Here is a 72,089-nt window from a genome sequence, read left to right as displayed (position 1 = left end):
ACCACGCAGGTTCGAACCTAAGCCGGTAGCACAGGAACCAATTCCTGTACTAATCGAAATGACCATCTAGCAATGGTACCCGACATTCGGATAGGTCGAAGAGTCACAATCGCAATAATCAAAACCTATATGAATATGGTTACTGTATAATTCATCCTTTTGACCCTTGTGTTTAGGATGACTCAGGGTTAAACTGTCAACCCTGATCAGATCATCCGAATCGTGCTCAACTCAAACAGTCCTGTGACTCCTCACAAGGACTACCCTGGCCAAGGTTTTGCTAAATTGAAATATGACTGTACACAGCTCCTAAACTGGAGTGGTCAATCCCATCTTGACACATGCACCGACAAGTCAAGTACTTGACTACACCCAGCAGCCTTCCGTCACTAAATTAGAAATTCAGGTAGTCCAGTGCCTAAGTGTAGTGAGTTGCTTGCAAGTCACCGTGACGGTCTCAGGTCAGAGGGATATTTATACCCATATTCCATCAGAGTAAATCTTGACAGCAGAAATAGCTCCGGAGTCGGTCACGTTCAGTGTAGATGTACCCTTACATCTCACCTGTATGTCATACCAGTGTCTCCACACTCATTGGTTAAGAGGACAACCAACCTATATGGCACACAACGACCTTTGTTTGATAAACGTTGTCGTCTTTGGTAACAACGTATCATTTGGTCACGAACAGATTTAAGGACTAAATGACAAATCCTCCTTTGTCGAGTCTAAATAGTCCTAAGGACTTCACTACAACATAGAAGTTCATTAGAAGATGAAATATTTTGTGATGAAAAATATCAAAATAATTTTTATTAATTCATAATTCATGTATATATACAAAAATGAGCACGACCGTCAACAGACTGACGATTGGCTTTGAGACACTATTCCCAACAATCTCCCACTTGGCCTAAAGCCAATCGGTGCAGTATCTAATACCCATCTTCGATTTGTAGTTGTCGAACTCCTTCATCGTAATGGCTTTAGCGAATGGATCGGCCAGGTTCTCCTTCCCATCGATCTTCTGAAGATCGACGTCACCTCGATCCATAATTTTTCGGATGAGATGGTAGCGGTGCAGAATATGCTTCGTCGCTGGTGTGCCTTTGGTTTCTTCGCCTGAGCAATGACTCCAGAGCTGTCACAATAGAGCAGAACTGGACCAACAAGGGAGGGTGCTACTCTGAGCTCGGTGATGAATTTTCTCAGCCACATCACTTCTTTGGCAGCATCTGATGCAGCGACATACTCTGCCTCGCAAACTGAATCAGCCACTATATGCTGCTTGAAACTTTTCCAGCAGATAGCCCCACCATTAAGGGTAAAAATAAATCCTGACACACTTTTGCTGTCATCGTGATCAAACTGAAAATTAGAGTCTGTAAACCCTATAAGTCTTAAGTCCGATTCACCATAAACAAGCCACTGGTCCTTAGTATTTCTTAAATACTTCAGGATGGTTTTAACAACCTTCCAGTGATTCTCTCTTGGATCAGATTGGTATCTACTCACTACCCCTAGTGAGTATGCCACATTGGTCGTATACATGTCATGGCATATATGATAGATCCCACTGTCGAAGTATATGGAATCCTACCCATACGCTCTCTCTCTTGAGGTGTTGTCGGACAATCCCTCTTCGAGAGAAAAATTTCATGACCTATCGGAAGATAGCCTTTCTTAGAATTCTCCATGCTGAACCTTTCAGCATAGTATCAATGTACGTGGACTGAGATAAACCAAGCAACCTTTTAGATCTATCTCTATAGATCCTCATCCCTAGGATGTAGGAAGCTTCTCCCAGATCCTTCATGGAGAACTGTGACGACAGCCAAATCTTTATTCCCTGTAATGTAGGGACATCATTCCCGATTAAGAGAATGTCATCCACATACAATACTAGAAATACTACTACTGGACCATTAGCCCACTTATAAATACAGGGTTCTTCTCCATTCTTAATGAAGCCATACGTCTTGATCGTCTTATCAAAATGTATGTTCCAACTTCGTGATGCCTGCTTAAGTCCATAAATGGACCTCTGTAGCCTGCACACCTTAGACTCATCTGTGGATGTGAATTCTTCAGGTTGTATCATATACACCTCTTCATCCAGCTCTCCATTTAGGAAAGCTGTCTTCACATCCATATATCAGATTTCATAGTCCAGATGGGCAGCTATCGTAAGCATAATCCGAATGGATTTGAGCATTGCCACAGGAGAAAACATCTGTCATAGTCTATACCATAACGTTGACGATATCCCTTGGCAACCAGACGAACTTTATAGGTTTTCACCTTTCCGTCTGCGCCTCTCTTCCTCTTGAAGACCCATTTACACCCTATGGGTTTTACTCCTTCGGGTGGGTCAACCAATGTCCACACATCGTTGACCTTCATGGACTCCATTTGGATTTCATGGCCTCTAGCCATTTCTCAGAGTCAGGTCTCTGCATTGCATCTATGTAGGTGATCGGATCCTCATCATTTTCATCAAGTTCGATAGGATCACCATCTCGGACCAAGAAATCATAGTATCTGTCCGATTGACGTGGTACTCTACCAGATCGTCTTAAGGGTGCTTGAACAATGGGCTCCGGATCTGATCTAACCAAATCTGGTTCAGGTTCAGCAATTTGTATCGGTTTTTTCACCTATCGAACTTCGTCAAGTTCGACCTTAGAGGCAACAGTCCCTTCATCAAAGAACTCCTTTTCTAAAAAGATTGCCTTAAGGCTGACAAATACTTTTTGCTCATCAGTTAGGTAGAAGTAATACCCTTTGGTCTCTTTTGGATACCCTATAAAATTACACTTGTCAGACCTAGGTCCAAGCTTGTCCGTAATTAAACGTTTAACATAAGTCGGACACCCCCAAACCCTAAGGTGCGAGAGTACTGGCTTACGTCCTATCCATATCTCATATGGCATTTTGGTTATAGATTTACTCGAACTCTATTTAGAAGGTAACAAGCCGATTCGAGCGCATATCTCCAGAGGAAGATCGACAGACCAGCAAACCCCATCATGGATCGAATCATGTCCAACAAGATCCGATTCCTCCTTTCAGATACACCATTATGTTGTGGTGTTCCAGGAGGAGTCCACTGAGAGAGAATCCCATTCTCTCCAAGATATGTCAGAAAATCATTGGAAAGATATTCACCTCCTCGATCAGATCGAAGAGTTTTAATACACTTTCCAGTTTGTTTTTCTACCTCATTTCGGAATAGTTTGAACATTTCAAACGACTTCGATTTATGCTTCATTAAATAGACATACCCATACCTCGATAGGTCGTCTGTGAAGGTTTTGAAGTAGAAATATCCACCTCTTGCACTTGAGCTCATGGGTCCACATACATCAGAATATACCAAATCCAAGTGTTCACTGGCTCACTCACCTTTTCCAGTAAAAGGTGACTTGGTCATTTTACCAAGAAGACAGGACTCACAGGTTGGAAGTGATTCACAATCACCTACTTCAAGAATTCCTTCTTGAGCCAACCTGTTTATCCTGTTCTTATTATATGACCTAGCCTACAGTGCCAAAGGTAGACTTCTGACATATTATCTCTATTCTAGGGCATTTATCGAAGGTTTGAACCACATTAACAGGTTGTGATAGAAAGTAAATTCCATTATTAAGTTGTCCAACAAACATTGTAACACCATTCAAAATGATATTGCAAATGTTTCTTTTTATTAAAAATTGATAACCGTACATGGCCAAAAGGCCTACAGAAATAATATTTAATAAAAAACTTGGACAATAGTGACATTCACTCAGAATTACATTTCGAGAATTGATTACAAGGTTCATGATTCCTAATGCTAGAACTGGAACTTTGCTTCCATCTCCAACGTTCAGGAATCTCTCATCTTCATCAAATCTCCTACTGACCTGCAGACCCTACATCGAATTGCAAATATGATAAGGGCTTCCGGTATTCAATACCCAAGCAGTAGTATCACAAATGAAAAAGTTGCAAGGTGTTATCATATAAGTACCTTGCTTTTTCTTCGGTCTGTTCGGGTCTAGGGAGGCAATGTGTAGAGGACAGTTCTTCTTCCAGTGCCCCTGCTTCTTGCAAAAGAAGTACTCCACCTGGCTCTAGTCGGGTTTGCGCTTCTTGGTCTGACCCTGTGCAGACGTCCCAGCATGCAGCTGTACCTTCTTATTCTTCTTCTTCTTGTTCTTCTTCTTCCCTTTCTTAAAGGGTCGACGACCAGAAGAAGACCCTCCCACAACATTCACCGACTCCTTATGGAGCTGGTGATCCTTCTCAAAGTTCTGCAGCAACCCCAACAAGCCGTGGTAGTTCACTGCAGGCTTTGTCATCCGAAAATGAGTAAGGAAGGGGAGGAAGGACTTAGGCAATGAATTAAGGATCGCATCCTTACCGAGCTGCTCGTGTAGGGAAAGTCCAGTTTACTTAGGTGCTCAATCATTTCGATCATGTACAGTACATGATCAATGACTGAAGCTCCATCCCTCATCCGAGCATTGAAAATGGCACAATTAGTTTTGTGCCTTTCAACATCGTCAAGCGTGCCAAAAGAGTCGTTCAACATTTGAAGCATCTCCTGTGGCTGGACGTTCTCGAACTTGCGGCTGAACTCATCATTCATTGCCGCCAGCATAATGCACCGAACGGTGGTGCGATCGTTGAGCCACTTCTGGTAAGTATCTCGGACCGTCCCTCTAGCGTTCGGGGCTAGCTCCTCAGGTGCTGGATCCGTTACTACATAAAAGATTCATTCATGCTCAATGATGATTTTTAATTTTCGATACCAGCTATCGAAATTAGATCCCATGAGCTTGTCATTATCTAATAATCACTGGAGCGACAGGATAGTGGCCATAGCTGCATAAAGGAAAATCAGACCTCTATTAGTACATAAATTATAAATACTAAAGACTTGGACTTTAGTCTAAAGTTTCTCCCAGTATTTTTACAAACTGGTAGCCTCAACCTCCAATTCAAGGAATTACTTTAATTCCTTAGTGGGTACTAGAATCCACACAAACTACACATGAGCCCAACTTTGGTTGGTCAACCCATGTGCATCTATGGGTATGTTCATAACCAGTTGTTTCTCTAAACAGCTTCTAGTAATTGATTTTGCCTCAGAACCTAATCAGTAGGCTTTGGCCTCCACTGAAAAGATCTGGTTAGGTCCAACCATTAACATGATTTGATTTGGTGAATCGGACCAATAAATGATCAGGCCTGACTTTGGTCGGCCAACCTGACCACCATCAGAAAGACTCAAACCAAATTATCATATTATGAATGATAATTCCATTAGTCAATAAGCACCAGGCCTTTAGGCCTCCAATGATTATTAAACTAATGGACTCATTATCACTCACTTAATGAGAGGCTATGACTTAGTTATCAATATAACTTAATCATTTTTAGGGACTTAATAATTTTTGAGGATTTTATTAAAGGATAGATGAAAAAAAAATATCCAACCAATTTCAATCCTCCCACTGACTTCACCAAGTCAGATTAAAAAGATTTAATTAAAGCTGGCATTAGGAGCACCTAAATCAGTCAAACTGATTTACCTAATGACATGGATGAGCCTGAATCACCAAGTGATCTAATCAAAATCTAATTCACCAAGTTGGCCAGGTAAGTGAGATCAGTGGTGGGGATAAGCCATTAACTCGTCAGAGATTGAATCACTGCGAGCAGCTCCCGCTTAAAAACACTGGTCAAACTGCCAAACTTACCTTAGACACCAACCAGTTCATTAGTTTTAATTTGATCAACTTAGTAAATAGGGTTCCACCGTGTAGCCATGAATTAAGTCCATCTTGATCTAGTTAAAGACATGGACCCACTCAACTACAACTATTGGAGTTGAGTCTAGAGTATCCTTGACCTAATCTAATTCAACTTTTGATTAGATTTGACCAATTACTCTAATTTAGTCTATTTCTTTAAGCTAACCTTAGGTCTAACCCAATTATGGACCTAATCCATCTAACCCATTGACCCACAAGTTTATGCAATTGTCTTAGGTCTTAATTCACAATTCTAGACCTACTAGACAATACTTAATTCTTTTAATTAAGTATTTGGACTGATGGATCAGGATTTGGTATTTCGAAAATAATTTTCAAATTTGAAAGGTTTTATTTTCTGTTCACCAAATATGTTGACTCATTTCACAAATAGATCAACACATTTCATGAATAGCAATCCTATTGCTAATTATATAACAGAAAATAACTCAATCAAAATAAATCATGAATATTCCTTTAGATCTAATCTAATACATTCATGATAAATTTTATAATTGAATCTTTACAATTAATTTCTTTCGCTGCTTCATCTGCATGAGATATAATTGCAGCGGCACCCCTACCACCATAGGAGACCCCATCGAATGGGAGGAGAGGGCCTTTAAACCCTGCTTTTCTCCTATGACCGGACGCCATGGCAACCAACCCAATTCGATTACTTGCTACTTGGATCAAGTATATCTAAATATACCAATTTCAAAATTTAAATTTTAAATTTTAAATTTTAAATTTTGAATTTCAAATTTCAAACAAATTCAAATTTCAAATTTCAAATTTCAAATTTTTGAATTTTAAATTTTGAATTTCAAATTTTAAATTTTAAATTTGAATTTGAAATTTGAAATTTCAACCAAATTTTAAATTTCAAATTTCAAATTTTAAATTTTTAAATTTTGAATTTCAAATTTCAAATTTTAAAATTTAAATTTCAAATTTTGAATTTTAAATTTTTGAATTTTGAATTTCGAACAACTTTCAAAATTTAAATTTTAAATTTTGAATCTCAAATTTTAAATTTAAACATTTAGATTATAACTTAATCTACACATACAAATATATATATCATATATAAGAACTCGCTCTGATAATATTTTTGGAGAAAATTTAGTGCAGGGGTAAAATGATAATTTTAAAACTTTTTCAAAATTATGATTTTACAGTGAAAAATATTAATTAATCTAATTAATTAACATATATTTATCCTACACTAGGATCTAAATATGATATACAACATGCATGCATTTAAATTTGAAATTCGAATTTGAACAGTAAATACTTTACTGTAATGTGTTTAGAACACAATACCTTTGTGCGGATAGTAGATCACCACAATCTGATCACCGTCGGAGAGTCTAATCATCATGATATAGCCACACAATATGTCTAGCCTCTATGGATCGTCTACACGAAGCTCTCGATCTGATCGACTCCTCACGAGTGCTAGCTCGTTGTAGAGCCCTTTTGACGGTCGATGCTGATCGAACTCCTTCGATCGATGTCTGTCGATTCTTTGGATGCTTCAAATCATCAACAGATATGTTTGAGAGGATGTTGAAGATCTTTCTAAGATTTTGTGGGCTCACAATACTCGTAGCTCACTTTCTCACTTCCCGAACCCCAGGTTAAAACTCTAGGGAACTCACTGAAAACCTTGCACCCACTTTTCTTTCTTTTCTTTCTTTTTCTCTTGGAAGGATATGAACTTCTTTCTCACGCACAAGACTTCTTCACACCCTAAAATTTTTCTCCAAAAATCTTCTTCTTACATGCCCCACTCTTCTCCTCCTTTTATAACAACATCAAACATCTTATCCAAAAGAAAGGATAAAGATGAGTAATTACACATTTGAATTCAAATCAAATTTTGAATTCAAATGGATACAAACTCATCCCTTATCCACTAAAGGCATGAGGCGTGGCTTAAATTATGCATGGAGTGATTTCATGAGAAATATTTTTCTCATGTAATAAATGAGACGTAAAAAAAGGGATAAGACGCAAAGATTGATTGCCCATTCAAATTCAAACTTTATTTTGAATTTGAATGGCCAACCAATCATCCTTATCCATTCATTTGGCACATTAAAGTGAGACGTAGAGAGGGCTTGGCATGAGAAAAAAATTCATGAGAAGTTCCTTCTCATGAATTCAAATGGGTGCAATAGAAGTGAGGTGGCGCATGGAGATTGGGTCAAGGTGGTTTCAATATTTAAACCAACCTAATTGAACCAAATAAGTTAGGTCCAATTAGATTAATTTAAATATAACTTAATTAGGCTTAATTAGGCTCAATAAAATCCTAATCGAATCAAGAATTGACTAAGCCCAACCCTTGATCAAATCAGGGACCAAACCATCTCGACGATTAGGTCAACTCTTAACCTAATCGGGTCAAATCCAACTGAATCCAATTCAATTGGACTTGATCCAAAAATAATTACTCAATCAAATTGAGTTAATTAGTGATCAAATCACTAATAAAATCTCTCATAAATACTTTGTGCAAATCCGATGGGCAATCAGGCATCAGAATTCATCGATAAGTAACCCTAATCGAAAAGTCCCAACCAGTGGGACTCTTGACCCCGGTACCCATAATGTGTGGAACTCGTGATCAGAGAATCTTGATTCTCGATCACTGAGTCTCAAACATGTAAGATTCTGCACCAGCCATCAGATCAGCTAGGAACCTCTAATGTATGTGACCCCGCAGGTTCGAACTTAAGTCGGTAGCACAGGAACCAATTCTTGTACTAATCGAAGTGACCATCTAGCAATGGTACCCGATGTTGGATAGGTCGAAGAGTCACAATCACAACACTCAAACCTACATGAATATGGTTACTGTATAATTCATCCTTTTGACCCCTGTGTTTAGGACGACTCAGGGTTAAACTGTCAACCCTGATCAGATCATCCGAATCGTGCTCAACTCAAACAGTCCTGTGACTCCTCACAAGGACTACCCTAACCAAGATTTTGCTAAATTGAAACATGACTGTACACAGCTTCTAAACTGGAGTGGTCAATCCCATCTTGACACACGCACCGACAAGTCAAGTACTTGACTACACCCAGCAGCCTTCTGTCACTGAATTAGAAATTCAGGTAGTCCAGTGCCTAAGTGCAGTGAGTTGCTTGCAAGTCATCGTAGCGGTCTCAGGTCGGAGGGATATTTATACCCATATTCCATCGGAGCAAATCTTGACAGCAGAAATAGCTCCAGAGTCGGTCATGTTCAGTGCAGATGTACCCTTACATCTCACCTGTATGCCATACCAGTGTCTCCACACTCATTGGTTAAGAGGACAACCAACCTATATGGCACACAATGACCTATTCTTGATAAATATTGTCATCCTTGGTAACAACGTATCATTTGGTCACGAACAGATTTAAGGACTAAACGACAAATCCTCCTTTGTCAAGTTTAAATAGTCCTAAGGACTTCACCACAACATAGGAGTTCATTAGAAGATGAAACATTTTATGATAAAAATATCAAAATAATTTTTATTAATTCATAATTCATGTACATATACAAAAATGAGCACAACCGTCAACAGGCTGACGATTGACTTTGGGATACTATTCCCAACAAACAGCACATCTGAACTATGAAATCTGACAAATTGATGTTAAAATGGCCTTCTTAAATGGAGAGCTAGAAGAAGAAGTGTATATAATACAACCTTCAGGTTTCATATCCACAGATGAGTCTAAGGTGTGCAAGCTTTAGAGGTCCATCTATGGACTTAAGCAGGCATCTCGGAGTTGGAACAGGAGAGCTAGAAGAAGAGGTGTATATAATACAACCTGAAGGTTTCATATTCACAGATGAGTCTAAGATGTGCAAGCTTTAGAGGTCCATCTATGGACTTAAGCAGGCATCTCGAAGTTGAAACATATATTTTAATAAAGTGATCAGAACGTATGGCTTCATTAAGAATGGAAAGGAACCCTGCATATACAAGTGAGTCAATAACTCTGTGATAGTATTTCTTATTTTGTATGTCGATGACATTCTCTTAATCGAAAATGACATCCCTGCATTACAGGGAATAAAAGTTTGGTTGTCATCATAGTTCTCCATAAAAGACTTAGGAGAAGTATCCTTCATCTTTAGGATGAAGATCTATAGAGATAGATCTAAAAGGTTGCTTCCAATCGACATACATTGATACTGTGCGAAAAAAGTTCAATATGGAGAATTTCAAGAAAGGCTATCTTCTGATAGACCAAAGAATTTCTCTCTCGAAGAGTGATTGTCTGACAACTCCTCAAGGGAGAGAGCATATGAGTAGAATTTCATATGCTTCGGCAGTGGGATCTATTATATACTTTATGACATGTAAGCGATCGAATATGGCATACTCACTAGGAGTAGTGAGCATATACCAGTCCGATCCAGGTGAGAATCACTGGAAGATCGTAAAGACCATCCTTAAATATTTAAGAAATACTAAAGATCAATAGCTTATCTATGAAGAATCCGATTTAAAACTTATAGAGTTTACAAACTCCAATTTTCAGTCAGATCATGACGATAGCAAGAGCATGTCGGGATATATTTATACTCTGAACGGTGGAGCAATCTGCTGAAAAAGTTTCAAGCAGCACACTGTGACCGACTCTACTTACGAGATGGAATATATCACAGCATCCAATGCTGCAAAGAAAGCTGTGTGGTTATGAAAGTTCATCAATGAGCTCGGAGTGGTACCCTCTCTTGATGGCCCCATCTTGTTGTACTGCGACAGCACTAGCACTATTACTCAAGCAAAAGAACCAAAGTCACATCAGCAGACCAAGCACATCTGCACCGCTACCATCTAATCCGAAAGATCATGGATCGAGATAATATCGAGATTTAGAAGATTAACAGAAAAGAGAACCTGACCGACCCATTTACTAAAGCCCTCGATGTCAGAGAGTTCAAAGACTACAAATCAAAGATGGATATGCAATACTATACCGATTGGCTTTAGTTCAAGTGGGAGTTATTGAAAATTGTGTCCCCATGTTAATCGTCAGTCTGTTGACGATTGAGCTTATTATTATAATTGTATATGAATTATTAAATTAATAAATATTATTTAATTTTTTCATTACTATGTATATCTTATTTTGAACTCCTGTTATATGATAAAGTCCTTAGGACTATTTGATTCGATATAGGAGAATATATCGTTTAGTCCTTAAACCTTAAGTTCATGACCAAATGATATACTATTATTAGGATGATAGTTATATCAAGTATAGGTCATTGTGTGCATTTATGTTGGTTGTCCTCTTAACCAAGGAGTGTAAAGATACTGCATGGCATGTAAATGAGACATAGGAGTATATCTCACTGAACGTGATCAATTGCTGAGTACTCTGCTGTCAAGAGTAGCTCGCGAAGGATATGGGTATAAGTGTCCCTCTGATTTGAGATCACCACGGTGATTTGCAAGCAACTCACTGTGCTTTGGTCCCAGACTATCTAAATTTTTAATTCAGTAATAAAAGATTTTTGGGTACAGTCAAGTACTTGTAAAATCGGTGTGTGAGTCAAGATGGAATTGATCCCTTCGAATAAGTAAGAGTTAATGTATCAGTGTGTTTTAATTCAGTAAAATCTTGATCGGGATAATCGATGTGATAGATTTTGAAATTAAAATATAATATAAAATTGAAATACAATATGGATGATCATACCAGGGTTGATAGTTAAACCCCAGATCACCTTGAATATTTGGGTCAAATGGATGAATTATACGGTAACCATATGCCAATAGGTTCTTGAATGATGCTTTGCAATCTTTTAACCTATCCGGACGTCAGATATCATTGCTAGATGGTCACTTTGATTGATATAGAAAGATTATTCTTATACTACCGACTTAGATTCAAACCTATGGGGTCACACTCAAAAAAAATTTCTGACTGATCATATGGCTGATCAACGATTAAGAATCATTCTAGGATAAAACAGTCAATTCGATTGATGATTAACTTATACAAAAGTTATAATAATTAATTTATTAATTATTGATGAATTATAGAAGAATTATTAGTAATTAGATTACTAATTAACTCAATTTGATTGAGTATTATGTTTTAGATCAAATCTAATTAAATTGGATTCAATTTGGTTTGACCCGATTAGATTATGAAATAATCTAATCACTAAGGGTGTTCGATTCTTGATATGATCAGGACTTGAGCTCGATTAATTTTTAATTTGATTAAAATTTAATTAAAACTATTTATTATTAATTAAATTAAATTTAGTGGTCTAACTAGGTTTAATCTAATTTGGTTGGGTTAAAAATCTAATTGGATGAGAAAATAATTCAAATTCGAATCCCTTGCACCTCCTTTCTCTGCGCCCTCTTATTCTTCACGTGAAAAATATTTTTACTTAATTTTTTTATATTCAAAAGTTTTTTCTATATTTTATCTGATTTTTTTTTAACTAAAATTGGTTGGTTTAAATTTGAGTTCAAATGGGTTTGAATTTGAATGAAAATCTAGAGTCCAAATTGAGTTGGACTCTCCTCTTCACGCCACCTCTTTCTCCGCACAGAAAGTATTTTTGCATGAAATTTTTTACACCATTCTAATGTTGGTCGACCCCTCTCTGAGTTCATAAGATGAGGATAAAGTTTAGTTTAAAATTTTATTCAAATTTGATTTGAATTGATAATAAGGATCAATCAATGTTTGAATTTGAACCAAAACTACCTCTTTCTTATCCTTATCTTCTATGGGATGCCAATCTTAAAAGGAGATCAATTTTGTACGAGATTAAGAGTGATTTTTGGTATGAGAAATCAAAGAGTGGGGATGTGAAAAGTTGAGAGTGGGTTGGGCTTCCGTGCATGAGAAATAGAGGAAGTGTTCTTCCTCTCGGGTGTGAGCTGTGGGTTCTAGAATTTCAATTCTAGAATTTGTGAGAAGACAATACAAGAGTGAGTCTTGTCCAATCTTCCACACCACCTTCTCGTAAAGCTTCATCTTCTGATCTGAAAGAGTCTGGGAGATCCAAAGAAAGGAGCTTGGATCAGCCATCCAGAGCCTTCGTTGCGAGCTAGCACTCCTGCGAAGGAAGATTCGATCAGGGCTTCGAGTGGACGATCTATAGAGGTCGGATGATCTATGTGACTGTTTGGCATTAGCGAGAGCTTCATACCATATCTATCTATAGTGAAGATCATCGATCCATTAAAAGGTGATGAGTTCTGAACTCAACCAATATGATCTAAAGGTTAGATCAGATTCAGGGCATCGATGTGATCGATGCAGTTTTTTATTTTATATCAGATTTTATATATAAATTTTTCATGTCATAGATTTTTAATGGTAGTTTAGATCTAATCTAAGACATGATTAGAAGATTAAAGTGTTTAATCTTTTATTATTTCACTGTAAAATTTTAAAAATACATGCTTTGAACTATCCATTTTTTCTTCATTTCTCTTCGAGTCCAATCTGTCTTCCTACACCTCCATCTTGAATAAACTATTTTTCAAGAAAGATGACATGTCAACTCACAATCACATTGTCATCCTCTGAAAGATAGAAATAATATTCTAAAGACTCTTTAGGATATCCAATAAAACAAGCCTTTAGAGATCTAGTTTCTAACTTGTGTGCCTATTGTCTCTTGACATAGATCGAACAATCTTAAATTCTAAGATGACCCAGAGTTGGGTTCTTACTATATCATATCTCATACGGTATGATAGAAATGATTCTAAAAGGAGCCCTATTCAATATATAATTCATTGTTAATAAATTATGTTCTCAAAGAAATATAGAAAGATCAGTGAAGCTCATTATGGATCGAACTATATCTAATAGGATTCGATTTCTTCGTTCTAAAATCTCATTGAGTTGAGATATTTTAGGTGGAGTCCATTATGAGACTATGTTATATTTTTTGAGATAATTTAGAAATTCTCCACTAAGGTATTCACCTCCTTGATCTGATCGAAGAACCTTAAGGGTTTTCAATTTTCTTTTCAACTTCATTTTTAAATTCTTTGAACTTTTCAAAGGTTTTAGACTTGTGTCTCATAAGATACATATCCATATCATGAGTAATTATCGATAAAGATAATGAAGTAAAGATAACCTCCTCTGGCCGCTACATCAAATAGGCCACACACATCAATGTGCGAAGAAAAATCAAAAGATGCATAGCATGTATTTTTAAAATTTTTATGCAGTAAAAATATGAGATTAAATAATTTAATCTATAATACATGCTTAAGATCTAATCTTAACACCTATCCTAGGAGCTATAACATGTCATATATGCATACAAAGATTTGAAAATAAAATCTGCATGTATGATCACATCATACATGCATCTGTAAATCACATCTACATACAGATCAAGTTCAGAACTTGATACCTAAGCGTAAGTAGAAGGTCTCCGCATCTAAATCACAAGGCTCAAAGGATACTCATAGCCACACAGGGTGTCTGTCCTCTATGGTTGGTCTACTCGAAGTCCTGCACTGATCGATCTCTTTGGGAATGCTAGTTCATGCAAAGACCTACTGGATGGCTGATCTACTCCTCTCTTTGGATCTCATAGACTCCTCCAAAATTAAAGATAGACAAGGAGGATCAGGTGATGGGAGAAAAAGATAGAGAACTTCTTTCTCTCTTAGTTTTTCCCTCACCAAAAATTCTGGATCTGATCTAGGTATCTCACCAAAGAGGAGAAGGTTCTCCTCTATGCTCACATGCCCAAGATGGCCGCCCAACCCCAAGACCTCACGCCCAAAACCCTAGCCTCATGCTGGAAACTTTTTCTTCTATTTTCTCTCTTATTTTGTTGCACAAAACTCAAGGCTTCTTATAGATGGCATGGATAGGGAGATAGAGTCCAAGTTCAAATCAAATTCGAGCCAAGATAAGAATCAAGTTCCACCTTGAATTCAAATCCAATTTAAATTCAACTTGAACCAAATCTTATCTCATCCTTAGGGCTCTCAGAGTGGGCAACATAAAACATATTAGTGTGGAGTCTCTCATGCAAATCTGAATTTGCGTTGAGGTGTGGGTGTGTGCATAAGGGTGGTCAGCGGTAGGGATGAGTCCAAGCTGATTTGGACTCTTAGGTTTTATCCAATAAGTCTTCAACCTAATCAAATTAGGTTAGACCTAATTGAGTAACTTGAATTCAACCTAATTAGGTTCCAAATTTGATTAAATCAGAATTTAATTGAGTCTAATTTTTGATCAAATCAGAAATTAATTATCTTTAGCAATTAGGTCATCTCATAATCTAATCAGCAATCTAATTGCTTATCAATCCTCCTTTAATTCACTAACCATTAGCGAATTAATTCATTATAACTTTTACATTAGGTTAATCATCAATCCAATTGATGATTACATCCTAAAATGATTCTCAATCATTGATCAGCTACTGGATCGATAGAAACTTTTGAGTGTGACCCCATAGGTTTGAACCTAAGCCGATAGTATTGAAATAACTTTCTGAACTAATCGAAGTAACCATCTAGCAATGAAATCTGACATCCAGATAGGTTGAATGATTGCAATGCAACATTCAAGAACCTACTAGTTTATGGTTACCGTATAATTAATCCCTTTGATCCTAATGCTCAAGATGACATAGGATTTAACTATTAATCCTGAAATAGTCAACTATATTGTATCTCAACCTTTCAAATCCATCATATGGATTACTCTAATCAAGATTTTACTAAATTAAAATGTGTTGATATATTAACTCTTGAATCTGGAGGAGTCAATCCCATCTTGACTCACACTCTGACTGAACAAGTACTTGACTGTACCTAGAAACCTTCCATCATTAAATTAGAAATTTAGATAGTCCAACATCAAAGTACAATGAGTTGCTTTCAAGTCACTGTGATAATCTTAGGTCAGAGAAACACTTATACCCATACCCTTCACGAGCTACTCTTGATAGTAGAGTGCTTCGCAGTTGGTCACATTCAGTGCAAGTGTGCTCCTACACTTCATCCGCATGCCATATTAATGTCTCCACACTCCTTGGTTAAGAGAACAACCAACCCATATGACACACAATGATCCACACTTGATATCGCTATCATCCCAATAATAGTGTATCATTTAGTCATAAACAAGTTTAAGGACTAAATAATGAATCTTCTTTATCAATTTAAAATAGTCCTAAGGACTTCATCACAACATAGAAGTTCATATAGAAGATATACAAAACTTTATGATAAAAAAATTAAATAACTTTTATTATTAAAAATTTATATACCATTACAAAATGAGCACAACCATCAACAGACTATCGATTGGCTTTGGGATACAATTCCTAACAACTCTCACTTGGACTAAAGTCAATCAGTATAGTATTGTATACCTATCTTCAATTTATGATTATTGAACTCCTTAATGTTGAGAGCTTTAGTGAATGGGTAGGTCAGATTCTCCTTTTTATCAATCTTTTAAAGTTCGACGTCACCTCGATCCACGATCTTCTAGATCAGGTGGTAGCGGTGTAGTATATGCTTGATGCACTGATGAAACTTCAGTTCCTTCATTTGAGCAATGGCTCCAATGCTATCGCAGTACAACAGGACCAGACCATCAATGGAGAGTGCCACTTCGAGCTCATCGATGAACTTCTACAATCATATAGCTTTCTTCGTAGCATCGGATACTGCAATATACTCTACCTCGCAAACTGAGTCGGTCATGAAGTGCTACTTGAAACTTTTCCAACAGACTACTCTATCGTTCAGGATAAACATGAATCCTGACACACTTGCTATCATCATGATCTGACTGAAAGCTGGAGTCCGTATAAGTTTCAAACCAGATTCTCCATAAACGAGCTACTAGTTCTTAGTATTTCTCAAATACTTAAGGATGGTTTTCACAACTTTCCAATGATTCTCTCTTGGATCAGACTGATAGCTACTTACTACCCCTACTAAGCAGGCAACATCCGATCTCATACATGTCATGGCGTACATGATGGATCATACTATCGAAGCATATGAAATTCTACTCATACGCTCTCCTTCTTGAAGGATTGTCAGACAATCCCTCTTCGAAAGAAAAATTCTATGACCTATCAGAAGATAGTCTTTCTTGAAATTCTCCATACTGAACTGCATTAGCACGATATCGATATATGTAGACTAGGATAATCCAAGCAGCCTCTTCAATCTATCTATATAGATCTTCATCTCAAGGATGTAGGATACTTCTTCCAAATCCTTCATAGAGAACTGAGATGATAATCGAACCTTTATTTCCTGTAATACAAGGATGTCATTCTCAATTAAGAGAATATCATCTACATACAAAATAAGAAATACAACTACAAAATTATTTGTCCACTTATAGATGTAGGGTTCTTCTCCATTCCTAACGAAGCCATACATTCTAATCACTTTATCAAAATGCATGTTCCAACTTCTGGATACTTGCTTCAATGCATAAATGGATCTCTGAAGCTTGCACACCTTAGACTCATCAGTGGATGTGAAACCTTCATGTTGTATCATATACACCTCTTCTTCCAACTCTCTATTTAAGAAAGCTGTTTTCACATCCATTTATCAGATTTCATAATTCAGATGTGCCGCTATCACAAACATAATCTGAATAGATTTGAGCATTGCCATAGGAAAAATATCTCATCATAGTCAATACCATAATGTTGACGATACCTTTTGATAACCAGATGGGCTTTATAGATCTCTATCTTTCTATTTGTGCCCCTCTTCTTCTTGAAGATTCATTTACACCCTATGAATTTTATCCTTTTAGGTGGGTCAACTAATGTCCATACATCATTGATCTTCATGGACTCTATTTTGGATTTCATGGCTTCAAGCCACTTATCAAAGTCGGATCTCTACATTACATCCATATAGGTGATAGAATCCTCATTATTCTCATCAAGTTCAATAGGATCGCCATCTCGGATCAAAAAACTGTAGTATCTATCCAACTGATGCGGTATTCTATCGAATCTCCTTAATGGTGCATCTACAATGGACTCAATATTTAATCCAATCAAATCTTATTCTGTAGGTTCACTAGATTGTATCGGTTTATCTACCTGTTGAACTTCATCAAGTTCCACCTTAGAAGCATTAGTTCCTTCTCCAAGGAACTTCTTTTCTAAAAAGATCCTATTGAACTTCATCAAGTTCCACCTTAGAAGCATTAGTTCCTTCACCAAGGAACTCTTTTCCTAAAAAGATTGCCTTAAAACTGATGAACACCTTTTGTTCATCAACAAGATAAAAATAATATCCCTTAGTTTCTTTCAGATATCCTATAAAAATATACTTGTCAAACCTAGGTCTGAGCTTGTCCGTTATTAAACACTTGACATAAGCTGGACATCCCCAGATCCTAAGATGTGAGAGAACCGGCTAACACCTTATTCATATCTCATATAGTATTTTGCTCACAGACTTACTCAAAATTTTATTAAGTACATAGCAAGCCGACTCGAGTACAGATCCTCAAAATGAGATCGACAGACTAATAAAGCCAATATGGACCGAACTATATCTAACAAGGTTCGATTTCTCCTTTCAGACACACCATTATGCTTTAGCATCTTAGGAGGGATCCATTGTGAGAGAATCTCATTCTCTCTTAGATATATCAGAAACTTGTTAGAGAGGTATTCACCCCTTTAGTCAGATCGAAGATTTTAATACTCTTTTTAGTTTATTTCTCTACCTTATTATAGAATCATTTGAATATTTCAACGATTCTGACGTGTATTTCATCAAGTAGACGTACCCATATCTAGATTGGTTATCTATGAACGTAATGAAATAGTAATATCCACCTCTTGTATTTGTGTTCATGGATCCGGATACTGAAAGAATAATGCCCTACAAGCCAATTGCATGAAAATACGATAGAGACTTTCTTGTGTTATCTTTCTGCTCATTTGTATGACATTAGTTATTTTTATTTATGAGGTATTATATTTTATCATTTACTGCATCATATTTTTATGATTATAATAAACTCCATAGATTAGGACAATGATTTTAGGATCATGATGAAATCATACCAGTGAGATCTAAAATCTTAATAGCCCTAATCTAAAATATTTTCAATCGCTGAATCATCGAGTCAGAGATCAATGATACTGATAAAACTGGTACATCCTATGTATGCTCATTGAAGAGGATGGTTGATCTCACAATCACTTATGTGGTGACACTAATACAAAAATATAGGTGCTCATTAGAGAATAAGTTCAATGAACTGATTTGCAGAAAAAATATCGAATGGAGCCTTACAGCATGTCAACAGATGGTTCTTCAGTGGAAGTGGTGCATGTAATCCTTTGACTTGAGATCACCATAGTACCTGGTGTATATGGACCCTTACTTTGGTTTATTCTCTAGCACACCATTTCAAGATGTGTGTGGGATATTCTAGGTATGGCAAATGTGTATGGAGATTGTGAGTGGTCAATAAGGAATCAGTCACTCCTTGTAGTAGGGGAGAACATCCTATGTGATCTCATAAGATGATGACTCTGAGAGTCTCTGATCAGAGCAGGGATGAATAGTAAAAAAAATTTTTATTAGTTCATCAATCGAGTCATCATCATTAGATTAAGATACATATAGATAGATATTTAAGCTTGACATATTTTCATGCCCATGGCCTTTTCGGGATGCTGTGTGATCGAAGGATTGAATTGCACGTAACTCACCACATAAGGATAATTTTGATATTTTTATCAAATTTTAAATCTTTCGGATAGTCATGACATGTTGCTAGATCTCAATCTTGACTTGTGGACTCATCAGAATTAAAAGAGTTTAATTCAAAAATCAATTAGGAAGAGTCCAGTTGATTAAAACTCTTGAGCTAACCTAATCTAATCGGATTAGGGTTATGTCATGAGTCTTGATCCACTGCTAGCTAGATTTGGAACCCAATGGATCACATACAATAAAAATTTGATCTTGATCCAATCTATTTAGATTTATTATAAATCTAATGGGTTAATTAAATTGCTAGCACATGAATTAACTCAAGTTCTCAGTTGTGTTCAGTGCAAAGGTATTTGTGCTAACCTTGACTTGTTGTCTTGACCTAATATGATTGGATTTGAATCTATATTTAAATAGATGGTCTATCTAATTTTTAATGGAAGAGTTTCATATGAATAAACCTCCTCCATGCCATTCACCATGCAAGAAAAAAATGGCACGCCCCATTTATTTTGGCATTAAGAAGGAAGAGTCCTTCTTAACGAGGTATCTTAAATTTCTTACCAAGTTTATGCATCCTTTTTAATTTCTCGTGTCATGGGATGGACTTTGGGATTGTGGGTGCAGATAAGGAGTCCTTCTTTTGGAAGGAAATTGAACACCACAAATAAATGGGATGCCACATTTATTTTTGGCATTAAAGAAGAGAAGTCCTTCTCTTTTACTTCTCTTAAATTTCTTACCATGTATTCCATGCATTTCTTATTTCATCATGTTATGTGATGGCTCTTTGAATTATGGGCACAGAAGAGAAGGAAGAGTCCTTCTCTGGCAAGGAGTTTGAATGCCAAATTTATTTGGGACGCTACGTTATTTTGTGCGTTATGGAAGAGTCCATCTTAATATGGACTCTTGGTTTTTCTCACACCATTTCTTTTTCCCACATGCCATATAATGGCGTTCAGATTTTTCATGCAAAGGAAGAGTCCTACAGATGAAACACTTCTTATTCCATGCCATGACCCTTTGGTTTCCATGCAAAAAAATAAATTGGAGCATGTAAGGATTAAGGGATGCCAAGAGTTGGCGTCCCATGGTGTCACCCTTTATTTTCTAGAAATAAGGGTGCTACAACTAGGTTTAACATGCCAAAATTGGGTTGAGAATAGGCATGGAAATGGAGAGGAAAATGATAAAAAAAATCTAGATAAAGATAAGAAAAAAAGGAAAGAAAAATAGAAAGAAAGGAAAGAGAGAAAATGAAAAGCATGAGATGTTTGTCCAAAAATCAGATTGTTCATGTGTTGAACATATAATCTGATTTATGTGTGGTGAGATCTTTTGAGAAAAGATTTCAAGAGAGATCCTAGTGGAGGTCTTGAAGGCATACAAGTAATGATACAATCCGTTCTTGCGAAGGATGATTGGCAGCGCGCTTAGGAAGAAGGCTGCAGCACCATATCAAATTGGGAAGGGTCCTGATTAGTCCCGTGTGGATCACCGTTGGAGGGCTTCTACTTTGAAATCTTGTGGAGATCTCAAAATTGTTAGTTTGTGATCTTCATAATTGTATATGACTTTTGATCTTCTCTTGTTATGCATGCTTATGTTATTTGATTGTAATCATCAAGGTGTTCCTAGGATTTTTATGTTCTGGTAGTCTAGTTTAAATGTTAAATTTATTTTTAATTATTGAATGTATGTAAAAATTTTTCAAATTTATATTTCACTGTGTCATCGAAATTCAACAATGGTATCAGAGCCACCCTTGATTGATTTAATCAAATTTCATATTATTTTTGTGATATGGATTAGATCCAGTTCAAACTATGTCAAAATCAAATTTTTTTGATTAATGTTTTGTTGATGTTCTTGATATATTTTTGTAAATGATAAATATTATCAATCCATGATCAAATCTTGGATATATAATTTCTATGATTTTTGACTTGAGTAACAAGTTTTAGATTAGATCCCATGATCTAATTTTTGATGAAATTGAAATTCAGTGTATGTGATGCGCAGAACCTTAGAATGCTACATATGGATGTATATTGCCAAGACTTAGGGTTCTTGCATTTTGATGCATCTACCTAAGATCCAAGGGCCGACCATCATGTTATTGGGCACTCACTATTATAGGCCGACCATCTTGATTGTTACCTGAGGTATGTGTGGAATCGAAAAAAATTTGATCATGAAAAGGATGTATCAGACATGGATTAGGATTTTTGTCGATAGATTTATTTAACTATAATTCATTTGATCCAATGTGTTTAGAATTAATGATTATAGATTAAATTAAATTCATAGTTCTAATTTGATTAGAAATTTTGATAAGTAGTATATTTTTATATTTATTGAAGATATTTTTGATAATTTATGGTGCTAACATCTTCTTAAAAATCCTAATTTCATGAATTTATTATTTTTTTTAAAAAAATAAGTAATTTTGAAAAAAATATAAAATTAGATATATTTATAAAAAAATAGATATTAATTTAATTAAATAATTTAAGTATCAAAATGAAGAGAAATTTTTGAAGAATTTAATACATATTTTTTCTTATTTTTCAGACAAAAAATCAGAGCGAAAATGGAGTCAAAATATCCTAAAAAATAAAGAAAATAGCCTTCGGTGTACGGTGGACCGGCCGCTCGGTCCACAGAGCCAGGGCACGGTCCACAGGAAACTTCACGCGGTCCACAGGCATGGTTCACAGCGAGAAAAAAATCCTGAGCGTGATTCAACGGCTGAGATTCAATCCGACCCAGATCCGACGGTTTAGACTCATTGTCGACTTTGAATAGGATTCTTTTGCACGATCCGACAGCCCAGAAGCAATCCATCATGCGATCCAACGGCTGTTATCGCTCTCGACTTTGAATAGGATTCTTTTGCACGATCCGATGGCCAGAACTTCATCAAAATTCAGATCCAATGGCTGACATTCAATCTGACTTTAATAAGGATTAAAACTATGATTTTTTATCAGATCTGGGTGGTTCAAGCTCCATCTGACGGTCAGAAATATTTCTAAGGAGAGTAATACGATTTCTAAGGGTTTTAGGACTCCTTTTCCTATCAAAAAATTATGAAAAATTCATTTATAAATAGGAGATCCGAGAATAAGCTTTGGGAGAGAAAAATTGAGTAGAAGGTATAGAAAAAAAAAAAAAAATAAAATAGCTTTAGGGATCCAAAGAAAGAAGGAGAGAAATCGGTTCGTTCTACGGAGTACCATGAAAGACAAAGAGGTCATCAACCATCTTTCTGACGAGGCTTGGCTGATTAACTTCAGATCTTTGTTATAATTTTATTTTTATTTATTTTATTATTTTTTTTCAATTCTTTATACTTGAATTTCAATTTCAATTAATGTAAAATTTATTTTTCTACACTTTAAATTCTTGTCTTTTATTTTTTGCATGTAGATGCTAGGATCTAATTAGTAGATCTTAGTACCAATTTATTTTTATGCTTTTTAAATTTTTATTATAAATAGATGCTAGGATCTAATTAGTAGATCTTAGTACCCAATTTATTTTATATATTTTTTTTAAATTTTTATTATTTATTTTTATTGCAAGTAGATGCTAGGATCTAGTTAGTAGATCTTAGTACCCAATTTATTTTTTATATTTTTAATTTTTATTTTTCGACTTAAATTATTTTTTTTAAAATTTTATTTTTTTTATAAAATCAAAGATTTCAAGTCAAAATCCTGCCTTCTCTGTGGATTCGATCTGACTCACTACTTTCTACATATTTTTAATTTTTATTGAAGTTGGAATTTGATTGATAATCACGAAGTCCTAACGACAGCATCGCGATCGCATCAATTTTTGGCACCATTGTCGGGAAAGACAACAATTTTAATGTTTGATTTCTTTGATTTTTTTGTAAATTTAACTTACTAACTTTTCTATTTTTTTATCTTTATGCAGAAAAAAATTTAAAAAATTTAAAAAAGAGATAGAAAGCTTTCAATTTTGCTTGGTGAGATCAATCCTAACCCTAGCTTTAACTAATTTTTTTTTTAGTATTAATTACTATTTTTTTTAATTAACTTAAATTCATCCATATAAACCTAATAAAAATTGCATGACAAGAGTAGAAACTTAATTTTTAGAAGCATTCATCATTGTAGATTTATTTTTGGTGATCGCTGGAGACAAGGTAAGCTTTCAAGTTTTATTAGTTTCATGCATCTAATTTAGTTACATAGAACCCCTTGTTTGAAATTGGTTGTGTATATTCATCTCAAATTAATTTAAGGACAACACCCATAACAAGATAAGGTGGAGATTTCATCATCCTTTCTTAGCCCAAAAATAACCAACCAGCATCCCGCATTAACCCAAATCTAACTAAAATCAAGTAGACATTGGTCCCTAGGATCAATTGAGTTCAGTTTGAGTATTTTGTTGAAGTCAAGTGCAAAGTAAGTTTGGACTCACTCCTGAAACTGGTGTCTAAGTCTAGAGGTTATAAAGACTCAGCCTAAGTGGATTTGTGGTTATTTAATTGGTTCCATTAGCTTACCTACCAATTCAATTGGTGTCTAAGGCAAGCAATGGGGGGACCCCCACGATCTCAGCTCTTACCTGGCTAGTTGAAGGAAGTAAGAACAAACCCAATTTGTATCTAGACTAAGCCACTCTACATCAAACTGTTAGGTCTAAGAAATCCATAGGTGTCTAGGTTTAATTGTTTTCTAAATTGCAATTAACACTTAACCACAACTAATTTTTCTCATCTTACGTCTTTAGGTCTAAGATTTTTCTTAAGGATCTCACCTTTAAAACATTTCTCTTTCTTTCTTTTCTCTTTTTTTTCTCCTCCTTCTTCTTTAAAAAAAAAAATCTCAACAACACACATAATAGGGTTTGCACTAATACATGCATGGTATAATTTTTTCTGATCTAGTTGATCTAATTCTGAAATTGAACGACTGATCCATGCTAAACATGATAATCAAATGGCTAGAAATTCTAAGAACCACCTAAACAGATGAAGGAATATTTTATTCCTTCCATCTATAATCCATCAATGTTCTCATCATTCTATGGGATCAAATATTCAGACTCTAGTCTGATGGCCGATCTGAACCTAATAGCCCAAAGATTAGATAAAGTCGACCTTCTTGTCCAAAAATTTGATCAGTTCCTAGCATTAGATCAACAATCTCCTGCACAATACACACCACCACCTAATTATCAGGAGATTTATTCTATCTGTGCTAGTCCGGCCCATCATGTGAGCGAATGTACCAGGGCTACACTATTTCCACCTTTCATTCAAGAACAAGTTCAAGCTGCTCAAGGTTACTCCAAACCTGTCAATGATCCATTCTCTAACACAATAATTCGGCTGGAGGAACCACCCTAATTTTTCTTGGAGACTCCAACAGACTCAGGCTCAGACCCAATTTTTTTCTATGCAGAACTTTCAGAATGGGCTCCAATACCAAAATTATGCCTATAATAGTGGTCAGCCTAGTCAGCCTATCCAGCCATCTTATTACAATCAGCCATTATACCCACCTCCTCAACAAACCAATCTAGCCAACGATAGATTTAGCCAACTTCAACAAATGATCATGACCCAACAGCAATCCCTTGCTAGGCTAGAAGCACAAATAGATCAATTAACTGAATCTACCATGAGGAAAGAACTAGGTCAATTGCCAAACGAACAAATACCGAATTTTGAAAATGACCCACCCATCCACCAATCACCTGGACCTTGTCATCAATCCAATGGCCCACCTAAGAATCCCTGATTTGAAAGTGACAATATAATTTTTGAGCTTAAAAGTGATAGGATTCTTAAGAACTCATACCAAGACCAGGTGAGTGAGGCTAGTACTGATGCTAGCCAAAAAAAGAATTTAGAAGAGGAGATTAGTACTGAGACTAACCCAATAGAAGAACCTAAGCTTAGTACTGATGCTGATCTAAGTGAAGAAAAGAAGAGAGTCGATGAGTTACCCAAGATATATCCATCAAGAGTCTCATTTTCTTCAGCCTTAGAAGCCAATTCTTCCACTTTAGAATTACTATCTCCTTCAGAATTAAAATTATCTTTGATCACACTTGAGAACACATGTTTAAAATCAAAAGATATCCTTCGAGTGCCTATTTCTTCAAACTTAGTTCCTAACCCAAAAACTCAATTCATGAGCATTTTAGAAGAACAAATAGGAGAAATTCTTGATAAACAAGGGTCTGTGAATGGGTTTGTGAACTATCTTTCTAAAATTAAGAACGGAGATGTGAACTACTTTCTGAAGATTGGAAATAAAATACTGAAACTTATCATAGACCATCTTCATAATATTGGCAATCCAAAACCATTGAAATTTGTCAATCCAATATTCGACATGGGATAGATGAGGGAATCAGAGTGGTCTAGCTGAAGACGGTAAACTTAGTGCTTCCTGGGAGGCAATCTAGTTTTTAATTTTCAGTTTTATACTTTTTGTTATCTTTTGTATTTTATTTAGGTTAATCGAGTCTTACTTAATATTTTTTATAGGAATTTGAAAATAATCTTGGCTAAAGTTGGGGGGAGAATCAGTTTTGAAAAGACTTATGGATCAGGTGATATCTCTCCTTTTCTTTTTCTTTACATGCACTGTTTATTTTTTCTACTCCATTGAGGATAATGTTGATTAAGTTAGAGAGAGAATAAAAATATTTATTTTTAAAGTCCTCAAGTAAGTTAGTATTTAGTATTTAAGCATCTGATTATACTTAAAAATTAAGTTAAATCAAATATTTTTAAAAAGAAAATTGATGTACAGATCAGAGAGTTTGTGAGATATTGAGAGATCAAGTATTAAAAAAACTCAATAAAGAGTTAAGTTTAGAACTTAAATAATTTTCTTTGAGTATTTCTAAATTTTTCTACCAGCATCAAAGAAGAGTTTACTTTCTATGGATTTGTGTAGAGTAACTATACATTTCTTCATATATTCAAAAAAAAAAAGAAAAAAAAATTTCAAGTACTTCATGCTGAGTAACCAGGCCTCTTTGCCTAAGCAAACATTGAGTTTCGCATCAAAAGGTATGAAGGACAAAGAAGCTTTGTTGTAAAGCTAGTTTTAACTCGTAGCCTGTTTGATTCGAGCAAGTAGGTTCAAGGAATATTTTATACCTAGTGCCCTAAAGCCATCTGGTTTGGAAGTCATTGACTGAAAACTCGCTACATGATCAAACAGAAAGCTTAAGAGGTTAAGACACTCAATAGCAGTATAATATTTAAAAAAAAATAATCAATCAATAAATGAAGAACGGAAGTAACAATATACTTGTCCATGTGAAGGTGAATGATTTGGAGATAAAGGTAGCGATAATTGAAAAAATTCAAAAAAGATTTAGTGTTCTTAGTTTAACTCTCATATTGACTAGTATTAATACCCCAATGACATACCTCATTTACACTCTACTAAACATCAGTGGCCCTTTTGAAAAATTATTTGGTGAAATTTGAGATTTTAAGTTAAAAGGTACTTGATTCTAAATTCTTTCTTTACTCGAGGACGAGTAAAGTTCAAGTTGGAGAGTATGATAAGTAGTATATTTTTATATTTATTGAAGATATTTTTGATAATTTATGGTGCTAACATCTTCTTAAAAATCTTAATTTCATAAATTTATTAAATTTTCTTAAAAAATAAGTGATTTTAAAAAAATATAAAATTAGATATATTTATAAAAAAATAAATATTAATTTAATTAAGCAATTTAAGCATCAAAATGAAGAAAATTTTTAAAGAATTTAATGCATATTTTTTCTTATTTTTCAGGCAAAAAAGTGAAGCAAAAACGGAGCCAAAATATCCTAAAAAATAAAAAAATAGACTTCGGTGTACGGTGGACCGACCGCTCGGTCCACAGAAAACTTCACGCGGTCCACAGGCGTGGTTCACAATGAGAGAAACATCCTGGGTGTGATCCAACGGTTGAGATTCAATCTGATCCAGATCCGACGGTTCAGACTCGTTGTCGACTTTGAATAAGATTCTTTTGCGTGATCCGACAGCCCAGAAGCAATCCATCACGTGATCCAACAACTGTTATCGCTCCCAACTTTGAATAGGATTCTTTTGCATGATCCAACGGCCAGAACTTCATCAGAACCCAGATCCAATGGCTGACATTCGATCTGACTTTGATAAGGATTAAAACTATGATTTTTATCAGATCTGGGCGGTTCAAGCTCCATCCGATGGTCAAGAATATTCCTAAGGAGATTAATATAATTTTTAAGGTTTTAGGACTCCTTTTTCTATCAAAAAATTATGAAAAAATTATCTATAAATAAGAGATCCGGAAATAAGCTTTGGGAGCAAAAAAATTGAGTAAAAGTATAGAAAAAAATAAAAAAAAATAAATAACTTTAGGAACCCAAGGAAAAGAAGGAGAGAAGCTGGTTCGCTCTATGAAGTACGACGGAAGATGGAGAGATCATCAACCATCTTCTCGATGAGGCTTGGCTGATCAACTTCAGATTCTTATTATAATTTTATTTTTATTTTATTTTATTATTTCTTTTAAATTCCTTGTACTTGAATTTTAATTTCAATTAATGCAAAATTTATTTTTCTGTACTTTAAATTCTTGTCTTTTATTTTTTGTACGTAGATGCTAGGATCTAATTAGTAGATCTTAGTACTAATTTATTTTTATACTTTTTAAATTTTTATTATTTATTTTTATTATAAATAGATGCTAGGATCTAGTTAGTAGATCTTAGTATCCATTTATTTTATATTTTTTAAATTTTTATTATTTATTTTTATTACAAGTAGATGCTAGGATCTAGTTAGTAAATCTTAGTACTCGATTTATTTTTCATACTTTTAATTTTTATTTTTTGACTTAAATTACTTTCTCTAAAATTTTATTTTTTTTATAAAATCAAAGATTTCAAGTCAAAATCCCGCCTTCTCTGTGGATTCGACCCGACTCACTACTTTCTACATGTTTTTAATTTTTATTGAAGTCAAATTTGATTGATAATCTCGATGTCCTAATGATAGCATTGCGATCGCATCAAATTCTATTTAATTTAGGTTGATCAAATTATCATTTATCTAATTTGATTAGGATTTGAGTCATGGTTGACCAAATCTATGTTGACCTAATTGAATTTGGGTTAACCTAAGAATTGATCAACTTAACTCAAATAGATGACAAATGATTGACTTAAAATAAAAATGAGGTCAAATGTTAAACCCGAATCAAAAATTCTAATTGGATCCTATGACCATAAACTTAAACATCTCCATTGACATATGTATGAATATATCACAATTAAGCTAACCTGAGAAGATTGTTACTATATTTTATAATTGTTATAAAAATACATGTTGAGTGGTTATGAACTATGGTATATCCTTGTGATGGATGTATGCATGAATATTTCTATATTGGCTGATTATATAAATGTATCTGCAAGAGTTGCAATAGGGGCTAGGTGTCCTGTATTATCAGCTGAACTTTTATTTTGTATGTTCCCAACTATTGATTGAAATTTTTATATATTGATATAAAATAATAAAAAAAAATATTTGAGAATAGATAGAAATTATTTCTTTCTATTTTCAAATAAAGATTAAACATTCATAGAAGTCTTCATGGAGATGAAGATGGACTACCAGTCATTTGTAGAGCAAAGACACATTAAGATTGACCATGAGATAGTTCAATCAATGATGCACCTAGGGTTAGACTCATAGACCATCCTATGGCTCGGATGTGTTTTCAGAAGTCCATAACCATTAGATTTCTTTTATATGCTCTTAGATACTGATAGTTAAATTTAAATTGTATATGATGCATACATATATATTTTGGATATGTATGAGACCTAAGTCCCTCATTTAAATTATATTAAGTTATAATGGTGAAGTGTTAAGAACATTATCCATGCCTTTCATGCCTTCCTTCATGCTAAGCCAATATTATGTCAAGAACCATGGTAAGCTTGTTGTGCTATCTACAAGACTTTCTGTGGGGACTGATTTGATACTGTCTTGGTGCATAATAAAGCTAATGATACTTAGCTCATACTAAGTCAATAGAGTATGTCAAAAAATTATAGTGAGTTTATTGTGCCATCCATAAGGCTTGCTATAGGATTTGATATGATATTGATTTAGTGATACTTGTGGTATATTCTGATAGTACTGTGTTGTTGTGCTATCCATAAGGATAGTATTATTCAGATATGACCATATAGGATTGAAGGGTATGACTTAACTAAAATACTATAGTTTGTTATGCTATCCACAAGGCTATAAGTATTTTAAAGATAAAAGTTATGTTGAGAGTTGCATGAGATGTAATTGGTAAAGAGTTACCTATCTTTGAACTCATAGGAGCTTGTTGTGCTATCCACAATATTTTTTTATGAAGAATTGGGATCTCAATCCTACTAAAAACTTGATGATAGGTTTCTCATTTTCATACTTGAGGGCTCTAAATTTGTTAAAATAGTAGGAGACACAATTAGATAAAAATCTCATCTAAATTATGCATGTCATCATGAGTAGTCTTTCTATGTTCTTATATATATATATGCATCTTTACTATCACTGCATAGTATATTTTTAAATTGATCGAATTTCATAGAATGGTTGAGAAAATGAAGGTGAAGAATATTTTCACTAAAGGTATCTAATTTTATTACAGTAAAAATGAGCATTAGAGATAAATTGCAAGAGTTGTCTTGCAAATATGAAGCAGTAGCAGAATGCAAAAGTTATATTTGCTAATAATTTGTATATGACACAAACTAATTATCATTGAGTGTTTCAGCTTTAAAATTTTGGGTATGTGATACCTTATATAGGTTTCACTTAGGCAAAGTGTTGCTGAACCTATGAAGTTGAAGTGAGGTGACTACTTGCCTTTTGGCACTGATGGATAGTCCATTCATGTTAAAGCTATAAGATCTATATTACCTTCTAGCAAGGTTTAGAAACTTATAGACCATTGTTACATGCCTAAATTTATCAGAAATATTATTTCAAATCTTTGCTACTGTAGCATAGTTTTGAAATTAATGTAAAGAGTAAAAGTTACTCTCCTTCTGATAAATTTTATGGCTATGGTCTTATGTTTTGTCACTCAATGATGTTGTTCTTCTTACTGATAGGAACAAATAATGAATATGTGTTAGTCACATATCTCTGGTATTACCAAGTTGCCATTTTTGTGAGTCAAAAATAAATAAGTAATACAAAAAGAGTTCTTTGTCTATATGATTTGAATCATATAAATGTAAATCTTATCTATGAATAAAATGAATAAGTAATACAAAGAAGAGTTCTTTGTCTATATGATTTTGAATCATATAGAACTTGTAAATCTTGTCTTATGGATAAAATGACCAAGATCCCATTTACTGGATATGGGAAAAGATGCGAGTAAATTACTAGGTCTTGAATATATGGATGTTTGAAGATTAATAATATCTTGACCCAGAGATGGACACTTCATATGAGATATGGTGTGTTCTCTAATATGCTTCACAAATTTTGATTCTCATTCTGGAGATATGCCTTAGAAATTGCTGCATATATTTTGAATTAGATATCATAAAAATCTGTTACTAGCACTCCATATGAGATATAGAGAAAAGGCAAAAGCAGGTTGCCCAACTTATGTGAAAAAAGTTTATGTACATAAGTTTTGTGCTAGATCAAATTTTACATAAGTTTATAGGTTATCTTAAAGAATAGTATGTGATACTGCTTCTACCATCCTACTGGACAAAAAGAGTTTTGTTAGTAGGTATGCCACCTTTTAGGAAAAGAAATTTTTCTAAGAAGGGGTCAGTGAGAGGATAATTGAACTTGAGAATTTGAACTGTCCTAACCTATGGAGTGTCTACAAGTTGATCCTTAATCAGATGTTCTCATTGATAAGGCACAATCATGATACACACCTCCTCAGTGAAGGTTAATCTGAGTGCGTAATGTACCACTCAAATATGGATTTATCATTAAGAATGATGATACACCATACATTATTGTGAATGATATTTTTTTGACCTATTCGGAGATAGTTATGAGTAGAGACTTGACAGATGGCTTGAAACCATGACATCCGAATTGAACTCCCTGTACATCAACTAAGTATGGACTATGGTTGAAGCACCTACGAGTATGACCCAACAAGTTGCCAACAGGGATGTCAATCCGAATTTTTGCTATTGCCACACATCATCTGGAGAATTTGTCGCTAATGGGAGGCAAATACATTTATGGAATCAAGCAGGTATTAAGGAGATAGTACTTTTATTTTTGATGAGATAGTCAAAATATTTGACTTTATCAAAATATAAATGAACCATGAATGTGAGCAAAAAGATAAGTTGGAGTCCCACTAACTTCTTGGTAATGTATGTGAGTGACATACAGCATATTGGGAAGGTAGTCTCGATATTGCATTCAGTCAATGATATGCTTATCACAAAAGTTTTCATTGAAAAAGACTTGGGTTAAGCATCCAATATACTAGGCATCTATAGGGATAGATATAAGTGGATGCTGGGCTTGTCCCAGTCTAGGTACATGAAATTTATGTTGAAGGTGTTCAACATGAATGGGTGTAAAGGAGTTTACTTACCCATATACAATAGAGATTTGATCTTGATCCAATCTATTTGGATTTATTATAAATCCAATGGATTAATTAAATTGCTAGCACATGAATTAATCCAAATTTTCAATTGGGTTCAGTGCAAAGGTGTTTGTGCTAATCTTGACTTGTTGCCTTGACCTAATGTGATTGAGTTTGAACCTATATTTAAATAGGTGGTCTATCTGATTTTTAATGGAAGAGTTTCATGTGAATAAACCTCCTCCATGCCATTCACCACATAAGAAAAAAATGGCACGCCCCATTTATTTTGGCATTAAGAAGGAAGAGTCCTTCTTAACGAGGTATCTTAAATTTCTTACCAAGTTTACACGTCCCTTTTAATTCCTCATGTCATAGGATGGCCCTTGGGATTGTGGCCATAGATAAGAAGGAGGAGTCCTTTTTTTGGAAGAAAATTGAATGCCACAAATAAATGGGATGCCACATTTATTTTTGGCATTAAAGAAGAGAAGTCCTTCTCTTTTACTTCTCTTAAATTCCTTACCATTTATTCCATGCGTTTCTTATTTCATCGTGTCATGTGATGGCTCTTTGAATTATGGGTGCAGAAGAGAAGGAAGAGTCCTTCTCGATAAGGAGTTTGAATGCCAAATTTATTTGGGATGCTCCATATTTTGTGCATTATGGAAGAGTCCATCTTATTATGGACTCTTGGTTTTTCTCACGCCATTTCTTTTTCCCACATGCCATATGATGGCATTCAAATTTTTAATGCAGAGCAAGAGTCCTTCTACAGATGAAACTTTTCTTATTCCATACCATGACCCTTTGGTTTTCATGCAAAAATATAAATTGGAGCATGTAAGGATTAAGGGACGCCAAGAGTTGGCATCCCATGGTGTCGCCCTTTATTTCTTATAAATAGGGGCACTACAACCAGGTTTAACATGCCAAAATTAGACTAAGAATAGGCATGAAAATGGAGAGGAAAATTGATAGAAAAAACTGGATAAAGATAAGAAAAAAAAAAAAAAAATAGAAAGGAAAGGAAGAGAGAAAATAGAAAGCATGAGATGCTTGTCCAAAAATCAGGTTGTTCATGTGTTGAACATATAATTTGATTTATGTGTGGTGAGATCTTTTGAGGAAAGATTCCAAGAGAAGTCCTATTGGAGGTCTTGAAGGCATATAAGTAACAGTGCAACCCATTCTTGCGAAGGATGATCGGCAGCATGCTTAGGAAGAAAGTTGCAGCACCATATCGAATTGGAAAGTACCCTGATCAATCCCATGTGGATCACCAATGGAGGACTTCTACTTTGGAGTCCTGTGGGGATCTTAAAATTGCCAGTTCATGGTCTTCATAATGATATATGACTTCTAATCTTCTCTTGTTATGCATGCTTATGTTATTTGATTATAATCATCAAGGTATTTCTAGGACTTTTGTGTTCCGATAGTCTGATTTAAATGTTAAACTTGTTTTAAATTATTGAATGCATGTAAAAATTTTTAAAATTTATATTTTTCTACATCATCGAAATCCAACAAATACATCAGTATGTATTAAACCTAGAACATCACTTGCTCATTCACCTTTTTCAGTAAAAGGTGACTTAGTCATCTTCCCAAAAAGATCATGTTGGGTTCCGATGGCACAGCGGAAGGATGGGGTGTTTAAAATTTTCATTCAAAACACCCGATGTACTGGAAATCCTAATGCCCAGAAACCCTTAACTACAATAATCAAAGTATAATAAATATAAATTTGGATAAGAAGCATACCTATAGCGCTAATCTCAATTTTCATAAGGCATCTAAGAGTCCATCCTTCAATGGTGATCTACACAGAAATTGAACCAAAGACAACGCTCTTTCTTCTCTTTGCTTCAAGAGTTCTAGCCCCTAGAACTCGACTAGCCCTGTATCGATCAGGTTTCTCCAAGAACCTAACTCCATCCTCTTAAAACCTCCTCTGAACTTCTGATTTTTCTTCTTTAGGACCCTCACAACCTTGTTTGGATCAGATAAGATTTTGTCTTAAATTTCAAAGCCTTGTCCTAAAAATAAGACAGGTTGTAAGAAAGAAAGGAGAGCAACGGAGACAAAATTAGAAACTCGATCTGAATGTCTCGGACACCCAGCACCCAGGCCTTTTTATAGCCATCAGAGGGATAACAAAAGAGAGGGACATGCTCCATAAAAAAGTCTTATCTGATCTAATTATCAGAGATAAGAGTTTCTTCAAGCAGAAGGACTCTTATCAATGATACATAGATCAGCACCCTCATCTGCGTGTGCGATCAGAGAAGGGATTTTTTGCATCTCTTCTCAAATCAAAAATACAAAATCTACATGGATAGGGGACTCATTTTTAATTCTATAAAACCTAAAATGTGATAAAGTTCTCATGAAAGGATGCTATCCTCGCACCTCTTCATATGAGTGCTGATCACCGCATGTGCGTGCACGTGAAGGAGTTTCTAGCATCCGTTTGGCCATCTGATAAGTCTGAAAAAATTTCATAAAAATTATCAAAAATATCTTATTAAATTTGAAATATTATTACAAAAAATATTCTAATTTGAAAGCATTTGATTAGAAGAAGGACTCTCCAAAATGTAGAGAGATGCAATGCTTCTGCACGCATGTGTGAGAGACCCTTCTCATTTCTAATTTTTTTTCTACCCCAAAAAATTTAAAAAAAAATCTATCTCATACTTTAAGATGTGCATAAAGAATACAGGGTGATATAGGCTATCACACGTATCTTAATCCTATACCAGAAGGACTCTTTTCTTCTGCTCATGCCAATATGCATGCACAAAACCTTTTTGTGCCAAGAGTCACCACCACTTGGACTCTTCATAATTGATGTTAATTTGGGATTCGATGCCCCAACATTGCTGCTTCAGGTGGTACAATCTGACCTAAATGCCCACTAAATTAAGCTAGCTAATTAGCAAGGGATGAGATCAAATTGATCTCCAAAGGAGCTAGAATTTTCACACGTGCTAGCATACTTATCGAAACCCTGATTGAATCTAAAATTTCAATCAATCTTTTTCAAAAGGGTCCTTGGCCAATTTTTATATGTATGTGACCCATTGGATTTTACATCTAGCTAGTAGTAGGTTTGAGTGCAAGTTGATCAAATTTATTAGATTTCAATCTAACCAATTTAGGTCCAATCGAGCTAATCCGAGTTCAATAATTAGAAGTCTTTCTAATTGACGATTGAATTAAACTCTTTAATTCAATAAATTTACAAGTCGAGATTGATATCTAGTAACGTATTAAAACTATTCAAAAAATATAAAATTTAGTGAAAATACTAAATATATCCTTCAGTGGTAAGTTACTGTGCAATTCAATCCTTCGATCATCCCTGCACCCTGAATATTTCATGAGTATGGAACCATGTCAAACTCAAACACATATTCATATCGATTTTTAATTAACCAATGATAACTTCGATAAAGAAGCATTAGAAACTCTTTCTAATCTCTTTCTACTTTTGTCCAAAAGATATTTTTCGAGTCATCTAGGATTGAGAATACATAGGATGCGATCTCCTCTTATTAGGAGTGATTGATTCTATGTTGACCTACTTACAATCTTCATACATACTTCACCATATTCAGAACACTCCGTACATGTCATAATACTATACCTGAGTATGAACCAAAATATGAGTTCATGTACACAAGATTTTATGGTGGTCTCAAGTCTAAGGATCACTTGCATAACTTTCACTTAGAGAACCATCTTTGACATGCAAGGAAGGCTTCCATAAGATGTTCTCTTTCATCGAGTCAATTCAATGGACTCATTTTTCAAATAAGTATCCACATTCTTGTATTAGTGTCTCATACACAAGTGGCTAGTGAGATCTGTCACCCTCTCCATCGAGCATACGTAAGATATGTTAGTCTATCTGAAACATTGATCTCTGACTCAATGCTCCTACGATTAGAAATATTTAAGATTAGAGTTTTAAGATTTTAGATCTCACTAGCATGATCTATTCATGTCTCTTAAAACTATTGCCCTAATCTTTGGGGTTCATCATAATCTTAGAATAAGATCAACTAAAATGATGAATCGATGTCTCAAATAATAAATGTCATTACATGAGTTGAAAAATCATAACAAAAATCTCATCGCAACACACTTGCGATTGGCTTATAAGGTACTCTTCTTTCAATCTCTCGCTTGCACTAAAGTCAATCATCTTTGTATCCCATAGAGTCAAGATGGCGATCAAATAGCTGCTGTGATATGGCTTTAGTGAATAGGTCTGCTATATTATTCTTTGTATCTACTCATTCAAAGACAACATCTTGTCTCTAATGAGATGGAAGCGTCTGAGGATGTGCTTGGATTTTTGATGAAACCTAGGTTCTTAGATTGAATAACGGCTTCAGTGTTATCACAATAGAGGGACACCAGTCTTTCAATCTTAGGAATGACTCCTAAATCTATGATAAATTTCTTCATCCAAACAGCTTCCTTAATGACTTCACTAGCAACGATGTACTCTACCTCAGTAGTTGAGTCAGATATTGTCTGCTACTTGAAACTCTTCCAACTCACTGCCCCACTATTTAGGGTAAATATGTACTCTGATATTGATTTGCTATCATCCAGATCAGACTGAAAATTAGAATCTATATATCCCTCTAGTTTTAACTCTGATCCTCCTCCATATATGAGAAAAATATCTTTAGTCCTTCTTAGGTACTTTAGAATATTTTTCACAGCTTTCCAATGATCCTTCCCTAGATCAGTCTGAAATCTGTTAGTTACGCTCACAGCATAAGCTACATCAGGCCTGATACATAGCATGACATACATAATTGATCCCATAGCTGAAGCATAAGAAATTTTATTTATCCACTTTCTCTCCTCTGATGTCTTAGGACACATTTTCTTAGAGAGAAGTATACCATAACTTGCAGGCAGGTAACCTCTCTTACTTACCTTCATATTAAACCTCTTTAATATGAGATCTATGTACCATGACTGGGATAAGTCTAACATCCTTTTAAATATATCTTTATAGATCTTTATAACTAGTATATAGGATGCTTCACCCAAGTCTTTCATAGAAAACTTATTCGATAGCCAAATCTTGATCGATTGCATCATTGGAATATCATTCCCAATGAGCAGTATGTTATCGACATACAGAACAAGAAGACAACAGCACTCCCACTTATCTTCTTATGCACACATGGTTCATCCTTATTTTTGATAAAGCCAAACTCTTTGACTGTCATATCAAATCGGATATTCCAACTCCTCGAAGCTTGCTTCAACCCATAAATAGATCTCATTAGCTTGCATACTTGATTTGCCCTCCCACTTGAGATAAATCTCTTTGGCTGAGTCATATAGACCTCTTCCTCAAAATTACTATTGAGGAAAGCGATCTTGACATCCATCTGTCAGATCTCATAATCGTAGTATGCCGCTATAGCAAGCAAAATTCGGATGAACTTGAGCATAGCCACTAGTGAGAAGATTTTATCATAGTCAATTCTTTGTCTTTGTCTGAAATCCTTCACCATCAACGTAGCTTTGTAGGTTTCTATTTGGCCATCTGCTCTGATCTTCTTTTTGAAGACCCACTTGCACCCTATTGGGATCACACCCTCAGGTGCATCAACCAAGGTCCACACTTGATTGGTATACATCGAGTCCATCTCAGATTTCATGACTTCCAGCCATCTGTCTAAGTCTCTACTCATGACAGCTTTCGAATAGGTTAATGGATCATCCTGAATGATGTTGATCAAATTATCATTCTCAATAACAAAACTATATCTCAGAGGTGCTTGACGTACTCTATCTAACCTTCGGAGAGGAGGTGTGTATTGTGGATGTATCTCATCCTTGGGTACTTCTGATTGAGAATCTTCTTGTGGTTCAACCACAGATATTTCTGGATTAGTTTGTAAATCCTGAACTTTCGTAAGTTTAATATTCCACCCACTACCTCCTTCTTGGATGAATTCACTTTTCAAAAAAATGGCATGTCTACTAACAAATACCTTTTATTCAGTAGGATAGTAGAAATAGTATCCATTAGTTTTCTTAGAATATCCTACAAACCTATACTTGTTTGTTCTAACACTAAGCTTATGTCCAAAAATATTTTTGACATAAGCAGGATAGCCCCAATTTTTAAGATATTTAAGATTAGGCTTTCTTTTCTTCCATATCTCATATGGTCTGCTTGCAACAGATTTTGAAGGTACTCTATTTAAAATATATGTGATAGTTTCTAGGACATATCCTCAAAAAAATATTGGAAGATCAGTGAAGCACATCATGGACCGCACCATATCTATCAAAGTGTGATTCCTCTTTTTTGCTAACCATTTAATTGGGGTGTATAAGGAGGAGTCCATTCAGAGAGAATATCTTTATTTTTAAGATGATCAAGAAATTTACTGGATAAGTATTCTCCTCCTCGATCAGATCGAAGAACCTTGATATTTTTTTCAGTTTGTTTGTCGACTGTATTTTGATACTCCTTGAACTTATCAAAGGTTTCAGATTTATGTTTCATATATCCAAACTTTGATGGATCATCTGTAAAGGTAATAAAATAGAAGTATCCTCCTCTAGCCTGAGTTATCATCAATCTACATACATCTGTATGTACTAGGGCTAACAACTCATTCGTTCTCTCTCTATATCCAAAAAATGAAGTCTTGGTCATCTTACCCATGAGACAAGATTCACAAGTTCCCAATGATTCATAATCATATGGGTCAAAGAATTCTTTTTTGTATAACTTGTTTATCTTTGACTCACTAATATGACCAAGGTGGCAATGCTAGAGATATATGATATTCACATCTTCTCTCTTTCTTTTCATATTTCTTTTAATATAAAAAATATTTTTATTGAGTGCAAGAATTAAAAGATTATTATCAATATAACCACTACCATAAAATTTATTAAAAAAAAATGGAGCATCCATTTCTTATTAGCTTTATTTCATAACTTTGTTTTAATAACAAAGATATAGAAATAATATTTTTAATGATCTTTGGCATGCAATAACAGTCTTTCAATTCTAAAATTTTGTCCGAAGGTAAATCAAGCATGCAGGTTCCCATAGCCTCTGCGCTAATGGACTCTCCACTTGCGCTATAAAGCTCGAGGTCATCTCTTTTCAGACCTTTGATATTCTGTAGTCACTGTAATGAAATACAAATATACGATCTACAGACGGTATCTAATACCCAAGTATCAGAGTCTGAGCCACTCAATGAAAAATAGGTCTATATCATATACACATCTTTTGGTGCTATACTTGGACTCTGCTTCAATCTTGCAAGATTATTCTTACAATTATACTCCAAATATCCAAATTTGCCACAAAATGAACAGATAATATCCTTATGGATAACTATTGCCTTCTTATTATTACTGACCATCCCAAGACAGAAATATCCAGAATATCAGAGTTCTTCTCCGATACGAACCTAACTTGCAAGTTCCTCAACCAATCCATATAGTTTGGATCGGTCAACATACTTTCATACAGTGAAAATAAAAAAGTCATAATATAGACTTAAATCTATATAAATAAGAACAATAGTATAAGCAGACCACTCATATTTGACATGCATAACTAGATGAAGTCTTTTATACTAGTTATGTCTTTCACTATTTTTTCAGATACCATAGCCCTCTCCTATGATAAATGAGAAATCTTAAACTGCTTTCTTAATGGAGTTGAGACCATAATCTCTCAATGAAGCCTTGTGGATATCATAACAAACCTCACTGAGTTTAAAAGTATAAAAATCTATCCAATTGCATCTCATGCAACTCTCAACAAAAATTTTGCCATTAAAAATACTCATAACCTTGTGGATATCACAACAAACTATAGTATTTTTAATTAAGTCAGACCCTTTATTTTCATATAGCCATATCTAAAAATATTATCTTTATGGATATAACAAAACAACATATCCAAAATATGCCGTAAAGCATCTAATATGCACAAAAAAAAATCCATATCAATTCTGATAGCAAGTCTTGTGGATATCACAACAAACCTACTATAATTTTTCATCACAAATTTTCATCTTCTAATGAACTCCGTTGTTGTGATGAAGTCTTTAGAACTATTTAGGTTCGATAAAGAGAGAATTTATCGATTAGTCCTTAAAACTGTTCACGATCAAATGATAGGCTGTTAATAAGGACGACAGCTTCTATCGAGCATAGGTCGCTGTAGGCCATATGGGTTGGTTGTCCTCTTAATCAAAGAGTATGGAGACACTGGTATGGCATACAGATGAGATATAAGAGTACATTATCATAGAATGTGACCAACTCTAGAGCATTCTGCTATCGAGAATGTCGCTGATGGGATATAGGTATAAGTGCCCCTTAGACCGAGATCGCCTCAGTGACTTGCAAGCAACTCACTGTGCTTTGGTACTGGACTAACTAAATTTTTAATTCAGTGACGGAAGGCTTCTGGACATAGTTAAGTACTTGCGAAGTCAGAATATGATCAAGATGGGATTGACCACTCCAAGAGTTGGAGAAGAATGAGTCACTGTATTTTAATTTAGCAAAATCTTGGCCAGGATAATCCATCAGATGGATTTGATATTTTGAAATACAATGTGGACAACTTGATCAGAGTTGACAGTTGAACTCTGAGGTATCCTAAGAGTATTTTAGTCAAGGGGATGAACTATATGAAAACTATATCCGCATGGATTCTAAGGATGTTGTTCTACACATTCGACCTATCCGACCGTCGGGTATCATTACTAAATGGTCACTTCGATTGGTATAGAAATTTATTTTTATACTACCGACTTAGGTTTGGATCTATGAGGTCACACACATTAGAGTTCACGATCCGATCGGATGATTGATCAATGATTAAGAATCATTCTAGGGTTAAACGATCAATACGATTGACATTTAACCTAGTGCAAATGTTGCAGGAGGATCAATTAGCAATTTGATTGCTAATTGGCTTAATTTGATTAAGCCAAAGGACTGAGATTAAGTCTAATTAAATTTAGTTTGGATTTGATTGGATCAAGTCCAATTGGTTTATTGGATAAGCCAAGTGCAAGAAAAAATTAGTCCTAGTTTAAATAGGACTTAGGTCAACCTAATTTCTAATTTGATTAAAAAATTAAATCAGATTTAAATCTAATTTAATCTGATTAAATTAAGCTCTTAATTAGATTAAAGACTATTTTAATTAGGTTGATTTGATTTTGATTTGATTTGATTTGAGAAATCAAATTTGAACAAGTCATAGATTGAATCCTAGTAAGACTAGGATTCCACCTTGCACCACCTTAGCCCCCCATGCCCACTCTCTCTTATCCTATGCCCACTCTCTCTTATTTTGTATGACAAAACTCTCTCTCCTAAATCTTCATGCATGCCTAAAACTTTTCTCTCTTTCTCTCTTACATGGAATGTGGTTGTGAATCAAGTCAAAGTAGGAATTAGTTTGGATTTCAAATTCTATGAGATAGAGTTTTAGGAAATCAAAACTCTTTCCTTATGGCACTGATTTTATCCATATATTTTTTAAAATTTTTATGACTTTTATGGCACATAATATGCACCCTTTGCTGGTGGTCCATGGTAGAAAAAGAAAGAGGGGACGTCTAAGAGTTGGGTGCCCCTTGTCTTGCCTTGTTTGGATAATCCTTGACTAGATATTTGACCTAGACAAGGACTCTTCATATCTCTCTATTTAAAATAATTTTTTCATAAAATTTTCATGGATTATAGAGCATTGAGAGACTTTAGGGTATCTAAAAATCAAGGAGAAAGAGCCTTGGAGCATGGAGATCTAATAGACACAAAACTAGGTGTCTGGGTTAGAGCAGAGAGAAGAAGAAGAGGGTCTTCTTCTAGAGTTGCTGGGTTCATCGCTTCCCTTCCTCCATCTGTAAGTTTTTTGAGAGTGTCTCATCTAAAACTTTTTCTCCTACTTTTCATCTTTGGAAGAGTCCAAATCAAGAAAAAGAAGGCATCTGATCGACCATCGAAGAAGGATCAGCGCAGTACTAGCATACTATGTTAATTTCCTGGATCAAGCTTCCGATCGTGATTCGTGGGCTCGTATGGATGACTCCTAGAGGTCGGACATATGTGCGGCTTACAACATCATCCTCAAGCTCAGATCAGCAAAGTTAGAATATCTAACTTGCAAGGTAATAGATCTGATCTATTATATTTTACATATATTAGATGTAGTATAGAAACATGTTGATATGATCAACATATAGTTCTTGCTCTTTATATTTTAATTTTTGATTTAATATCATGTAATAATCATGTAATAGAATCTTAGATCTAGGAATTTTCTGATTTTATAAGATAAATTTTAATTTATTTTAGTCTTCCATTGCCTGATCTTGAAAAAATTTTAAGATCTAACCCTGAAACCCTAGATTTGGTTCCTTCAATTGGTATCAGAGCCTAGGTTATTTATTACATAATTATTTATACATGCTTAGATTATTTTTTAGAGTAGATCTAATTTATAATCTAATTATTAAATTTAAAATTAAAATTTTTAGATCAATCACGAACTGTAGATTGTCCTGTTGTAAGGTTTATCCCTTACAGTGCAAAGGTTATCCTAGTTCGTGTAGATCTATCTATAATCATAAATTTGTTAGATGTAATCTAGATTAAATTTATGATTTATTAGATTTAAAAGATATTTAAATCTAAAATAAAATCTTTTTGTTAATAATTTCTATACAAAGAACCATCATATATTTATCTAAGAAATTTGCACAGTTTAAAGTTAAAATTGTTTCAATTACATGAACCTGTTTAGATTAGATCTAAAGTAGTTTCATACTTATTTCACTTGCATTTTGATTATGAATCAAACATGCAACTTGGTTGGTAAGAACCATGTTGTAAAAATATTTTACAAACATGAAAATTATTTTCGAAAAGCCGAACCCCAACCCTCAGTCCAAAACTTAATTGAGAATTAAGAAGTTGTTTGATTAGGTTTTAGGATTGCGAATTGAAGAACCTAAAACACAGACCATAATACATTGGGTTAATGGGTTAATGGGAATTAGGTCTATTAATTGGATTAGACCTAAGGTTAGATTAAAGATGAACTTAATTAGAGAATTGACTAAATCTAATCAATTGTTGTCTTAGATTAGGTCAAGAATTCTCTAGATCAATTACAATAGTTGTAGTTGGTCAAGTCCATATCTTCAACGAGAATCAAATGGACTTGATTCTTAGCTAAGCAGTCTAGCACGAACTGTTAGGTTGATCTAATCGAAACTAATTAAACCAGTTGGTGTCTAAGGTAAATCAGACCGATGGTTTTTAATTGGCAACCCGCTTACCTGACCATTTCTGATGGTGTCTAAGGCAAGCTTTGGCAAACCCTCCCACCGATCGAACTTATCTGGCCTCTTGGTGGAATTATATTTTGATCGAATCACTTGACTATTCTAGCTGACCCATGTCAGTAGGTATCAGTGTGACTGATTTAGGTGCTCTTAGACCAGCCCTTTTAATGGTCTCCCTTAAGTTGACTTGATGAAGCCAGTGAGAGGATCATGATAAGCTGGTTCATCTGACCTCATCCTCTAAATCAATTAAATCTTCTAAAATTATTAGGTCCTTAAAATGAAATAATTATGGTGATAACTAGATCATAGCCTCCCATTAAGTGGATGATAATAGGTCCATCAGTTAAATAATCATTGGAGGCCCAAAGGCCTGGTGCTTATCGGCTGATGGAATTGTCATTCATAATATGATTTCTTGACTACATCTTTCTAAATGGTGGTTAGGTTAGCCAACCAAAGTTAGACCTAATCATTCATTGGCTAGATGGGCCAAGTATGATCATATTAATGGTTGGACCTAACCAGACCTTTTCAGTGGAGGCCAAAGCCTACTTATTAGGGACTGGGGCAAAAATTAAAATTACTAGAAATTGTTTAGAGAAATAATTGGTTATGAACCTACCCTTAGATGTACATGGGTTGGCCAACCAAAGTTGGGCTTGTATGCAGTCTAAGTGGATTCTAGTACCCACTAAGAAATTAGGATAATTCCTCGAATTGGAGGTAGAGGCTATCAATTCGAATAAAATAGTGGGAGAAACCTTTTGATTAAAGTCCAAATCTTTAGGTTTAATGAATCAATTACTAATTAGGTTATAATTTTTTTTATGCAGATATGGCCACTTCTCTATCACTCCGATCATTGTTGGACAATGAAAATTTAATGGGACCCAACTTCGGTAGCTGGTACCGAAAGTTGAAGATAGTCCTGGAGTATGAACAGATCCTATATGTGATAACGGATCCTACACCAGAGGAGCCAGCTGCCAATGCATGTGAAACAGTCAGAGACACTTACCAAAAGTGGCTCAATGACCGGATCATGGTGCGCTACATCACGCTGGCTACCATGAGCAACGAGTTCCATCACAGATTTGAGATGGCTCAGCCAAAGGACATGCTTCAAGTGTTAGAGGATGTCTTTGGCACATCCGATGATGTGGAGAGGCACAAACTAGTTGTGCCATCTTCAATGCTAAAATGCGAGATGGTGCTCTGTCACTAATCATGTATTATACATGATCGAGCTGATGGAGTGTTTGAGCAAGCTCGGCTTTTCCTTGCATGAGCAGCTTGGAAAGATGCAATACTGAACTTGCTGCCCAAGTCTTATCTCCCATTCCTCACTCATTATAGAATGACAAAGCCTGAAGTAAACTACCATGGATTACTGGGGTTGCTTCAAAACTTTGAGAAGGATCACCAACTCCACAAGGATTCGGTGAACTTAGTGAGAGGTTCATCTTCTGGTTCTGACCCTTTAAGAAAGGGAAAAGAATAAGAAGAAGAAAGTGAAGAAGGTGCAAGTTCAGGCTGGGATATCGGTGTAGGGCCAGATCAGAAAGATCAAGCCCGATAAGAGTCAAGCTGAATGCTTCTTTTGCAAGAAGCGGGGGCACTGAAAAAGAAACTATCCTAAATACATTGCTTCCTTGGATCCGAACAGGCAGAGAAAGAAGCAAGCTATTGCTGGGTAAGGTATTTATATGATAACTCCTTGCAATTTCTCTATTTGTGATATAACTAACTAGATATTGGATACCAGTAGTACTTACCATATTTGTAATTCATTGCAGAGGTGCAGGTCAATAGGAGATTCGAGCAAGGTGAGAGGTTCCTGAACGTTGGAGATGGAAGACCAGTTTCAGTTCTAGTATTAGAAATCTTGAAACTTGTATTTGAGTCCCATACCGTTGTTCTTAATGATTGTCATTTTTGTCCCAGTTTCTTTTTAAATGTTATTTCTGTAGGTCTTCTGGCCAAAAATGATTATGAAATTTCAATAAAAAACAAGTTTGTAATATCATTATGAATGGTATTACTATTTTTTGTGGATATTTAAACAATAGTGTGTACATGTTATCACAATCTGTTAATGTAGTCTATTCTACAGGCAAGCACCCTAGATTAGATAGTGTATTAGATATCTACTTACGGCACTGTAGCTAGGTCATATAAACAAGAACAGGATAAACAGATTGACTCAAGAGGAGATCTCGAAGTCAGTGATTGTGAATCACTTCCAACCTGTGAGTCCTGTCTTCTTGGTAAAATGACCAAGTCACCTTTTACTGAAAAAGGTGAAAGAGCTACTGAGCTCTTGGACCTAGTACATACTGATGTATGCGGGCCCATGAGCACAAGTGCTAGAGGTGGATATTTCTACTTCATCACTTTCACGGATGATCTATCCAAATATGGATATGTCTATCTGATGAAACATAAATCGGATTCATTTGAAATGTTCAAACGATTCTGAAGTGAAGTAGAAAAATAAATTGGGAAGAGTATTAAAACTCTTTGGTCTGATCGAGGAGGAGAATATCTTTTTGGTGAGTTTCTCACATATCTAGGAGAGAATGGATTCTTTCCCAATGGACTCCTCCAGAAACACCACAGCATAATGGTGTGTCTGAAAGGAGAAATCGGACTCTGTTAGATATGGTCCGATCCATGATGGGTTTTGCCAGCTTGCCGATATCCTTCTAGGGATATGCACTCGAATCGACCAGTTATCTGTTAAATAAGGTTCCAAGTAAGTCTGTAATTAAGACTCCATATGAGATATAGACAGGCCGTAAGCTAGCACTTTCACACCTTAGGGTCTGGGGGTGCCCGGCCTATGTCAAATGGTTAGTTACAGATAAACTTGGACCTAGGTCTGACAAATACACATTCATAGGGTACCCCAAAGAGATCAAAGGATTTTTTTTCTATCATGCTGATGAACAAAAGGTGTTCGTCAGCCTTAAGACAACCTTTTTAGAAAAGGAGTTCCTTGATGAAGGAACTTTGCCTCTAAGGTTGAACTTGATGAAGTTCAATAGGTAGAAAGACCAACACCAATAGCTGAACCTGAGTCGGATTTGATTAAATCAGATCTGGAGCCCAATGTACCTGCACCATTAAGATGATCCAGTAGAGTACCACGTCAGTCAAACAAATACTACAGTTTCTTGATCCGGGATGGTGATCCCATCGAACTCGATGAGAATGATGATGATCCGATCACCTATATGGATGCAATGCAGAGATCTGATTTCGAAAAATGGCTTGAAGCCATGAAATTCGAAATGGAGTCCATGAAGGTCAACGATGTATGGACATTGGTTGACCCACCTGAAGGGGTTAAACCCATTGGGTGTAAATGGATCTTCAAAAGGAAGAGGGGCACAGATGGAAAGGTGGAGACCTATAAAGCCTGTCTGGTTGCCAAAGGATATCATCAATATTATGGTATTGACTATAATGAGACGTTCTTCCCTGTGGCAATGCTCAAATCCATTCGGATAATACTTGCAATAGCTGTCCATCTGAATTATGAGATTGGCAGATGGATGTAAAGACAGCTTTCTTGAATGGAGAGCTGACCGAAGAGGTGTATATGATACAACCTGAGGGATTTACATCCACAGATGAGTCCAAAGTGTGCAAGCTTCAAAGATCTATTTATGGATTGAAGCAAGCTTCTCAGAGTCAGAACATACATTTTGATAAGGTGATCCAAACGTATGGCTTCGTTAAGAACGGAGAAGAACCCTGCATCTATTAATGGCAAATGATTAGTTGTGGTATTTCTTATCTTGTACGTGGATGACATTCTCTTAATTGAAAATGACATCCTGCACTACAGAGAATAAAAGTTTGGTTGTCATTGTAGTTCTCCATGAAGGACTTAGGTGAAGTATCCTACATCCTAGGGATGAAGATCTATAGGGATGGATCTAAAAGGATACTTGGTTATCCCAGTCCATGTACCTAGATATTGTGCTGAAGAGGTTCAGTATGGAGAATTCCAAGAAGGGCTATCTACCGATAGACCATGAAATTTCTCTCTCTAAGAAGGATTGTCCGACAACTCCTAAAGAGAGAGAGCGTATGAGTAGAGTCCCATATGCTTCGTCGTGGGATCTATCATGTACGCCATGAATATACAAGGCCAGATGTGGCATACTCACTAGGAGTAGTGAGTAGATACCAATCTGATCCTAGAGAAAACTACTGAAAAGTGGTTAAAGCCATCCTTAAGTATTTGAGAAATACTAAAGACCAATGGTTAGTTTATGGCGAGTCAGATCTGAAACTTGTGGGGTTCATAGACTCTAGCTTTCAATTTGACCATAATGACAGCAGAAGCGTGTCGGTTATATCTTTACTCTGAATGGTGGAGCCATCTGCTGGAAGAGTTCCAAGCAGCATAATTGGTAGACTCTATTTGTGAGGCAGAGTACATCGCAGCATCGGATGCCGCGAAAGAAGCTATGTGGCTGAGAAAATTCATCACCGAGCTCGGAGTAGCACCCTCCATCAATGGTCCGTCCTACTCTACTGCGACAGCACTGGTGTCATTGCTCAGGTGAAGGAACCCAAAGCACACCAGCGGATGAAGCATTTTGACTGCTTCCACCTAATCGAGAGATCGTGGATCGAGGTGACGTCGACCTTCAGAAGATCAACGGAAAAGAGAACCTGACCGACCTTTCACTAAAGTCCTGACAATAAAAGAGTTCGACAACCACAAGTCGAAGATGGGTATTAGATATGTGACGAGTGGCTTTAGGATAAGTGGGAGTTGTTGAAAAATATGTCCAAATGTCAATCGTCAGTCTGTTGATGGTTGAGCAACCTTGTATTGTAATTGATTTGTTAATAAATAAAATATATTTTTGATATTTTCATCATAAGTTTTCATCTTCTAATGAACTCCGTTGTTATGATGAAGTTCTTAGGACTATTTAGGTTCGATAAAGGGAGATTTATCGATTAGTCCTTAAAACTATTCACGATCAAATGATAGGCTGTTAATAAGGACGACAGCCTCTATCGAGCATAGTCGTATAGGCCATATGGGTTGGTTGTCCTCTTAACCAAAGAGTGTGGAGACACTGGTATGGCATACAGGTAAAATATAAGGGTATATTATCATTGAACATGACTAACTCCAGAGCATTCTACTATCAAGAATGTCTCTGATGGGATATAAGTATAAGTATCCCTTAGACCTGAGATCGCCTCAGTGACTTGCAAGCAACTCACTGTGCTTTGGTACTGGACTAACTGAATTTTTAATTCAATGATGGAAGACTTCTGGATACAGTCAAATACTTACGAAGTCAGAGTGTGATCAAGATGAGATTGACCACTCCAAGAGTTGGAGAAAAATGAGTCACTGTATTTCAATTTAGCAAAATCTTGACCAGGATAATCCATCAATGGATTTGATATTTTGAAATACAATGTGGACAACCTGATCATAGTTGACAGTTGAACTCTGAGGTGTCCTATGAGTATTTTGGTCAAGGGGATGAATTATATAGAAACTATATCCGTATGGATTCTAAGGATGTTGTTCTACACATTCGACCTATCCGACCGTCGGGTACCATTGCTAAATGGTCACTTCGATTGGTACAAAAATTTATTCCTATGCTACCGACTTAGGTTCGGACCTATGAGGTCATACACATTAGAGTTCACGATCCGATCAAAGGTTGATCAATGATTAAGAATCATTCTAGGGTTAAACGATCAATACAATTGACATTTAACCTAGTGCAAGTGTTGCAAGAGGATCGATTAGCAATTCGATTGCTAATTGACTTAATTTGATTAAGCAAAAGATTGAGATTAAGTCTAATTAAATATAATTTAATTAAATTTAGTTTGGACTTGATTGGATCAAGTCCAATTGGTTTATTGGATAAGCCAAGTGCAAGAAAAAATTAGTCCTAGTTCAAATAGGACTTGGGTCAACCTAATTTCTAATTTGATTAAAAAATTAAATCAGATTTAAATATAATTTAATATGATTAAATTAATCTCTTAATTGGGTTAAGACCTATTTTAATTAGGTTGATTTAGTTTTGGTTTGATTTGGTTTGAGAAACCAAATTTGAACAAGTCATAGATTGAATCCTAGTAAGACTAGGATTCCACCTTGCACCATCTTAGCCCCCCACGCCCACTCTCTCTTATCCACGCCCACTCTCTCTTATTTTGTGTGACAAAATCCTCTCTCCTAAGTCTTCACACATGCCCAAAACTTTTCTCTCTTTCTCTCTTACATGGAATGTGGTTGTGGATCAAGTCAAAGTAGGAATTAGTTTGGATTTCAAATTCTATGAGATAGAGTTTTAGGAAACCAAAACTCTTTCCTTATGGTATTGATTTTATCCATATTTTTTTTGAGATTTTTATGGCTTTTATGGCACATAATATGCACCCTTTGCTGGTGGTCCACGGTAGAAAAAGGAGGGGACGCCCAAGAGTTGGGCGCCCCTTGTCTTGCCTTGTTTGGATAATCCTTGACTAGGTATTTGACCTAGACAAGGACTCTTCATATCTCTCTATTTAAAATGAATTTATTCATGAAATTTTTATGGATTATAGAGCATTGAGAGATCTTTGGGGTATCTAAAAATCAAGGAGAAAGAGTCTTAGGGTGTGGAGATCTAATAGACATAAAACTAGGTGTCTGGGTTAGAGCTAAGAGAAGAAGAAGAGGGTCTTCTTCTAGAGTTGCTGGGTTCATCTCTTTCCTTCCTCCATCTATAAGTTTTCTGAGAGCATCTCATCTAAAACTCCTTCTCTTACTTCTCATCTTTAAAAGAGTCCAAATCATGAAGGAGGCATCTGATCGACCATCGAAGAAAGATCAGCACAGTACTAGCATACTGTGCTGATTTCCTGGATCAGGACTTCTGATCGTGATTCATGGGCTCGTGTGGATGACTCTTAGAGGCCAAATGTATGTGTGGCTTGCAACATCATCCTTAAGCCCAGATCAGCAAAGTTAGAACGTCTAACTTGCAAGGTAATAGATCTGATCTATTATATTTTACATACATTAGATGTAGTATAGAAACATATTGATATGATCAACATGTAGTTCTTACTCTTTATATTTTAATTTTTGATTTAATACCATGTAATAATCATATAATAGGATCTTAGATCTAGGGATTCTCTAATTTTGTAAGATAAATTTTGATTTATTTTAGTCTTCCGCTGCCTAATCTTGAAAAAATTTTAAGATCTAATCCTGAAATCCTAGATCTGGTTCCTTCAATGTAGTGTTCAAAATACTGAGCTATCTTCATTCAAAATTCTAACTAATTCAATTGGCTAGAAAAGTGTTAAGATTGATGGAGGTCCCCCCATTGCTTTTCTTAAACACTAATAAAATTGGTCAGGACAACGAAACCAATTAAAAAACCACCGCACTAAAAACACTCCTTAGATACCAATTGATTAATCGATTCAAGAAATAAATCAGTTACTGATTCATAACACTATGACTTAATATGATTTTTATGAGATCTTGAATGATTTCATGCACATCCTAATTCAATCAATCACAATGATGCACTATTATAGTTGTATCTTAATAATCATAACAACTAATCATAGCATCCAATCATATCTCTAAGATATGAAAATATAATCATACAATATGACTATAACAAAGTATCTCAAGCATATCACATATGCATGAAATTCTACTAATATGCATGAATACAAAATACTCTTTTCATAATTCTTTTTTTTGGGATATCATAGTGGCACCCCTACACGCCAAAAGAATACCCTATGGAATAGGAAGAGAGGGTCTGTGAACTCTACTTACTCTTATGACTGGATAACTTGGTGATGAATCTCAATTAGAGTAATAATCTATTAAAAAAAAATTTATACATACATCATGCATTTTATATTTAAAATATATCTCTAAGACATACTAGGGTTTGGATGTTCAATCAGATTCAACCCTTGACCCGACTTAAACCAAACCAAAAATCCATGCTTGATCACAATCAAGACTATAATTTAAACTTTGATTATATAGATCAAGATAGGCTCTGATACCACTGTTGGATACTGGTGGCACAGTGGAAGGACTAGGTGTTTAAAATTTTTATTCAAAATATCCGATACATCGAAAAACCTAATGCCCAAAAACCCTTAACTATAATAATCAAAGCACAATAAATATAAATTTGGATAAGAAACATACCTATAGCATTAATCATAATTTTCACAAGATATCCAAGTGTCCACCCTCCAACGGTGATCCACATGAAAATTGAACCAAAGACAATGCTCCTTCTTCTCCTGCTTCAAGAGTTCTAGCCCCTAGAACTCAACTAGCCTTGTACCGATCAGGTTTTTCTAAGAATCTAACTCTACCCTCTTAAAACCTCCTCTAAACTTTTGATTCTCCTAATTTAGGACCCTCACAATCTTTGTTTGAACTAGATAAGACTTTGTCTTAAATCCCAAAGCCTTGTCCTAAAACTAAGATAGGTTGTAAGAAAGAAAGGAGAGCAACGGAGATAAAATTAGAAACTCGATCTGAATACCTCGGGCACTCAGTGCCCAAGCTTTTTTTATAGCCACCAGAGGGATGCCAAAAGAGAGGGACACACCCCATAAGGAAGTTTTATCTGATCTGATTATCAGAGTTAAGAGTTCCTTCAAGCAGAAGGACTCTTATCAATGATACATCGATTAGCACCATCTGTGCACGCGACGAAAGAAGGGATGTTTCACATCCCTTCTCAAATAAAAAAAAACTACAAAAATCCATGTGGATAGAGGACTTGTTTCTAATTCCATAAATCCTAAAATGGTGATAAAGTTCTCACTAAGGTTGCTATTCTCTCACCTCTTCATGCGATTGCTGATTACCGCATGTGCGCGTATGCGAGGGAGATTCCAGCATCCATTTGGCCATCTGATAAGTCTGAAAAAATTTCATAAAAATCACCAAAAATAGATTATCAAATGAAGAACATTATCACAAAAAATCATTCCAATATAAAAGCATTTGATTAGGAGAAGGACTCTCCAAAAATACAGAGAGATGCGACACTTTTGCGTGCGTGTGAGAGAGACCCATCTCATTTTTAATTTTTCTCTACCCCAAAAATTTTAAAAAAAATCCATCTCATGCTTTGAGATGTGAATTAGATGATGAAAGGTGATATGAGTTACCACACTATCTTAATCCCATGCCAGAAGGACTCTTTTCTTCTGCTCACGCCAACATGCACGCGCAAAACCTATTTTGCACCAAGAGTCCACCACAACTTGGACTCTTCATAATTGGTGCTAATTTGGGATTTGATACCCCAACTTTATTTGCTTCTAGGTGGAATGACCTAACTCAAATGCCCACCAAATTGGGCTAGCTAATTAGTAAGGGATGAGATCAAATTGATCTCCAAAGGAGCTAGGATTTCCACACGTGCTAGCATGCTTACCGGAACCCTGATTGAATCTAAAATTCCAATCAACTTTTTTCAAAAGGATCCTTTGCTAATTTTTATATGTATATGATTCATTAGATTTTATATCTAGCTAGCAGTAGGTCTGGGTGTAAGTTGATCAAATTTGATTAGATTTCAATCTAACCGATTTAGGTCCAATCGAGCTAACCAGAGTTCAACAATGAGAATCCTTTCTAATTGACGATCGAATTAAACTCTTTAATTCGATCAAATCTATAAGTCAAGATTGATATATAACAATGTATCATGACTATTTAGAAGATATAAAATTTGATAAAAATATCAAATATATCCCTCAGTGGCAAGTTATCGTGCAATTCAATCCTTCGATCATCCCTGCACCCTGAATATGTTCATGAGCATAGAACCATGTCAAACTCAAATACATATTCAAATCGATTTTTAGTTAATCAATGATGACTTCGATGAAAAAGTATTAATAACTTTTTTTAATCTTCTTCCTGCTTTTGGCCAAAAGATTTTTTTCGAGTCATCTAAAATTGAGATATATAGGATGTGATCTCCTCTTACTAGGAGTAATAGATTCCATGTTGACCTACTCACAATCTTCATACACACTCTACCATATCCAAAATACCCCATACATATCTTAATGTCATGCTTGAGTATGAACCAAAATATGAGTTCATGTGCATAAAATTTTATGATGGTCTCGGGTCTATGGATCACTTGTACAACTCTCACTTAGAGAATCATCTTTGACATGCAAGTAAGGCTTTCATAAGATGTTCTCTTTCATCGAGTCAATTCAGTAGACTCATTTTTTAAATGAGCACCCACATCCTTGTATTAGTATCTCGTACACAAGTGGCTAGTGAGATCTGCCACCCTCTCCATCGAGCATACGTACGATGTGCCAGTCTATTCGAAATATTGATCTCCGACTCAATACTCCTACGATCAGGAATGTTTAAGATTAGAATTTTAGGATTTTAGATCTCACCAGCATGACCCATTCATGTCTTTTAAAATCATTACATCAATCTTTGAGGTTCATCATAATCTTAGAATAAGATGTGGCTAAAATGATGAATCAATACCTCAAATAATAAATATCATTACATAAGTTGAAAAATCACAAAGAAAAATTCCATCGTAACATATATGCGATTGGCTTATAGGGCACTCTTCTTTCAGATAAGACTCACAGATAGGCAATGATTCACAATCATTAACTTCGAGGATTTTTTCTTAGGTCAACCTATTCATCCTATTCTTGTTAATATGATCTAGCCTACAATGCTAAAGATAGACATTCATGACATCATCTATCCTAGGATGTTTATTCGATGTGTATATTATACTAAGTCATGATACAATATAAATATCATTATTTAATTGTTCATTCATTATAGTAACATCATTCAAAATGATATCTGTTGGGTATAAAATACCCACAGCCGAAACCCTCAACGGAATCAACATCAGCGCAGCTCTGCCCGGACTCCTACGAGAGCCGGGCTCCACCACCGACAGCAAGTGCAGCTCCGCCCGGACTCCTACGGGAGCCGGGCTCCACCGCCGATAGCAAGTGCAGCTCCGCTCGGACTCCTACGGGAGCCGAGCTCCACCGCCGACAGCAAGTGCAGCTCCGCCCGGACTCCTATGGGAGCCGGGCTCCACCGCCGACAGCAAGTGCAGCTCTGCCCGGACTCCTACGGGAGCCGGGCTCCACCGACGACAGCAAGTGCAGCTCCGCCCGGACTCCTACGGGAGCCGGGCTCCGCCGCCAACATCAGGACAGCTCCACCCGGACTCCTACGGGAGCCGGGCTCCGCTCTCAGTATCAACTGCTGGTAAGCTCCATCCGAACTCCTACCAGAGCCGGACTTCACCCTTAACTTTGATTGCAGCGCAGCTCTACCCGGACTCCTACGGGAGCCGGGCTCCACCGCCGACAGCAAGTGCAGCTCCGCCCGGACTCCTACGGGAGTCGGGCTCCACCGCCGACAGCAAGTGCAGCTCCGCCCGGACTCCTACGGGAGCCGCGCTCCACCGACGACAGCAAGTGCAGCTCCGCCCGGACTCCTACGGGAGCCGGGCTCCACCGCCAACATCAGGACAGCTCCGCCCGGACTCCTACGGGAGCCGGGCTCCGCTCTCAGTATCAACTGCTGGTAAGCTCCATCCGGACTCCTACCAGAGCCGGACTTCACCCTTAACTTTGATTGCAGCGCAGCTCTGCCCGGACTCCTACAGGAGTCGGGCTCCACCGTCGATAGCAAGTGCAGCTCCGCCCGGACTCCTACGGGAGCCGGGCTCCACCGTCGACAGCAAGTGCAGCTCCGCCCGGACTCCTACGGGAGCCGGGCTCCACCGACGACAGCAAGTGCAGCTCCGCCCGGACTCCTACGGGAGCCGGGCTCCGCTCTCGGTACCAACTGTTGGAGGACTTCACCCGTGCTCTTAAGGGAGCCGAGCCTCATCTCTGACGCCAACGACTACAGTCGCAAGCAGACTCCGCCCGGACTCCTACGAGAGCCGGACTCCACCCGCAACTTCAGCTCCGAGAGTGTTCCGCCCGGACTCCCTCGGGGTCGGGCTCCGCTCACGACCCCTACCGCCAGGAGGACCTCTCCCGGACCTCAATAGAAATCGGGCTCCGATCGTTGCCGAGCTTCAATCGACAGATCCACGCTCCCTGACAGGCCCTCAAAACAGCCACGACCCTGCTCCACTTCCTGTGGCAGACTCCGCACAGTACCATCATTCCCTGACAGGCCGCAGTAACCATAGCCGCCCTGCTCCACTCCCTGTGGCGGACTCCGCACAGCTCCACTATCCCCTGGCAGGCCACAGTAACGGCCACGAACCTGCTCCACCTCCTACGACGGATACCATGCGATTCTCCTATCCGCTGACAACGGACGCTGCTCCACCCCTCACAACAGATTCCACGTGGCGGGCCGAGGTGATGGCCACGTGTCTGCTCCATTATCTTTCGCAATCAATTCCCCTGACCATGGGCGGCCCACTACCAGGCGGTTACAAACGTCGCCATCAATCCGTTGCCTCCTCCATCTATAAAAGGGGGATCCAGATACATTATTCTTTAAGCTCATTTTCCTTATCTCAAAACTCTGCTAAATTCTCCGTTCGAGCACTTCATTCTTGTTGAGGCAGAATACTGACTTGAGCGTCGGAGGGTCTTGCCGGAGCAACCCCACCTCCGGTTTAGACTTCCCTTGCAGGTCCCGACGGCGACCGCGGCTTCCCCGACTCCAGCTTCTCCAGCGCAAGCAGATTTTTGCACCAACAGGATTGGCGCTAGAGGAAGGGCTGTGTCTTCGCAGCACCCTTGTTCTTGAAGGAGTGTTCAACGGAGCTGCCTCCGACCGTTTCTCCGTCATCCACTCCTAACCCCCCCCCGCAAGATCGACACCCGATGCCTCCACACAGGGCGTCCACCCGGTGGTCCATGGCCTCCGCGGTCAGATCTCAGGCTCCGACCTCCCCTCCCGTTTCTCAGCCTCCTCCTCCTCCCCCTCCGACGACGGCGGTCGGCGCGGAGTAGTTTGACTTGCTGGCACAGCAGGTCAGAGGCCTCGTCGAAGCCGTACAGGCAATGCAGCAGCAGCCACCGCAGGCGTCGGCGCATCCGGAGGGGGCATCTCCGGAATGCCAAAACCCGGTGGTGGGGCGGGCCACCTGGGCCAGCCGCCCCGTCCTTCCCGGGAAGGCGAATCAGAGGGTAGAGAGCCCTCAATCGGACCACGACTCCACCCCTGGAAGATCCCTGCCCCCGTTCTGCCAAAGGACCCTCGAGACTCGAAGTCGAGAGGATTTCCTGGATCGAAGGCTCCAGGAGATGAACCGACGGATCGAAGAACTCCACCACGCACCTCCCGCTTATGGTGAGGATATTTGCACTAACCCTCCCTTCTCCCAAATGATTATGCAGGAACCGATCCCGCCGAATTTCAAGCTTCCCCAGTTCGAAAGCTACGACGGGACGTCGGACCCGGTTGATCATCTGGAGGCCTTTCGAACGATGATGCTGCTTCACGGTGCTCCTGACGCCATCTTGTGCCGGGCTTTCCCGTCTACTTTAAAGGGAGCAGCAAGAAACTGGTACTCGGCTCTGAAGTCGGGTACCATATTCTCCTTCGATCAAATGAGCCACCAATTCGTGGCCCATTTTGTCAGCAGCCGACGTCCCCGGAAAGGTTCGGAGTCCCTCATCAACATCAAGCAGAGGGAAGGGGAGTCCATACGGGCCTACGTCAACCGCTTCAACATCGCGGCGTTGGAGGTCCGAAACTTGGACCAGTCGGTTGCCATGGCCGCCCTGAAAGGTGGCCTTCAGAAGAATGATCTCTTGTACTCTTTGGAGAAGAAGTACCCCAGGAATTTTGCTGATCTGCTGGCTCGGGCTGAAGGATACGCCCGAGCGGAAGAGGCCTTCAAAATGAAGGATGAAGAGACTGCGAGGGAGCGTCAGGTGGGAGATTCTGGTAAGCCCGCAGTTGAGAAGAGGCCAAAGGAAGCCCGACCTCGCCCCCGATCCCCTCCTGGACATAAGCGCGCCCATACTTCCCCCCGGGCACGTAGGCAAAGAAACCCGGACAACAGATTTCGGCGGGGTTACCCGCCAGGGAAATTCCGCAGCTACGGCCCCCTCAACGCCTCGAAGGCCCAGGTGCTGATGGAGGTCAGGGAGCAGCTCCCTAGGTCGGAGAGGATGCGCACACACCCCAGGAAGCGCAACCCCAACAAGTTCTGCCTCTACCACCGCGACCACGACCACGACACGGAGGAATGCATCCAGCTCCAGGACGAGATCGAGGAGCTCATTCGGTGAGGTCGACTCGACAGATTCATCCATCGCAGGCCTGAGGATAGAAGAGACCGGCCAAGAGCCCTCCCGCCGCCTGAACCGCAGAAAAGGGAGGAGCAGCCCGGGGACCGGCCGCCCATCAGGACCATCGACTCCATCACCGGAGGGTCTCAAGAAGGAGCGGGAATACTGTAAATGTATCGCTTACTATTTCGCTTTGAATCTACTTTTCTTTTTAGCTAACATGCTCCTCCCACCTAGCGTGGATGTATTATGACTGGATATGATTCCTCCAAAAACACGGCCATGTCAGGAACAGGAGGAGAACCTCGTCCTGACATGAGCAAGGTCAAAGGCTCGGTTCTTTTAGACTGGATGAGGGGAGAGGCCTCACAACGCCCTAATGTGCCCCCACAGCCTTGTTAGGGACAGGAGGAAAACCTCGCCCTAACATGAGCAAAGTCAAAGGCTCGGTTCTTTTAGATCGGATGGGGGGAGAGGCCTTACAACGCCCTAATGTGCCCCCACAGTCCTGTTAGGGACAGGAGGAAAATCTCGCCCTAACTTGAGCAAAGTCAAAGGCCCGGTTCTTTTAGACCGGATGGGGGGAGAGGCCTTGCAACGCCCTAATGTGCCCCCACAGCCATGTCAGGAACAGGAGGAGAACCTTGTCCTGACATGAGCAAAGTTGAAGGCCCGGTTCTTTTAGACCGGATGGGGGGAGAGGCCTTGCAACGCCCTAATGTGCCCCCACAGCCATGTCAGGAACAGGAGGAGAACCTCATCCTGACATGAGCAAAGTTGAAGGCCCGGTTCTTTTAGACCGGAGGGGGGAGAGGCCTTACAGCGCCCTAATGCGCCCCCACAAGCCAGGCTGATAACGAGAACCTCGCGCCGGCTCAAGCAAAATGGAAGACCCGAACTCCTACGGGAGCCGGGTTCTGCCGCCAAGGAGAGCTTCACCCGGACTCCTACGGGAGCCGGATTCCACCGCCAAGGAAAGCTTCACCCGGACTCCTACGGGAGCAGGGTTCCGCCGCCCAGGAAAGCTTCACCCGGACTCCTACGGGAGCCGGGTTCCGCCGCCAAGGAAAGCTTCACCCGGACTCCTACGGGAGCCGGGTTCCGCCGCCAAGGAAAGCTTCACCCGGACTCCTACGGGAGCCGGGTTCCGCCGCCAAGAAAGACTTCGCCCGGACTCCTAAGGAAGCCGGGCTCCATCCGCTACTTCGCCAGCAAGGGTTAAAAATGGTGGCGAGACTTGGCCACATGACGAGATCGGAGGGAAGGGAAGAGTCCCTTCCCACGACGACATCTAAGTCAAACAAGCCAAACGATGAGAAAGGGTCAACGGACGACAATATCGGTGCTACGCGTGGGCAAGGTAACACAAAGTGCTTTTTCTTCATTTTCGATATACGTACTACAGGGCCAGGACGGCCAGGGAAAGAGGAACAAAATGACAAGAAGAAAGCAGCTACAAAAAGGGGGTGACTACAAAAGAACTCTAAGGAGGTCCTGCTCCCTCCGACCTAGGGTTATCACCTCCATCCCTCAACCAGGACTGCCTCAGGTTCTCCACTGCTTCTTCTAGTTCTTCCTTCTTCCGCAGCGTATCCTGGAGCGTCTGACGAAGATGTCGGCTCTCTGCCTCCATTTCTCGATGCCGCTTTCGTAGAACTTCAGACTCCACCTCTGCATCCGCGACGGCCTTCCGCTCGAGCGCCAGTTGGATTTTCACTTGTTGAAGCTCGACTGTCTTCTCCCCAAGGGAGACGGAAATTCCTTCGACAGTGCCTCTCAGGGCTAGGAGCTCTTCGATATCTTGGGCGTTAGTAAGCTGTGCCCTGGTAACCAACTGCCTCTGGAGACGAACAACCTCGTCCGCCGCCTGACGGAATCTCCCTTTGTGCTCTTCCACTTGTCGGCGCCAGCTGGCCCGCTGCACATCGTGGCTCATCTCAGCATCTTGGAGTTGCTTCTGGAGGTCGGAGACCTTCTGCGACCATTTTTGTTCATCATCAACCCATGCCAGGAGCCGAGATGAGTTTCCTTCCAGCTGGCCGATTTTCCTCTTCACAGCTGATAGCTCCACCTTAAGGGCGCTGATCCTGGCTTCTTGAGCCCAAGTTCGGTCGCTGACGCTCTTCTTACATTCCTCGAGCTCCTTTGTGAAGTTCACCTTCCTCCGGTTGTAGTCCATGATTGCCTTCACTTGGAGACTCCTGAAGTGGGCGGCCTCAGCGGCGGCTTCGGAGTAGCATTTTTTCGACTGGCGGAGCTCGCCCTCCGCCTTCTTCAACTTCTTCGTCAGGTGGAGGACCTCCTTTTTCAGCCGTTGGATAGTTGACTTCAGCGGGACCCCCAGGGGCAAGGGGAGTGCTTCGGCAGGGCACTACCATCGGAAGATGCAAACGTCAAAGACCGACTCATTACAAGAAGAAAGGCAGAAAAGGAGGAGCAGGGGGGAGAAAAGGCCATCCACAATAAGAAATTTGACTTTATTGATTAATTTTGAAGACAAACGGAAAGAAAGTATGGCAACAAAAGAAAGATACAAGATCGGAGGTCTCAGACCTCGGGGGCAGGGGGTGGAGAGCTCGGCGCGGGGGGTGCGACTGCGGTGGCGACGGGCGAAGGGCCGGCCTCGTCGTCAGACTCCTCCAGAAAGCCGAGATCAAGGTCGGGGTATCTACTGGCCACCCTTTCTCGACAGAGCTCAAACCCCTTGGTGAATGCCTCCAGGCCGAACTGGACGTTCAGTTCTCTCATCTCCGCGGAGGCCTTGAACTCCTCCACCGCAAGGGTCCTGGCCTCCGAAACCAGAACCGGAGTCTGCTCGGCCAAATGGGCGACCTCGGCCTCCGTCTTCCTCGCCGACTCCTCCAAGCTTCGTCTCTCCTCCTCCCGGGCTTGTCTTTCCTCTTCCCGATCTTGCCTCTCTCTCTCCAGGGCCTCCCGGAGGGCGGCCACCTCGGTCGCCTTCGCTTGAAGATGAGCAACCTCATCCTGGCAGCGCTCCTCCACCTGAAGGAGGTCCCTTCTCATGCGGCTCGACGCCTCGACATAGGCGAAGAGCTGGTGCCCGATCTGCAAGGACAGATTGAGAATTACAACAAAGATCGAGCAACCATGCAAATAAACATCCGCTTACCTCAAGAAAGGACCCCAAAGTGTCTCAGGCCCGCTGTTCGGGATCGACGCGGTCGATCCTCTCCACGATATCAGATAGAATACAGCCATCGAGCAGCCGCCTGATCAGAGCCTTGTCGTTGAAGGGGTTCTCCGATCCCCCTCGGAGCAGACGGACTCGTCTACAGCGGCTCGGTGGCTGCTCGCCCTACGGGCCACCGATTTCCTCCTCCTCCCCGCGGCGGGTGCCTCCGTGGGGCGAACCCCCGAAATGGGGACCCCAATCGGTGGGCTCCTTGAGGAAGCCCGGGGGGCCGCTGGCTCGGCATCCGAAGGAATGTCGATGGCCGGGGTCGCCTGGACGGGCGCAGCCAAGCTCGTCTCCTCCACCCTGGCCCTCTTCGCCGAACCGGAGGTCGTCGCGCCCTTCCTCTTCTGAGCTCTCATAGCCTTGGTGAGCATCCGCGTGGCTTCGGCGTCCATTGCTAAAAAAAAAAAACAGGAAAAAAAAGAGAAGAAAGAAGAAGCGGCACCGATCAGTCCAGAGTCAAAAAAAAAAAAAAAAAAAAGGAGGAGAAAAAGAGAAAAAAGAAGAGAGAAAGAAAAAAAAAAAAAAAAAAAGAGAAGAAGAAGGCAAGAAAAGGAAAGATAAATACTTGCTGGATCCTGAGGGCTCAGGCCGATGTTGAAAAAAGCTGCTCCCTCAGAAGGTTAGGAAGGGAAGGAGCGGGATAACTCAGAAGCTTCTGGGCAGCCTGGAGGTCATCCTCTCCCAGGCTGGGAGCCCGGCGGACGGAATCCCTCAGAGACCCCCAAGGGGGCAGACCTAGTTCCAGGGTCGGGCAGTAGACAAAGAGAAATTTCTCCTTCCAGTTGTGAATCGAAGAAGGGGCACCCTTCAGCAACCCCTTCTTACCGAACTAGGGGGAGAAGTACCACCAGTCCTTCGCTGAAGGATGGCGTTTGAAGGTGTAGAAATGCCTGAACAAGGAGAGGGATGGCTGGACCTCGGCTATATGGCAGAGAGAGAGAAACCCTATCAAAAACCTAAAGGAATTCGGGGCCACAGAGGCGAGAGAAATGTCTAAGAAGCGAAAAAAGGCAGCAACAAAGACAGGAAGCAGAAGTCGGAGTCCGGCACGGAATGCCTTCTGGTACAAACAAAAGCGACCAGGAGGGGGAGCGCTGGCCCGGTCAGAGGGGCTAGGAAGCTCCAGGTCGTACTCCGAAGGAACCCCGTACCGAGCCCTTATCAGGAGGAGTTCGTCCGGAGTCGACGAACATGGAATGGCGCCCGGTGCGAAAACCGGGCGAGGCCCTGCCCCGGATGCGGGTTCGTCCGCAGAGACAGGGGCCTGGGGGTTCGAAGCAGAAGAACTCCCAGAGCTGACGGGGGCAGAAGAGTCGGAAGACATTTTTCAGGGGGAGAACCTAAAGGATCCTAGAAAGGCAAACCGAGAAGGGAACGAGACGCCGAAGGTCAACCCGGAAGAAGACACAAAAGAAATGAAAAGAGGAGAAGCCCCTAGGCGGTAAGAAGAAGAAGGTTGGCACTAACCTATCTTGCTCTGAGGACCTGGGGAGCGAGAAACGGGAGGCACCTACGGCTCGAGAGGGCGTTCACTAGAGCAGGCTCTCGGAGAGAAGACAGACGCCAGCAAGAAATCAGAAATGGAGTAGGATGCCTGAAGGGGGGAGGACGGGTTTAAATAGACCCTGAGATCCGGCGCCATAATGATCGTGAATCCCCCCAGGCCAGTCTGCATCCGACGCATGTCCCACTCCTCGTGGCAGACGGCTAAAGGTGGCTGGCGGTTGGCAGGGTCATAATTGTGCTGTACCTAGGCCAGCGTACCTGCGGGGTTTTCGAAGCGTCCCCTCGTACCGCCCCAATTTGAAAAGACTCCGGCACGCGCTCATTTAATGCCAAAATATCTGGGAGCGGCAGGGCGCAGGATTCGAAGGGACGGTTCTGGCTGTACCTCTGTGTACTTCCTTCATTTGAAATTCAAACTCGGATGTAGGGGGACTGGTGTTGGGTATAAAATACCCACAGCCGAAACCCTCAACGGAATCAACATCAGCGCAGCTCCGCCGGGCTCCACCACCAACAGCAAGTGCAGCTCCGCCCGGACTCCTACGGGAGCCGGGCTCCACCGCCGACAGCAAGTGCAGCTCCGCCCGGACTCCTACGGGAGCCGGGCTCCACCGCCGACAGCAAGTGCAGCTCCACCCGGACTCCTACGGGAGCCGGGCTCCACCGTCGACAGCAAGTGCAGCTCCGCCCGGACTCCTACGGGAGCCGGGCTCCACCGACGACAGCAAGTGCAGCTCCGCCCGGACTCCTACGGGAGCCGGGCTCCGCCGCCAACATCAGGACAGCTCCGCCCGGACTCCTACGGGAGCCGGGCTCCGCTCTCAGTATCAACTGCTGGTAAGCTCCATCCGGACTCCTACCAGAGTCGGATTTCACCCTTAACTTTGATTACAGCGCAGCTCTGCCCGGACTCCTACGGGAGCCGGGCTCCACCGCCGACAGCAAGTGCAGCTCCGCCCGGACTCCTACGGGAGCCGGGCTCCACCGCCGACAGCAAGTGCAGCTCCGCCCGGACTCCTACGGGAGTCGGGCTCCACCGACGACAGCAAGTGCAGCTCCGCCCGGACTCCTACGGGAGCCGGGCTCCGCCGCCAACATCAGGACAGCTCCGCCCGGACTCCTACGGGAGCCGGGCTCCGCTCTCAGTATCAACTGCTGGTAAGCTCCATCCGGACTCCTACCAGAGCCGGACTTCACCCTTAACTTTGATTGCAGCGCAGCTCTGCCCGGACTCCTACGGGAGCCAGGCTCCACCGCCGACTGCAAGTGCAGCTCCGCCCGGACTCCTACGGGAGCCGGGCTCCACCGCCGACAGCAAGTGCAGCTCTGCCCGGACTCCTACGGGAGTCGGGCTCCACCGACGACAGCAAGTGCAGCTCCGCCCGGACTCCTACGGGAGCCGGGCTCCGCCGCCAACATCAGAACAGCTCCGCCCGGACTCCTACGGGAGCCGGGCTCTGCTCTCGGTACCAACTGTTGGAGGACTTCACCCGTGCTCTTAAGGGAGCCGAGCCTCATCTCTGACGCCAACGACTACAGTCGCAAGCAGACTCCGCCCGGACTCCTACGAGAGCCGGACTCCACCCGCAACTTCGGCTCCGAGAGTGTTCCGCCCGGACTCCCCCGGGGTCGGGCTCCGCTCATGACCCCTACCGCCAGGAGGACCTCTCCCGGACCTCAACAGAAATCGGGCTCCGGCCATTGCCGAGCTTCAATCGACAGATCCACGCTCCCTGACAGGCCCTCAAAATGGCCACGACCCTGCTCCACTTCCTGTGGCGGACCCCGCACAGTACCATCATTCCCTGACAGGCCGCAGTAACCATAGCCGCCCTGCTCCACTCCCTGTGGCGGACTCCGCACAGCTCCACTATCCCCTGGCAGGCCACAGTAACGGCCACGAACCTGCTCCACCTCCTGCGACGGATACCATGCGATTCTCCTATCCGCTGACAACGGACGCTGCTCCACCCCTCACAACAGATTCCATGTGGCGGGCCGAGGTGATGGCCATGTGTTTGCTCCATTATCTTTCGCAATCAATTCCCCTGACCATGGGCGGCCCACTACCAGGCGGTTACAAACGTCGCCATCAATCCGTTGCCTCCTCCGTCTATAAAAGGGGGATCCAGATACGTTATTCTTTAAGCTCATTTTTCTTATCTCAAAACTCTGCTAAATTCTCCGTTCGAGCACTTCATTCTTGTTGAGGCAGAATACTGACTTGAGCGTCGGAGGGTCTTGCCGGAGCAACCCCACCTCCGGTTTAGACTTCCCTTGCAGGTCCCGACGGCGACCGCGGCTTCCCCGACTCCAGCTTCTCCGGCGCAAGCGGATTTTTGCACCAACAATATCATATGAACTTTTTTTTCTAGAAATATCATAATTTTCTTTGGTGAAAAGGCCTACAAAAATTACATTTAATAGAAATAAAAGGCAAAAATGATAATCACTAAGAATAATGACATGAGAATTGAATACAAGCTGGATAATTCTTAAAGCTAGAACTGAAACTGATCTTCCATCTCGAACATTCAGGAATCTCTCACCGTCCTTAAATCTCCTACTGATTTAAAGTTCCTGCAACAAATTACAAATATTAATAGGACTATCTGTATCCAATACCCAGATCATAGTATCACAAATAAAGAAGTTGCAAGGTGTTATTATATAATTACCTTGCCCAGCAACTGCTTGTATCTTCTTATTTGGCCTGTGCGGATCAAGGAAAGCTTTGTATTGAGAATAATTTCTCTTTCAATGACCCTGCTTTTTACAGTAGAATTATTTTGCCTGACTCTGATTGGACTTGGAGTTTCTAGTCTGACCCCCAGCATGTTGCACTTTTTTGTTTTTATTTTTCTTCTTTTTTTTCTTAAAAGGATGATGCCCTGTTGAGGATCCTCTCACTACATTCACTGTCTCCTTCTGGAGCTAGTGATCCTTCTCAAAAGTCTACCGTAATCTCAAAAAATTATGGTAATTGACTACAAGCTTCGTCATTCTATAATGACTGAGAAATGGTAGATAGAACTTTGGCAAAAAATACAGAATCACATCTTTTCGAGGCATTCATATAAGGAAAAGTCGATCTTGCTCAGACACTCGATCTGTTCGATCATGTACAATACATGATCAATGATCGACACCCCCTCCCTCATTCAAGCATTGAAGATGGCACAACTAGTTTTATATTGCTCAACATTGTTGGGAGTACCAACATCTGAAGCATGTTTTTCGATTGAGCATCCTCAAACTTGCAACTGAATTTGTCGTTCATCGCAGTTTGCATAATGCAACGCATTATGATGCGATCATTGATCTACTTCTGATAAGTATCTCAAATCATATCATATGCATTCGGAGCAGGCTCCTCCAGTGCCGAATCTATCAGCATATACAAGAATCACTCATGCTCCAAGATGATTTTCAATTTTCGATACCAGGAATCAAAATTGGGTCCCATCAATTTGTCACTGTCCAACAGTGATTCGAGCGACAAGGTGGTGGCCATAACTACATAAAAGAAAAATCAAAACCTAATCAGTATATAAATTGTTAAGCCTAAAAATATGGACTTTAGTCTAAAGGTTCTCCCACTATTTTTATAAATTAGTAGCCTCTAGGAACCTAATTAGTAGGCTTTGGCATCTACTGTAAGGTTCTAGTTAGGTCCAACCATTAATATGACTACTCTCAAGAATTTAACTAATGAAAGATTAGGCTCGATTTTGGTTGGCCAACCAAACCACCCATCAGAGAGACTTGACTAAGCCATCATATTATGAATGATAATTCCAATAGCCAATAAGCACTAGGCCTTTGAGCCTCCAATAATTATCAAACTAATGGATCCATTATCACCTAGCTTAATAGGAGGCTATAATATAGTTATCTCAATAACTATATCAATTTTAGGGCCTAATAATTTAGAGGATTTGATTAACACAATTCAAGAGAAGAAAGAAAGTTGATCGGTTAATCATAATCCTCTGACTGACTTTACCAAGTCAGATGAAAGAAGACTAGATTCAAGCTGGTCCTAGCATCTAAATCAGTCATACTGATCAATCTATGCAGCATGGGTTAGGACGAATCAATGAGCAACCAAATCAAAAGATGATCAATCACATTGGCCAGAAAAATGAGATCGGTGGGAGGGATATGTCATTAACTCGCCATAGACTCAATCTATGCGAGTAGCTCCCAATTAATAACCATCGATCAAAACAGTCAAACTTACTTTAGATACCAATTGGTTCATCAATTTCAATTTGGTTTGCCTAAAGATTCGGGCTCAATCACTAAGCCACGATTAAGGTCCATCTTGGTCCAATCAAAGACATAGACTTGACCAACTACAATTTTTGTATTGACTCTAGAGAAATTCTGATTTAATCTAGTTTCATTTTTTATTATATTTAATCAATTTCTCTATTAAGTCTATTTGATTCTAACCTTAGGTCAAATCTAACTAAGAAGACCTAATCAACCTAACCCATAGATTCATATTTTATGTGAATGTCATTATATCTTTAATTCATAATTCTAGATCTAATTGATTCAACTTAATTCTCAATTAAGTATAAGATTAACATGAATTTGCTATTTAGATTTGAAATATTTTTAATTTTAAATTTTATAAATAATTTATAACTAATTTATGCAAAAAAAATTTGTTCTGAAATTGGATCGGTTCATCCCTGGACTGAGCCGACTAACATCAGTGGGTCGACCAAATCTATTACTTGATTGGCTAACTAATGATGAATAGTAATTATTACTGTTCATCCTGTGATAACTAGGTCGGCTCAGTCAGCACTGAGTCAACTAAATTAGGGGACTGAATTGGCTCAGTTCAAAATTGAGTCGGCCCAGTATACATACCAGTAGATTTTTCAGAGTTTCAGTACTTAAAAATTTTGTATAACTCAAAATAAAATTAATCATAAATAAATTTTTAAATCATATCTAAATATTTTATAATTTTAGATTTTATTTTTTATGATTAAAATAATTTTAATTACATAGATTAGATGATTTTATTTTTTAAAAAATTGTATTACATACAACAATCCTATAGTTTCAAAAATCTAGGATTTTTCAAAAAAGTAAGTTTTCTTCCTTTTAGTGTTTCATGTTCATGAACAAATGGCACCTGTACATGCCATAAGAGATCCCATAGAATGGAAGTAGAAGATCATAAAATCCTACTTTCTCTTGTGACCAAACGGCCAAAAAAGTTCAATCAGATTACCACGCCACTAAGCATCTAGTCTAATCATATCACATATGATAAAATTTAGATCTAATCTAAATCATACAACATCTAACCAAAATCAGATCATGAGCATAAATATTATTTAGATCTAATCTAAATAATAGAAAATCAGATCTAATTTGCATATATAATCATGTTATACCGAACCTAGGCTCTAATACCACTGAAGAAAAATTAGCAGGTGCATAGCATGTATTTTTAAAATTTTTATACAGCAAAAATATGAGATTAAACAATTTAATCTACAATACATACTTTAGATCTAATCTTAACACCTATCCTAGGATCTATAACATGTCATATATACATACAAAGACCTGAAAATAAAATCTACATGCATGATCGCATCATACATGTATCTGTAGATCACATCTACATATAGATCAAGTTCAAAACTTGATACCTGAGCACAGGTAGAAGGTGTCTGCATCTGAATCACAAAGACTCAAAGGATGCTCGCAGCCACACAGAATATCCAGCCTCTATGGTTGGTCCACACGAAGTCCTACGCTGATCGATCTCTTCGAGAATGCTAGTTCGTACGAAGACCTGCTAGATGGCTGATCTGCTCCTCTCTTTGGATCTCACGAACTCCTTCAGAATCAAAGATGGACAAGGAGGATCATGTGATGGGAGCTCTCACCAAAAACCCTAGATTTGATCTAGGTATCTCCCCAAAGAGGAGAAGATTCTCCTCTATGCTCACATGCCCAAGATGGCCACCCAAACCCAAGACCTCACGCCCAAAATCCTAGCCTCATGTTGGAAACTTTTTTTTCTATTTTCTCTCTTATTTTGTCGCACAAAACTCAAGGCTTCTTATAAATGGCATAGATAGGGAGATAGAGTCCAAGTTCAAATCAAATTCGAACCAAGATAAGGATCAAGTTCCATGCTGAATTCAAATCCAATTTAAATTCAACTTGAACCAAATCTTATCTCATCCTTAGGGCTCTCAGAGTGGGTGACACAAGACCTCTTAGTGTGGAGTTTCTCATGCAAATCTGAATTTGTGTTGAGGTGTGGGTGTGCGCACAAGTGTGGTTGGCAGTAGGGAAAAGTCTAAGCTGATTTGGACTCTTAGGTTTTATCCAATAAGTCTTCAACCTAATCAAATTAGGTTAGACCTAATTAAATAACTTGAATCCAATCCAATTAGGATCCAAACTTGATTAAATCAGAATTTAATCGAGCTCAATTTTTAATCAAATCAGAAATCAATCACCTTAGCAATTAGATCATCTCATAACCTAGTCGGGTCAAACCAAATTCAAATCCAATTCAATTAGACTTGAACCAAATTATATTGCTCAATCAAATTGAGTTAATCAGCAATCCAATTGCTTATCAATCCTCCTTTAATTCACTAACTGTTAGCGAATTAATTCACTACAACTTTTGCATTAGATTAATCATCAATCGAATTGACGATTACATCCTAGAACGATTCTCAATCATTGATCAGCCACTTGATCAAACAGAAATTTTTTTTGAGTGTGACCCCATAGGTTCGAACCTAAGTCAGTAGTACTGGAATAACTTTTTAAACTAATTGAAGTAACCATCTAGTAATGGACTCGATATCCAAATAGGTTGAATGATTGCAATGCAATATTTAAGAATCTACTGGCATATGGTTACTGTATAATTCATCTCTTTGATCCTAATGCTTAAGGTAACCTAGGATTTAACTGTCAATCCTGAAATAGTTAACCACATTATATCTCAATCTTTCCAATCCATCATATGGATTATCCTGATCAAGATTTTACTAAATTGAAATACAGTGATGCATTAACTCCTGAATCCGGAGAGATCAATCCCATCTTAACTCACACACTGACTTAATAAGTACTTGACTGTACTCAAAAATCTATCATTATTAAATTAAAAATTTAAATAATCCAGTATCAAAGTACAGTGAGTTGCTTTCAAGTCACCATGGTGATCTCAGGTTGGAAGAACACTTATACCCATACCCTTCACGAGCTACTCTTGATAGCAAAATTCTTTACAGTTGATCATGTTCAGTGCAAGTGTACTCCTACACTTCATTCGCATGCTATATCAGTGTCTCCACACTCCTTGGTTAAGAGGATAACCAACCTATATGGTATACAATGACCTACACTTGATATTGCTATCATCCTAGTAATAGCATATTATTAGGTCGCAAACAAGTTTAAAAACTAAATGATAAATCTTTATTTATCAATTTAAAATAATCTTAAGGACTTCATTACAATACAAGAGTTCATATAGAAGATGTATAAAATTTTATGATGAAAAAGCCAAATAACTTTATTATTGAAAATTTATATACAATTACAAAATGAGTACAACCGTCAACAGACTGATAATTGGCTTTGGGAATAATTTCTAACAATGTGTACCAGGACAAATATCTCAGTGATCTTTTTTTCTTATCTCACAAAGGATAGCTTAGTTATTTTTTCTTAAAGGCAGAATATACAGACTGAATAAGACTCGAAAGTCAATGAAGCCCGAGAGCCTATCTTTCTCTAATCTGTTAATCCTTTCTTCTTCTATATGATCTAGCCTAATGTGTCACATATACTTTAGGTTAATTTCATCTCTAGGTCATTTATTTCCATGACATTCACATTCTGCTTGGTTATATTCACAGAAATATCAACATGCAACTAATAGAGATTGTTAATTAAGAATCTACTTTCAACTATTTTATTTTCAAAATAAATGGTACAATAGTCCTTATGAAAACTAATTACATAGTTATCCTACACAAAACATGAAATAAAAATTAAATTTCTACTAGCCACAGATACACAATAACAGTCCTTAAGAATCAAACTAAATCCTAATGATAGTCGCAAAGGGTATGTCCCCACAGCCACAGCAGCAACTCTTGCTCTATTTTTAACTTATAAAGTCAAATCACCATCCCTCAGCCTCCTACTATCCTCAAGACACTGCATAGAAGTGCATAGATGAGCGCTAGAACCAGAGTCTATAACTTAACTAAATGCAGAAAAATCGTAAGGCTAGTTTCGATAATGAGTAGGTTAGACATACCTTCAGAAGGTGTGCCATCCTTCTTATTCTTCAGGCTAGCAAGATAAGTAGGGTAGTTCCTCATCTAATGGCCATCATTTTTGCCATTGAAACACTTTTCTCTCTCTACGGCCTTCTTTTTAGGAACCTCTTTCCTCAGCCTATTCTCTACCTTCTGCTTATTCACAGACTTCTTTTTCTTCTCAATAGATTTTTTTTTAGAAGAATAAGTCTGCTCCATAACTAGAATAGTATTCCTTAAATTCTTCAAGGTGCCTTCCGTAGTCACCAACATTTAATATTATTCATATGGTAATTTATAATAAACTACCCATATGAATTAGAAAGAGATTATAGGATCAAATCAATCTACAACTCTTTGTCTGTGAACATCCTGAGCTTCTCAATCTCCTCAAAGTCCTTAATCATTATCAAACAATGCTTATGGACTGAATGCCCATCATATATTTTCATCTTGAAGAGTCTCTTGGACACTTCATAGCAAGCTGTGCAACTCTACTCACCATACAACTCTTGTAGGTGGACTAACATACTCCTGACGGTTTTCATATCCTCGTGCTGGCGTTGGAGCTTATTGGACATAGAAGCCAGCATGTAGCACCATGCCTTATTGTCATCGTCCAACCACTTCCCATGGGTAGCCCTTTGATCAGGGGTCGGATGAGCTGGTAGTGCAGGAAGATCCTAATCAAGTACATAGCTTAGCTTTTCAAAACTTAAGACTATCTTTAAGTTTCTAAGCCAATCCTTGTAATTAGGTCCAGTCGATCGGTTGTTTTCTAAGATATGGACAAGAGGATTTGAAGCAGATATTTTCCTACAGAGAGAAGAAGATTCTAGTTAGATTTTGTAATTGACTTCCTTATTTTTCTATAGAGAGAAGAAGATTCTAGTTAGATTTTGTAATTAACTTTTTAGTTTATTTTAAAAATTTTATTTTAAAAATAAACTGACTTTCACTATTTTCTCGAAACTCCCACACTTCTCAAGTGGAGAAATGAAAACATCTATGATTAGGATTTCAAGTGGGTACTGTGATCTCACTAATTGGTATATCATCTCATCTAATAGTTATTAGTGATATGTCAACCAATAAGTGGATAACTTTTATCCAATGCTTCTCAAGCA

Source organism: Elaeis guineensis, chromosome 4 (assembly GCF_000442705.2).
Source record: "Elaeis guineensis isolate ETL-2024a chromosome 4, EG11, whole genome shotgun sequence".
Taxonomy (NCBI): domain Eukaryota; kingdom Viridiplantae; phylum Streptophyta; class Magnoliopsida; order Arecales; family Arecaceae; genus Elaeis; species Elaeis guineensis.
Note: the sequence above shows the minus strand (reverse complement) of the source record.